At 38.4% G+C, this 62,910-nt stretch overlaps 1 protein-coding gene across 2 annotated transcripts; it reads left to right on the forward strand.

Moving 5' to 3' along the window:
• The first annotated feature begins 1,428 nt into the window (after positions 1 to 1,428).
• PRPSAP2 (phosphoribosyl pyrophosphate synthetase associated protein 2) lies at positions 1,429 to 53,496 on the forward strand. 2 transcript variants are annotated; one of them, XM_016145177.2, is made up of 12 exons: positions 1,430 to 1,557; positions 13,809 to 13,904; positions 14,149 to 14,299; positions 15,266 to 15,318; positions 17,420 to 17,486; positions 20,587 to 20,759; positions 22,860 to 22,975; positions 25,439 to 25,494; positions 36,319 to 36,467; positions 45,904 to 45,974; positions 49,504 to 49,650; positions 52,842 to 53,496. In XM_016145177.2, the coding sequence occupies exons 3-12, from the start codon at positions 14,181 to 14,183 to the stop codon at positions 52,998 to 53,000; spliced, it is 1,110 nt and encodes a 369-aa protein (XP_016000663.1). In that variant the 5' UTR covers positions 1,430 to 1,557; positions 13,809 to 13,904; positions 14,149 to 14,180; the 3' UTR covers positions 53,001 to 53,496. The 2 variants fall into 2 exon arrangements, with proteins under 2 accessions (XP_016000665.1, XP_016000663.1); XM_016145179.2 differs by lacking the exon at positions 13,809 to 13,904 and having other exon boundaries at positions 1,429 to 1,557.
• The last annotated feature ends 9,414 nt before the right edge of the window (positions 53,497 to 62,910 follow it).

Here is a 62,910-nt window from a genome sequence, read left to right on the forward strand (position 1 = left end):
CTATATCTTTCCCTCTCCCTGTCTTAGCATCTCTCTGCGGTTCCCCTCCATGTATGCTGACAGGTGCTGCAGAAGAGCAAGCCTCTAAGGTACAGCTCTATACTCTGCGGGAGATTGCGTCTTGTAGGCTTTGATTGGCTCCTTGGAGGGAATCAGCGAGCTGAAAGGGATGAGTTCCTCTGATTGCTCAGATACAATCACATGCCTACGTGTGTGAATTGTGGAGTCAAAGCCAGCAAAAGCGGGGAGGTGAGCAGGGAGGTGGGGTGGGTCTGGAGTTAGATCAGAGTGTACAAGTGAAGTAAATCCAACAAAATTACGCTGGGAGGGATTCAGTTTTGTCACGCAAATTTATCAGTGGGCTCAGAGGCCTACTTCTTTGCAGAGGTGTGTTCCTGTACAGTTATCAGGCAAAGGAAATATCTTAAACGACTTCATTTCTTGACGTATCACCTAAATTATAATTCATGAATTGAGATGCTTGTATTCCTCGACTGTAAAATAAGAGGTTGGACTTTGAGGACTGGCTGCTTCTAGCTAGCTACACAACCACAGATGTATTACGTCATACCTCACTTGTGAAAAATCAAAAACAGAATCGGAGTTGCAGTGCAGTCTAGGGGTTAGCCTAATACAGACGTTGGTGCAGGCAGTCTGGATTGAAATTCTTGTCCACCTTGTCATTCGGCAAGTTATTTAACGTCGGTGTCTCAATTCCCACAACTATTAAAATGGAAATAACAATAATACCTGCCTCATACTCTTGTTACGCTTAACAGATGGTAAGCACTTAAGAGAGCCTGGCCTGACCCGGGTAAGTGCTACATATGTGTTTGCTATTATTATGTTACAAATATAATAAAGGGTAAACATACTTAAATTATAAAGAATTCAGGCAATAGATATCAAAAGCACAATTCCTTTATAATAAAAGAAGAAAGGGCAATAAAGCAAACAACGATAACAACTGAGCGTTTATTACATACCAGGAACTGCTGAAAGCTCTGTAGGTGTTACCTCACTTAATCGGCATAACCACCCTACGAGATGGGTGGTACTATCATCTCTATTTTTCAGGTGAGGAAATAGAGTCTCAGAGAAAAGTGACTGTGCCCAAGGTTAGAGGCCACTAAAAACTTGAACCCAGACATTTGTAATTCCAAACATCATACTCAGTGCACACACAAATTCCTTGAAACCTGCCTTTCGCTTTCACAGCTGTCGTGGGGTTAGCAGCATCGCGAGCAACGAGGCACGGCCCCCACATCTCCCCACCCCTTGCGCTAGCGTATTCCCACCTCAGGCCAGGCCGGAAGGTGCCTTTCCTTCCCCTCGGCGGGCCACGCCCACAGCCCGGAGCCAGGTGCCTCAGCCGTCCCAGCGCCTGGCCCCGCCCCCTGCCTCGCTTGCGGCCCCGCCCACAGGCCTCGCAGTCTCTGCAGACGTCCTGCTTGCGCGTGGAGTCGCCATTTTGCTCCAGTCGTCGTCTGGAGACCCGGTCCTTTCTTCCTTCGACAGCCGAGGCTGCGACGGGGCCAGGGCTGGGGTCGGGGCCAGGTAGGCGGGCGGGGGCCAGCAACGAGTGGCGGCGTGGACCAGCGGGCTCCGCGTTGCGGGACGCAGGTGCAAGGGGCGGGAGTCCCTCGGCGCCGGCTAGCGGACGGGTCACGATCTCAGGGCGGCGGCTAGGGAATGCAACCGGGAGACCCTCGGCCTCACCACCGCCACTGCCTTCTCCCTTCCTCCTCTCTCGTCCGGGTCCGCGCGGCCTGGGCCAAGCGCGAGGCCTGCGGGGCTCCCCTCTCCTGGCGCTGATGTTAAGCCCTGATTACGGGACCTACGGCTGGGCAGCTAAACGAGCCTCAAACTCTGTCGTCACCGATCCCCAGTCCGACAGGGCCTCTGATTTTAATTCGACTGGCATTGCTAGTCGCGGACATTTCTTTACCACCCCAAACGATGTTTTTATGCCACTCAGGAGTTCACCCAGCAGAGGTTGAGGGAGGACCTCAATGTAATTTTTAGATTCTGCTTTAAAACGTTTTTTTCCCCCAATATATTACATTAATGACAGATTTTTCCTCATTTTAATGTTGGAGCAGTTTGGGTGTTTAGCTTTTTATAAGAAACAAAGAAATGCAGTATGGGAATTTGGGACATGAGGAAGTGTGATTTCTAAAGTTAAAAAAATTTGGATTCACAAATAAACATAATTCACCCACATTATGAAACCCACTGAGTCATACATACCCTTCTTGTCTGTATTCTTGTTCTGGGCTGTACCATTATTACAGTTTTGATTAGAGACTCGATGCTGCTCTTATTCACTAACAGCACTTTTATATAGTTCCGAATATTTACAGTTTTTAAAAATATCGATTATATATTTAGAGTTTTACTTAACTACTCCATTATGGAACCTTTCCTTATATCCAGTATTCCTCTTAAATCGTGCAGTGACTATTATTGAGTGAGTACACAGCCTTTTCTTTTCCTTGGAATAAAGTCCCAAATGCGAAATACTGAATCAAAGTTATGTGTTCTCTCTCTGGCACTTTATAGAAACTGTTTTCCAAACAAAGTATATTTATAATCAGTGTTTTTCAAAATCCGGATATTTGACCAATTCCACTGTTATGCGGAATTCAGTGGGGTGTCAAGCTATTTATCGTGGTGTTGGGAAAGGCTGTGCAGCCTGCCCTTGTATACAACTGTCTGTATGACAAGTCAGACTGAAACGGATGTCTGCTGCTTAGAGACCCAGGCAGCCTCCAATAAGTTTCGACTTATAGTACCTGCTTTATTGAGTTGTCCTAAGAATTCAGAGCATTCGGAAAATGGTGTTAGCCATAAGAAAACGTACTGATGGAGAGAAGAGCAAAGTGCCTGGGATCATAGAGGCATGGAAGATTAATTCACTTTAGGTTTTGCCGTTCTAATTCTCTTTAATGCTGACATTAAAAACAGCTTTTCTTTGAGGTACATCACTAATAAAAATAATTATTTTGTGGTGCCTTTTAGTTTGGAAACTACTTTCAATTCTATTAATCATTGCAATTGTGAGGTCAGACTTTATTAAAAGACATTTATTATTTAACAAACATTTGCTGAGCTTCTACCACGTGCCAGGTGCTCTTCTAGGTATACAGCAGAGAATATAATAGTAGAAACAAAACAAAACAAAACACCTCTTGTTTTGAACCTTAAATTCTGGTTGGGAAAGCTGTTTCTACCAAGTGTCTATCTCTTGTCAGGAAGGGAAAGGCTGAGGTCTGCAAGGTCAAGTGACTTGCCCAGGGCATGGTAACTAGTAGCTAGCTATTGAAGGCTAACTCATCACATTCCTACTCTAGCCATATTTAGATAGGTGTTTTACACAGTAAACACTTAAAAGGGAAAGCAACACTTTAATTTAATACAAGCCTTCCTCATCCGAAATATGGATGGGTGGTTTTGAAATGATTGCTAGCATGTCCAAAGCAAGTGATTTTTCAGTGTGGTTTCATTTATGAAACTTAACAGTTGTTAAATCTCATTCAAAGAAGGGTATGATTTGCTTTTTTAAAGATGCCGAGATTCTCTGAAAAGGATGTTTTTATATATATGTGTTATAAATAACTCACATTCTCAATAAATTTAGGAAAATGTAAAAGCAACTGTAGTTTATGGGGAGAGTAATGAAAGTGTTCTTTTGTGTGTGTGTATGTATGTGTATATGTGTGTGTGATTCTTAAATTTATTTTTCATTTACAGGTGACAGTCATTAGTTTCATATGTACAACATAATGATTGGACTTTTATATATATATATATATATATATACATACACACACACACACTCTTTATGAATTAATCTGCTACCCATCTGACAACAAACATAGTTATTCCAATTCCGATATTATTGTCTATATTCCCTTTGTTGTACTTTTTACATCCCTGTGGCTATTTTAATAACTGGCAATTTGTACATTTTAATCCATTTCACCTTTTTCACCCATCCTACTAAACCACTTCCCATCTGGCGGCCACCAATTTGTTCTCCATGAGTTTATTTTTGTATTGTTTACTTTGTTGCTTAGATTCCACATATAAGTGAAATCATGGTATTTGTCTTACTCTGATTTATTTCATTTAGCATAATACAAATGGCAAGATTTCAGTCTTTTTTATTGCTGAGTAATAGTTATTGTATATATGCACCACATCTTTATTCTTTCATCTTAGGTGGCTTCCATATCTTGGCTATTGTAAATAATGCTGTAATAAACATAGTGCTGCATATACATTTCCTAATTAGTGTTTATTATTCTCTGGATAAAAACCCACAAATGGAATTGCTGGGTCCTATGGTAGGTCTGTTTTTAATTTTATGAGGAAACTCCATACTGTTTTCCATGGTCGCTGCACCAATTTACAGTCTCACCAGTAGTGCCTGAGGGTACCAATTTGCAGTCCCACCAGCAGTGTATGAGGGTTTTTTTCCTCTGCATCCTCTATTTGTTGTTACTTGTCTTGTTGATAACAGCTATTCTAACAGGTGTGAGATGGTTATCTCATTGTGGTTTTGATTTGCATTTCCGTAATAGCTAGTGATGTTGAGCATCCTTTCATATGTTTGTTGGCCATTTGTATGTCCTCTAGGGAGAAGTGTCTGTTCTGGTCCTCTGCTCATTTTTAAATTGGATTTTTTTTTTTTTATTATTGTTGTGAGAGTTCTTTGTATATTTTGGATGTTAGGCTGTTATTGGAGGCGTTGCTTGCAAATATATTTTTCCATTCAGATGGTCATATCTTTACCTGTTGGTGGTTTCTTTTCCTGTGCTTTTACTTTTTTTTTTTTTTTTTGCTTTTACTTCCCTTGCCTTTGAGGTCAAATTCATAAAATCCTCTTTAAGGCCAAGGTCCATGAGTTTAGTTCCTCTGTTTTCTTCTATGCACTTTTATTGTTTCAGGTCTTATATTCAGGTCCTTAATCCATTTTGAGTTAATTTTGGTGTGTGGTAATAGACAACAGTTCAGTTGCTGGTTGCTTCCCAGTTTTCCCAGCACCATTTATTGAAGAGGCTTTCCTTTCTCCACTGTATGTTTTTGGCTCTTTTGTCGAAAATTATTTGCCCACATAAACATGAGTTTATTTCTGGACTTTCGATTCTTTCCACTGGTTTGTGTGTCTGTTTTTCTGCTTATACAAGATGCCATTTGATTATCGTCACTTCGTAGCATAATTTGAAGTCGGGCAGAGTGATGCCCCCAGCCTCGTTCTTTTTTCTCAGGATAGCTGTGGCAGTTTGGGGTCTTTTGTGCTTCCATACAAATTTGATGATTTTTATTCTATTTCTTTAAAAAACGCTGATGGGATTTTGATGGGGTTTGCATTAAATCTGTATAATGCTTTAGGTAGTAAGATCATATTACCTGTGTTGATTCTTCCAATCCAAAAACACGGAATTACTTTCCATTTCTTTGTATATTCTTCTTCGATTTCTTTTAATAGGGTCTTATAGTTTTCGTTATATAGGTCCTTCACATGTTACATTAAATTTATTCCTAGATATTTTATTCTTTTTGTTGCAATTGCAAAATAAATTATTTTTTCCACTTCTTTTTCTGACAATTATTAGAGCATAGGAACACTATGGATTTTTGAACATCATTTTATATCCAGAAACTTTACTGTATTTACTTATTGTTTTTAGTAGTTCATGTGGAGTCTTTAGGGTTTTCTATATAGAGAATCATGTCATCTGCAAATACTGACAGTTTGACTTCTTCATTTCCTTTTTGGAAATATATCTTTCTCTTGCCCGATTACACTAACGAGGACCTCCAATGTTATACTGAGTTAAGAGTGGTGATTGTGGACAGCCTTGCCTTGTTCCTGATCTTAGAGAGAAGGCTTATAGTTTTTCACCATTAAGTATAATGTTGGCTGAGGGTTTGTCATAGATGGCCTTTATTATGTTAAGGCACTTTCCTTCTATACCGATTTTGTTAAGTGTTTTGATCACAAATGGATGTTGTATCTTGTCAAAGGCTTTTTCTCCATCTATTAATATGATCATATGATTCTTATTTTTTAATTTGTTTATGTGGTGTGTCACATTAATCAATTTGCATATGTCGAACCATCCCTATGCCTCTGGGTTGAAGCCCACTTGATCATGGTGTATAATCTTTTTAATATGTTGCTGTATTTGGTTCGCTAGTATCTTAATTAGGATATTTGCATCTGTGTTCATGAGAGATATTGGTCTGTAGTTTTCTTTTTTTGTGTTTTCTTTACCATATTTTGGTATCAGGGTAATATATTGACCTTATAAAAGGTGTTGGGAAGTATTGCCTCCTCTTCAATTTTTTGGAAGAGTTTGAGAAAAATAGATATTAAATCTTTTATGAATGTTTGATAGAATTCATTGGTGAAGCCATCTGGTCCTGGACTTTTACTTTTCGATAGATTTTTGATGATTGTTTCAATTTCTATGCTACCGATAGGTCTATTTAGATTTTCTAGTTCTTGGTTCAGACTAGGATGGTTGTATCTTTCTAAGTACTTGTCCATTATCTCTAGGTTATTAAATTTGGTGTTCTATACTTTTTTATAGTATTCTTGTATGATTCTTTGTATTTCTGTGTGTCTGTCATGATTTGTTCTCTTTCATCCCTGATTTTGTTTATTTGTGTCCTTTCTCTTTTTTCTTTAGTGTGTCTAGCCAGCAGTTTGCCATTTTTATTAAACTTCTCAAAGAACCAGCTGTTTGTTGCATTTATTTTTTCTACTTATTGTTCATTTTTAATTTCATTTAATTCTGCTCTAATTTTGATTTATTTTTTTTTCCTTCTGCTGATTTTAGGCTTGACTTGTTCTTCCTTTTCTAGTTTTTTTAAGATGAAGTGTTAGGTTATTTGGGCTTGTTCTTGTTTTTTTGAGATAGGCCTGTAATAATATGAACTTTCCTCTTATTACAGCTTTTGCTGTGTCCCGAAAGTTTTGATATGTTGTACTATCATCATCAATCGTTTCTATGTATCTCTAGATCTCTCTTTTTATTTCTTCTCTGACCCAGTTATTCTTCAGTAGTATGTTGTTTAATCTCCATATATTTGTGGTTCTTCCTGCTTTCTTTTTATAGTCTATCTCTAGCTTTAAAGCATGATCAGAGAATATGGTTGGTATGATTTCAACCCTCTTATATTTGTTGAGGCTATCTCTGTGTCCCAGTATGTGGTCATTCCTTGAGAATGTTGCATGTACACTAGAGAAGAATGTATAAGCAGCTGTTTTGGGATGAAAGACTCTATAAATGTCATTTATGTCCAGTTGGTCTAATGTGATTTTCTGTTTGGATGATCTGTCCATATCCCACAGTGGGGTGCTTTAGGTCTGCTACTATGATAGTGGTCTGTGTCTTCCTTTAGTTCCTTTAGTTCTGTTAGTAGTATTTTATTCTTTTGATACAATTGTAAATTGGATTGTTTTCTTAATTTCTCTTTCTGATAGTTAATTATTGGTGTATAAAAATGCAACTGGTTTCGAATATTAATTTTTTATCCTGCTACTTTACCGAAGTCATTTATCAGTTCTAATAGTTTTTTGGGGTGGACTCTTTATGGTTTTCTCATATAGTGTCATGTCAACTGCAAATAATGACAGTTTTACTTCTTTATTTTTAGCATAAGGATGTATATTATGTTACCTTTTATTTCTTTTTCTTGTCCGATTGTTGTGGCTACGATTTCCAATACTATGTTGACCAAAAGTGGTAAAAGTAGATATACCTGTCTTGTTCCAGATCTTTAAAAAAAGGCTTTTAGCTTTTCACCATTGAGTATGATTTTAGCTGTGGGTTTGTCATCTGTAGCCTTTATTATGTTGAGGTATATTCCTTCTGTCCCCACTGTGCTGAGAGTTTTTATCATAAATGGATGTTAGATTTTATCATATTCTTTTTCTGCATCTTTTGATATGATCATAAGAGTTTTTATCCATCACTTTATGTGATGTATCAAGTTAATTAATTTGTAGATATTGAACCAACCTTGCATCCCAGGAATAAATCCCACTTGATCATGGTGTATGATCTTTTTAATGTATTGCTGAATTTGGTTTGCTAATATTTTGTTGAGGATTTTTGCATCTATGTTCATCGAGGGTATTGGTGTATAATTTTCTTTTTTTTGTAATGTCTTTGTCTGGTTTTGGTATCAAGGTATTGCTGGCCTTTTAAAATGAGTTTGGGAGTCTCCCTTCTCTTCAAATTTTGGAATAGTTTGAAAAGAATAGGTATTAATTCTTATCTTAATGTTTGGTAAAATTCACTTGTGAAGATATCTAGTCCAGGGCTTTTGTTTGTTGGGAGTGTTTTGATTACTGATTCAATTTTATTAGTAGTTATTGGTCTGTTCAGATTTTCTTTTTCTTCCTGAACCAGTCTTTGAAGATTGTATAGCTCTAGGAATTCATCCATTTCTTCTAGGTTGTTCAATTTGTTGGCACATAATTTTTTGTAGTATTTTCTTATAATCCTTTGTATTTCTGTGGTGTTGGTTATCACCTCTATCTCTTTTATTTCTTATTTATTTGGGATCTCTCTTTTTTTCTTGATGAGTCGGGCTAAAAGTTACCAATTTTGTTTATCCTTTCGAAGAAACAGCTGTTGATTTCATCGATCTTTTCTTTGTTTTTGAGATTCCACTTCATTTATTTTCACTCTGACCTTTATTATTTCTTTTCTTCTACTCACTTTGGTCTTTGGTCTTTTCTAGTTCCTTTAGGTGTAAGGTTAGGTTGTTTATTTGGAATTTTTGTTTCATGAGGTAAGCCTATATTGCTATGAATTTTCCTCTTAGAACTGTTTTGGCTCTGCCCCATATTTTTTGGGGGAGAGGGGAGTTGTGGTATTTTCCTTTTTATTTGTCTCAAGATATCTTTTGATTTCTTCCTTGATCTTATTAATACATTTATTGTTTAATAGCATATCACTTAGCCTCCATGTCCTTGTGTGTTTTCCAGTTTTCTTATAATAGATTTCTAGGTTTGTGCCATTGTGATCAGAGAAGATGCTTGATATAATTTCAGTCTTAAATTTATTGAGACTTGTTTTGTGACCTAATATGTGGTCAGTCCTGGAAAATGTTCCCTTGAAAAGAATGTATATTTTGCTGCTTTTCAGTAAAATGTCCTAAAAATAACAATTAAGTCCATCTAGTCTAATGTATTATTTAAGGCCACTGTTTTCTTGTTAATTTTCTGTCTGGATGATCTATTCATTGATGTCAATGGAGTGTTAAAGTTCTATAGTATTTAGTCTTACTGTCTGTCTTTCCCTTACGTCTGTCAATATTTGCCTTTTATATTTGGATGCTCTTATGTTGGATGTAAATATTTATAATATATATTCCTTTGTTGGATTGATCCCTTTATCATTATGAAATGCTCTTGTTTCTTGTTACAGCCTTTTAAGTCTATTTTGTTTGATATAAGTATTGCTACCAGGCTTTTTGTTTATTTGTTTTCATTTGCACAAATGTCTTTTTCCATCCTTTTACTTTCAGTCTGTGTGTCTTTATCTTGTTTATTTCTTGTACCTGAGTTTTCTCCTCATCTCTTATTTGGTACATATTTCTTTGTCTCCTCATTTCAGCTGACTCTCTGTGTTTGTTTCTATGTATTAGATAGATCTGCTATGTTTCCCAGTCTTGACAGAGTGGCCTTATGTAGAAGGTGTCCTGTGGAGCCCAGTGGCACCATTTCCCTGGTTACCTGAGTTGGTGCTCCAGAGGTGTCCCCTGTGTGGGTTATACATGCCCTCCTTTTGTTGTTGAGATTCGATTGTTGTTCACACATCAGTGGATGGGGTTGACCCTCAAGTTAACTGGCTGTGAGGGCTGACTGTGACTACAGCAAACAAGCTGTTGTGCAAGGGGCTGACCCCATGGGACAGGAGTCACTTTAGTGATGCTCTGGTGTCAGCCACATCTGCCTTTTGGGTATATCATTTGTGGAACTGGTTGTGTGGTACTCTGGTGTGGTATGAAGCCAGCCAATGGATATTGGTTCTGGAGCCTCTTGGGAGGGCCTCTGGTACAGCTAAGTTCAGCTGCTGCATGTGCTGAGCTTGTGGCCTCTTGATAGGACCTACAAAATGATCTGTGTTCAGTTGCCACTTGTGTTGGCTTGGAGGTGTTTAGGAGAGGTTATGCTATGATTCAAGGTCAGCTGCCACTTGTGCTGGGCTTCTGGTTGCTTATTTGAAGCTACAGTCCAAGGCACAACTGCTGCTGCTTATGCCAGACTTTGGACCACCTCGTGGAAATGACAACACAAGTGACCAGTCGCTGCTTTTGCTGGGCTTACGGCTGCTTAGCAAGAGCTACAAGGCACGCCAAAACTGGCTCCTGCTTGTTTTTGGGATTTGTTGGCCTTTCAGAGATTTGGGGAAAGTCCGCAATGTGAGCTGAGGCAGGCCGCTTAAGTGGAGGAGCCACTGGAAGAAGCTCTGGCCTTGCTCACAGTTGAGTGGAAACTCAGGAATCACCAGAGCAGGATGAATGGTGTTAGCCAGGTTAATGAAGAAACAGATTTGGTGCCCACCTGCTCCTGCTGGCTGGGTGGAAGGAAAATTCATAAAAGGAACAGTTGTGCCTGCCCATGCTTCCATCCCCAGAGACAGTTGCCCTGATCTGTGTTTCTCTAGCCTTCATCCTGAAGTTAGTCAATTTAGTTCCTCCCCGTATGTCCCTGGTGCTTTTTGAGCTGCTGCCCCTGCTCTGGAGCTCAGAGCAAGTGGATTTGTGAGTGAGTTAGTCTGTGCACAGTCCCTTTAAGAGAAGCACCTTGATCTCTAGTAGACCTTTGTCTTTCTCAGACACAATCCCTGCTGGTTTTCACAGCCAGATGTTATGGGGCTCCTTTCTTTCTTGGTACTGATACCCTGTTTTGGGAAGCCTGGTGTGAGGCTGGTACCCCTCGCTCCTCAGGGAGGAACTCTGCATCCGAGATATCCATCCTGATTCTTGATTACTACCTCTAAGATCTCCTGATTATCACCTCGAAGATCTTATATACTTTTGTTCTAAATGTTTGTTGGATCTGCCTGTTCTGAATCTCCACTACCCCCGCCCCGCCCCCCAGCAACCAGTCTAGATGTGGCTTATCCTTTATATCCTTAGTTATAGGAATTCTGTTCAGCTAGTCTTCAGATGTTCTCTATAATGATGTTATTCTATAGATGTTATTCTATAATTTAATTGTAATTTCGATGTGATCATGGGAGTAGGCAAGCACAGTCTTGGGAAGTCTGGGAGTGTTCTCTTTATTCTTCATTTTACGTTAAAGCTTATGCTAATGAACCTTCTGCCAGCCCTATCCTGGTGATTATCATGTTTCTGAGGATAATCTTTAAAGTTCACTTTTCTTAGTTTGGTAAAGAGCACAACCTGAATTTCCAACAGGAGAAAGAAGAACTAAAACTAGCTACAGTCCTTATGTTTGAACTTTTTGTGAAGTGAATAGTCACAAAACATGGCTGTTGATAACCATTTCGAGTTGAACTCCCTGCCTGTGCCATTTTGAGGATAGGTTGGGTTTTGATTATAGAAACCTACTATCTAAAGATTGGAACTTCCGGAGACCACAGCCAGAGTGATGAAGAGCATTTAAACCATGATAGATAATGACAGGCTCAGATAAGGAAATAGCCTGGAGAAGAGAATACAGAGAAGAGAGCCATCTTGAGATAGGTTGAGGACTGTCCTTCAGCAAAGCAATTTGATATTTCCTACAAATCTTCAAGGAAATAACAAGGACCAGTGACTGGAGGCTCCAGGGAGAGGAATCTCAGTGTGTTCTAAGGAAGAATTTGGAATGCATGAGTTCTCAGAATGTGGGCATAAGGATCTTGTGGCTGTTTAAGCATCTGTGGAGTGCTTTTTTTTTGGCAGGAGTCCTGTAGTTGGGCTGAATTACCTCTAAGATCTCTTCCTACCCCTCAGATACTTTTGTTGTAAGTGTTTGAAGTCCTCTTAAAAACACTTATACTTTAAGAAGCTTCATATTGGAATTTGGTGGTGCTGGTGGGGGGGGGATGTGAAAAGATTGCCACCTCATACATATTACTGTACTTGTTTGGTAGATAGCCAAACTACTATAAGTTGATATATATCTAGCTTGCAGTTACCAAGCATATCTTGTATGTGTGGCACAGTGTTAGGTGCTATACAGAAATTAGTTTTATAGTAACCCAATTTCACAGTTGTATGGAAGAGGGAACTGAGGCCAGGAATAGTTAGGTAACTTATGTATGCCAGGACTCGAAGTGAGTAAAGGAGAAGTAGAAGCCAAGATGCAAACATGAGTTTAACTCCAAAGCCTATATTTATAACTACAGAATGAATTTTGTTTTTATTTCCTTTTCCAAACCTGTACTCTGTTCTTAAATATAGACATATGTTGTTTGAGAGATGGTGTTAGAGCACACCTAAGATCTCTTCTAACTCTTGAGTATTGATGGTTAAATATGTTATTTTTTTAATTTATAATGACCACTTTGCCCCACACTATGCTATAAAGCAGAGGTCAATAAACTTTCTGTAGAGGGCCAGATAATAAATATTTTAAGCTTTGCAGCATATACTCAACTCTACCATTGTATCAATAGATAGTCTGTAAACAATGCATGTGGCTGTGTTCCATCACAGTTTTTTTAACAGAAATAATTTTTGAAGGGACCTGATTTGGCTTATGGGCCATGGTTTGCCGATCCTGCTCCAAAGCTATTTTCCATGGTAGACACCAGTGGTCCTCCTTGGTCTTTTTAGGTCTTTGGTCAGTTGCGCATATGTTTCTGTTTGTAATTCATAGGTTTTAGGTACATCCATTGTAGTGGTCCATATTCCCCATTGTGGAATGACCCTTAAGAGAACACCCCATGACCCGGTGTTCTCTCCTTACAGTAACTGCAGAAACATGCACACAGGTACAAGGAAGCCTGTTATAGTAACCTGCTAAATTTAGCGTATCTGTGCCATGGAATACTGGCAGCAGTTAAAATGGACACAGTGGATTTCATTTTCTAACCTGGATTGTCAAAATTTATTGTATAATGAAAAAGTAAATTAGAGATAGATTTGTGCAATACCTTTTTGGTTAGTAATATAATATATATATATGTATATATATATTACATAATATATATATATTATGGGGTTCAAGTGTGTGAATGCATAAAAGGTCTGATGGTGTTCATACCAAACAAATAAGAACTGGGGAGGTGTGGGGAGGAGGAGCCTGGGGATTGGGGCTGGTGATTGTAGCCTTAACTGTCATGGTTCTGGTTTTTGTTTTTTTTTTTTTTAACGAGAATGTGTTTAATTGCTTGTGTAATTATAATTTAAGAATAACAAAAAAGATCTGCTTGGCTTCAGCCCTTTCATAATCTCCGCAAGCCTTCCTAAAGCCATCCTAAGTAAACATACAACTGCAGAAATGCAGTGGGTTTGCAGGGAAGGTGCCTCCCTCCCCCATGGCCTATTAGATTGCTGCTGTTGTATCCACTCAGCCCAGGGAGCGGAAGATGGAAAGTTATTACATAGTCAATCTTGTGTTGCAGTTGAGGAAAATCAGATGACAAGGTCAGTTTTAGACATGGCTCAGGGCATTTGAGAGGCTGCTGCAAGGCTAGGGGGAGGTTTTATGATAACAGATATTACAGGAAAAGCTGGGCATAGGCAGGTAACTTATTTATTGTTTAAGGATCAATCAGTCCATGTCCTTGCTAATGGCTCTGCCATTTTTCTGTGTGTTAATCCAGGAGGAATTTTGTTGTCAGAGACTAAAAGGAGGTTGTCCATAATTGACTTTAAGCAGCAAACAGTAAAACACTGAGCTCTTCAGCTCCGCCTTTCTTGTAAGTTTATTATTTATTCCCAGTGGTCATAAAAACTAATTAAATCATATGATAACATATTTCCATACATTTGGAACCTTAAATTTAATTAGACTCTTTATTTGTCCATGTATATTTAGTATAAAAAATTCCATTATAATGAAAACTAATTTCTTTCAGCTAATGCTATTTGCTATTTTAAAAAGTCCATTCAGGTGTATTTAATATTATAGGGCAGTTTTTGATACATTTTATATTCTTCTAGGCTCTGAGAATTGGAAAACCAAGAAGGTTTTGATGTTTTGTGTGGCGCCACCTGAATTAGAAACCAAGATGAACATAACCAAAGGAGGCCTGGTGTTGTTTTCAGCAAATTCTAATTCATCATGTATGGAGCTTTCAAAGAAAATTGCTGAGTGAGTTATAATTATACCTTTAAAATCCATATTCATTATGTGCTGTTTTAAATTTGATAATCAGATTAGCACTGATCGTTAAACTTGAAATCAGCAAATGTTTAATAGTTAATATCCATATCGCCTGTATATATTTAGGGCTAGGCTTTTTGTAAACTATCTTAACACACTACACATTCATTCAGCAGATGTTTATTGAGTGCCTCATGAGTGCCAGGGATTGTGTTAGGTGCTACATATGCATAGAATTATTTGAGCATAAAAAACAGTGAAGTGGATACTATATGGAAATAGTTTATAGATTATAGTTCAGCATAATTTTAGTTATTAAATAAATATTGAACCCTTACTATGTACTAGTCCTTGATCTAGATATTAGGGATTAACAGTGAACAGCTAGAGAAGAGCCTTCTTACATTTAGTAGGGTTCCAGGCAAGAAGCAAGTCAGCAAAATACACAAGGTAATTTCAGATGGTGATAATGCTTTGAAAAAAATTGTGAATTGATGGGGTTGGGTTGTTCTGTTTTAGCTTGTATGCCCAGGTGCCTTTTAAACTGAAGGGATGAGTGTGAATTAAGAAACCTGAATGAATCACTGAGTGAAGGTCTGGGGGCAGAGCCCTCCAGGCAGAGGGAACAGCAGGTTCAAAGTCCCTGCGGTGTGCAGCAGGAGGTGTTAGTGTATCTCAAGAACATGGTTGGGGTGTTGAGAATATAAGGAAATGGTCAGTGAGGCCAGCAGCAGAACTATGTAGACCTTCTTGGGTAGGCATAGGGTAGGGGGGAGCGGTTAGGTAATGGCATGACAGTACAATTTAATATTGATTTTAAATTTTGTAATAAGACTGCCTCTCTTTTTATTTTGTTTTATTTCATTTTTATCAATTTATGAATCATCCTTAAGTAGTAAAGATATAGAGTCTGTTCGATTACATTTTCAGCTTTTCCCCTTTTCTCTTCTCTAGGCGGCTGGGGGTGGAGATGGGCAAAGTGCAGGTTTACCAGGAACCTAACAGAGGTGAGCTATCTGTGACGTGCGTAACATTGATCTTTTTGTGGAATATGACATTCTGGCTCAGTTCTTCATCTTCTCTATTGAAACAGTTAGTCTCAGTGTCCAGTTAGTTCCATTAGCAGAAAGCCAGGCAGGCAAGGTGGGTGAAAGTGATGTTTTACCCCCACTAATACCAACCAGATATAGAATCTTAAGGCAAATCACATCTGTGGGCTTGAATGCCAGCTCTTAGACCTCATTCAATAAAAACTGCATAGATATGTGAACCAGATGGTTGACTGCATGGAAGCATTAGCTCAGGTGTTGGTTGAATTTTTGTCACCTTAGGTGGGATGAGTAAATCCTGTGTGGGCACAACATTAGTTAGTTGTTACCTCTATGTTATAGGTTAGACATGAAATCTTGTTTGGAAATATTTTTTACTAATTGATTTATGTCATTGCATAAACATCTCAAATTGTAAAAAACATGTATTATTTAACCTTTGTAATTTTTGTAGTAATGGTGAAATTCTAGCAGGGGTGGTGGGCAGCTTGCATGGGTTTGGGAGTCAGACAGCTTATCTTTAGCAAGTTATTTAACCTTTCTAAACTGCAAATATTTAGGGCTGGTTGAGGATTAAAAGGGATAATTTGTATGCCTAACACACTTCTTGGCACATACTAGGTAACACAATAAATATTGGTTCCCTTTCCTTTTCCACTGTAGGATTTTGTTAAGTACATAAGTATTATGGAACTTAAAAGGAACTTTGATGAAAAGGCACAAATTTGCTCTTCCCTATTTATTTCTGTATTAATGCCTCCTCTTTCCTATCTTCCAAATTGCCCCATGTGGCTTCAGTAGGAAAAAAATATAATTGAAGAAAATATGCAGGGAGAGTTTGGAGAAGATTCTGCTACTAAAGGGAATTGGATGATGTCCTTTGTCTAGTCTGGCAGGGAGGGCTAAAGGGAGAGCTTGTGGTGGAAAACTTGGGAGGAGGTAGGTCCGCACTCCAGGTTCTTGAATGAGGGCAGAGGAAGTACTTGGTGTGTGCTGGGAAGTAAAGAGGGAACTACCATTTGTGGATTCTTTCCTGTTACCAGATTCTGAAGAACTGAGTTCAAGGATGATGGTAGGTAGGATGTCCCAGAAGTAGCAGGGTCAATATTTGAATCCAGTTCTCTTACTCTAAAGCTCATTTTCTTTTCATGACGTCACATTCTTTTGTAAACACACACTCTATTTTTTCCAACATTTGTAATGAAAATGTTCAAATGTTTAAAATAGTTGAAAGAATAGTACAGTGAACACCCATGTGTATATCTACTACCTAGATTTGACAGTTAACTTTTTGCTATATGATTACGTATGTTTACAATTAGGTTGTAGACATCAAGATACTTAACTACTGAATACTCGATCATGCATCTCCTAAGAATAATGACTTTATCCTACATAAATACACTACCAATGTCACATTTAAAGATGTTAATGATACCTCTAATCACCTAATGTCTAGTCTATATTCACATTTTCTACTTGTCCTAAAGAGCCTTTTATAGCTGTGTTCAAGTAATGTGTTTGTAATATCTTTTTAGTTTCTTATAATCTAGAACAATCCCTCATTTTTCTTCCCATGACATTGATTCTTCAAAGAGGTGGTCTTATTCCATTCTGGATTTGTCTAATTGTTTCCTTGTGGCCGATCACAAATTTTTTGAGAGTAGGGATATCAAACCTTATTTGTCTTTGTTATAACATTTTGTTCTTAATAAGTTTTTAATTTTTGCTGTTTGAGTATATAATTTCCTGTAAAGATACTATGCTCAGAGTGCTACAGTGTTTACTGCTTACATACAGGAGGTGAGAAGGGTAGATTTACTGGGTTCAAGTCAGAAGTGTAATTCTGTCCTAAAGATATTATTTAGCTAACCATGTTTAAAAGTGTGATTAATGGCAGTATGTTTATTATCCTTTTGTAGCATCTAAAGCTTAATCTGTTTTGTAACAGGTCCACTTTCCATATTTTATACATTGGAGAATGATGCAAATTACATATTTTTAAAAATGTAAATTATATGTCTTCTTCACTTCTCCCTATTTTTTCCTTTCCTGCCAGAAACAAGAGTGCAAATTCAAGAGTCTGTGAGGGGGAAAGATGTTTTCATCATTCAAACTGTTTCAAAGTGAGTACTTATCCAACAGAAGTGTTATTGCTTTCTGGGTTTCAATTTGGGCATGAGTGATTTGGCTAGACAGGAAGAATAAGATAGTTTTATAATTGATATAGCATAATCTGCTAAGTGTTTTGACCTAACTGCTAACGTTTATGTGTTCCTTTAGTATTCTTAAAGAGTGGAAATAACCAGTTATAGTAGTCCCCCCTTATCCATGGGGGTTATGTTCCAAGACTCCCAGTGGATACCTAAAACTGTGCATAATACTGAGCACTCTATATACTATGTTTTTCCTCTAGATACATACCTATAATAAGGTTTAATTTATAAATTAGGCATAGTAGTGGATTAACAACAATAACTAATAAAATAGAACAATTATAATGATATACTATAATAAAAGTTATGTGAATGTGGTGTTTCTCTCTCTGTCTCTGTCTCTAATAACAAGATGGCTTACTAAGTGACTAATGAGCAGGTGTCATATATAACCTGGATATCTGGACAAAGGATGATTAATGTCCCAGGTGGAATGGAGTACGGTGGTGAGAGATTTCATCACGCTACTCAGAACGGCATGCAATTTAAAACTTAAAACTTTAAAACCTTAAAATAAGGTCTTTGTAGTCCTTTTATCTCTCCAGAAACAGTGTGACTCCATTTGGAGAAATGTACGGAGGTTGTGTGCATTACCCAAGGGGATAAGTAGGCACTGAAGGCCAAATTTGGACTTAGAATTCAGGACTTCAGAAGGGTAACTTTTGTTATTCCCATTTTCAAGTCCTTTTATTTCTCTCTTTTTATTTATTTTTGTTTATTTCAACACATCGATTTCTAACCCTGCCTTTTGTCAGTTAACCATTCCTGTAGCCAAAACCATATCCTTGATTTTCTCCACATGTCTTATTTTGCATTTTTCTGAACTTTGCAGTAGGCTTGTGTTAACTCAGTGATTCTTACTCTTGTCCATGTTGCAGAAAGCCTGGACATCATAGTCTTTCTGAAATACTGTGAGGTAGTTAGCATTGAGATTTCGTATTGTCAGATACATCTTATACTTCATTTTAATACAGACTAGTGGTAGGCACTAAAAATATAAGAAAATTTTTAAATAAAGAAAATACTGTCCGTTAACTTTTCCTATAATTCAAATAAGTTTATGATTTGACTTTAGTGATGGAAAGCTGTATACCAGCTCATAGAAAAATGGTGGTCCTAGGAACATAGTTTAGGAACTTCAGTGTTACTTAAAACTCACTATTGGTTCCTCTACTCTTACCCTTTTACATAGAACACTTTTCTGAAAGTCTGCTTTAAATCTTCAGATGTCAGAGTTATTAGAGATTAACAGATAACCTACTCATCCAAATGTTCTGTGTTTCTACATGTTCATTCATTTATTAACAAATAGTTATTGAATATGCTAGTTCAGTGTGTGAGATGCATTAATTATTAAAACATAAAAATCCCTGTTCTTATGGAGTATATATTCTAAGACTTTCCAGTTACATACTGAATAAGTAGATTATCTAGTTTGTCAGAAGGTCAGATGAGTGCTTTGGAAAAAAAGAACCAAAATAGCATGGCAAAGAATTGGGAGTGATGGTGGTGAAAGCATGGAGAAAGGACAGGGTAGGCCTCATTAGAAGTTGACATTTGACAAAAACTATAAGAAGGTGAGGGAATAAGCCAGATGGGCAGTTGGGGAGGAGAGCATCCCAGGTGGTGTGAGCACCTAGAGTGAAGGCCCTTGGGTGGAAGTAAGCACTTACAAATTGTTGAGTGTGGCCAGACTGAGAGGGGGCTATGGAGTAGGAGTGGACAGCAGAGAAATGGGGATGAGGGGCAGATCATGAAGGGGCTTTGGGAGCCATCATATGGCCATGGGCAAAATGGGAAATCATTACTGGATCTTAAGCAGAGGGCTGCATGATCTGACTTTCATTTTGATATCTAGTTGGATGCTGTGTGGACAGTGGACTGCAGAGGGACTGTTGGAGGGTGGGGGGACCTTTGGTAACAGGCTGTCACAGTCACCTGGTTGAGGGACAAGAATAGCAAGGTCCTAGTGGAGTAGTGAGACACTGTCATTCTCTAGAAAGGAGAACAGTTAAGGATGCTGCTGAGGTTTTTATTCTGAGGAAATTGGAAGACATTCACATGGAATCATCAAGTAGCAGTTGAATTTGTTAGACTGGAGTTGAGAAGCTTGGACTGAAGCTATAAATTTGAGTCTTCAGCATTTATAGAGCTGTGAAATTGAATGAGAAGCCCAAGGGATGAGACGAATTAGAAGGGGAAGAGGACAAATGAATAAGTGTTGGGGCAAGAAGTTAGGGAGAAAAGGAACCAGCAAAAGAAACCAAGTAGGGTAGAAGGAGAAGAATTAGGGAGTTCTAGAAATCAAGTGAGTCCAGTGTAGCAGGGGTGGAGGTGAGCAGCTGTGTATTTTGCTGCCACTAAGTCAGATGAGAGAAGTACTGGGATTGACTCTGATTTAGCCATGTGGAGATCATTGACGACCTGGATTGAAATGCGTTCAGGAGAGAATGAGTAGATGAATTGGAGAGAGTGAGTGTAGACAACTCTTCTGAAATGTACTACACAGGGGAGCAAACAAATGGGACAGTGGGAAAAGTGGTCATGAGTTATTTTTAATGGAAAGAATAACAGTGTTTATAGGCTGATGGGTATGAGCCATGGGAGTTAGAAATTGAAGGTGGAGGCAAGAGAGGGAGCATTGCTAGAGCAATATTTTCCAGTAAGCAAGAGGGGATAGGGATGAGTGTAATTTGGAGGGCTGATTTTAGAGTAACTTTAGTGTGAAAAATTCATCTCTTATAGGGTATATATAGGGTATAGATGTATGTTGCAGTAGGAGCCTGTGGCACCTCTTTTCTGAGTTCTTTTCCCAGCGAAAAAGGAAGGAGGAACATCTTCTGAGAAGGAATATGGCCTGAGGAGAGGAATTTGTTGTTTCTTTTTTGTGCTTTGAGCCTTAAGTCTTGGTAGAGGCATGGGTAGCACATTGCTGACACTTTGTTTGAACATGGAGATATTATCAAGTGTCTTACATTCCTTGCTGAGATTTCTGTCTCTTGGGTTACAGGGACGTGAATACCACCATCATGGAACTCCTGATTATGGTGTATGCGTGTAAGACCTCTTGTGCCAAAAGCATTATCGGTGTGATTCCCTACTTTCCTTACAGCAAACAGTGCAAGATGAGAAAAAGAGGCTCGATTGTTTCTAAATTGCTGGCTTCAATGATGTGCAAAGCTGGTAAGGATGGCAGATATTTTATGATTATTTGGGTGCCTGAGGATTTTATTTTTAGCTTAGAAATTATAATGCATTGTTTTAACTAAATTAGAATGCATGCTGAGTAAAAATAGTGATATAGCTTTTAAAGATAACAAATTTATAATGATAAAATAGTGTAGAAAACTCTCTCTTGTTCCCAACTCTCAAAAACACAAAGGTAATGAGAACAACTTATTTTTTCCTAAATCCTTGGTTTAAAAAATTATATTGAAATGACAAGTTATAATAATATTATGTCATTTTTAGAGGGGGAAAAGGCATTTGAGGCCAACTATTCTAACACAGCAACTACTTTTATTTTAGCCTCTTCCCTTTCCCAGGACAGATTGGTATACTGTGTAAACCATATGTATTATTTTGTGTTGTGTATTTTCAGGTAACATCTTAAGTGCCTCCCCCTTGTTTCTAAATAATCTTCAGAATTGCTATTGTGTTTGTGTGTGTGCATGTGTGTATATGATTATAGAAAACACATATCACAGAGCATTTACACAGAGAGAAAGGAATAAAAAGTCCTCATCACTATATTTTAACACTGACACTTAACTGTAGAATATATTTTCTACTGTAGCGTCTAAAGAAGGCAAAAATAAAACAAAATTTGATAAAGCCCAACCCCAGCAACCTCAAAAGCATACCCCATTGACAAGTGGGGAGCAGGCAGGCTCATAGAGCCTTCCAGAAAGGTTCTGCTCTTTCCTTCTAACCTTGATCCTAGGAAGCCATTAGGCTTCCTTTCCTGCTCTTTTGGGAAAGTTTTCTTTAAAAATTTTTCCAATTATATTTTTCTTATATTTTTATAGTGATTATATCAAATATTCTTTAATGAGCCAATAGATGAAGGTTCTTCATTTTCATCAATTCAAGTCTTAACTGTTGGTCTTAATATTTTAAGACAGTATTTGTGCTAAGATGATTTTGCCATGCCTATTAAGAAAACTTCAAGGAGATATAATTTGCTGTAATATAATTATCATAGACGTTCCTTCGTTACTATTATCTTTGCTATTTTAAGACAAAATTGCTGTGAAAATTATGCATCTCTGCATAGGGAAAATCACCCAGTCTTTCCCTTCTGAGTAGGGAAAGACCCAGTTCTCTACCTCCTGAATATTTCATTTACTACTCAACACAGAACACTTAACTTCTGACACTTCTGATCACAAATATTTTCTCTGTAACATCAGCTGGATGTCCTACAATTTAAGTTCTGACACTCTATCTGGAGATAGTACCTGATCCCATAGGTTAAGGGCTCAGTGCCACAAAACTGCACACCCACCTTTCAGATGCTAGTCACAAGTCCAGGTCGTCACTTGTGCTTCTGATCATTTGGCTGTAAATTTGAGGTTCCCACCATCCTCTCCTTGGATTTGATTAATTTGTTAAAGCAGCCCACAGAACTTAGGAAAATGGTTTGCTTACTATTTATCAGTTTATTATAAAAAGATCTAATAAAGGATACACATGAACATCCAGATGGAAGAGATGTATAGAGCAAGGTATATGGGAAAAAGGGCCATGGAGCTTCAGTGCCCTCCCAGGACACAAATTCTTCCAGCACCTCCACTTGTTCAACCTGGAAGCTCTCTAAAACTCATGCTATTGGGATTTTATGGAGGCTTCTTCAACTAGGCATGATTGATCATTCCATTTCCAGGCCTTCCTCTCTAGGGAAGGGTGAAGGGGGTGAAAATTCTAAGCTTCTATTTATGATTTGGTTTTACTAATGACTAGCCCACATCCAGGAGCCATCCAGGAGCCCACCCAGAGTCACCTCATTAGAATGAAAGATACTTCTAGTGCTCTTATCACTTAGGAAATTATAAGGGTTTTAGGAGCTCTCTGCCAGGAACCAGGGGCAGAGACCAACGTATGTATTTTCTGTTATCTCACAATCTTGTACTAAAATATCTGAGAAATAAAGATGCTACGTTTTTTTCGATGAGAACAACTTTTTAATAGTAATTATATATAGTATTCTATTTTACATAGTGCTTATACAATGCAACTGGTTGTTAAACTATTTATGTGTTTGTGTCTGCTTTACTTTGAAAGGTTTAACTCATCTTATTACTATGGATTTACACCAGAAGGAAATTCAAGGCTTCTTCAATATTCCTGTTGATAATTTAAGAGCATCTCCCTTCTTATTACAGTATATTCAGGAAGAGGTGAGCTAGCTCGGACTTCTTTATTTTAACATTCTGTTTAAGGTTGAAAGACATTTCCATTTCCTTCGGCTGTCCGTAAAGGATTAAAACATGATATATTCTGCTTAAAGTACTATTTACTTTATAAATGTAACTCAATGTATTTTATAATTCTTAATCTGAAATTTATTTATTTTGCTGAAATCTTAATTGCTTTTCCATCTTTTGAACCTCAGGTGCCTAGAATTGGACTAGTCGTGATCATGATAACTCACTTATCATTGGTTCATGCAGGGCCCTCTTTTATGTGTTCAGCTCTCCAACCTTTTCTCTCTGTTCATCCAACTATAGTAGTCAGCATCCATGATCCTACTACCCAGCAAGTATACTAGAGTTATCATAATAACTTATATCCACTCATGTGGTCCTTCTGTGTTCTATCCCTCTGCCTCCTCCCATCTGAGGGAAGCATCACCCTGAGTCTTGTTTCTCCCAATTTCATTTTTATTTGTAATTTTATCTCATTTATGTATACACACCACACACACACACACACACACACACACACACACACCCACACACACACCACACACACACACACACACACCATGTATATATTACTCAAAGACAAAAACAAACAATATATATGTATTTAAACTTTATAAAAATGTATCAAACTATAATCTTTTGGGAATTTTTTACTTGATGTTACATTAATAAAAGTCATCCATATTGTTGTGTGTCACAGTTAATCCATTTTGACAACCGAGGAATACTCATTGGGGGAATGTTATCACAGTTTATTCATAAGATTTTTGCTGTCGTGATAGTATTCCTGTGAACATTCCAATATGTGCCTCCTATGGTACTTAAGCAAAAGTGTATCTTACTTATAAACCTAGAGTGGAATCGGTAAGTTGCATAGTATGTAAATGTTTAATTTTCCCAAAGTTGTTATGCCACTTACATTCCGACCAGCAATGAATCAGATATCCTGTGGATGCAGCCTTTCTTCAATACTTATATTATCAGAATTTAAAATTTTTTCCAGTTGAATGGCTGTGCTATTGTATCTTCTTGTCACTTTGATGGGTATATCTCTGATGCCTTAAGAAGTTGAACATTTCTTAAATGTTTCCTCTTCTGTGAAAAGATGCTTAATGTCTTTTGTCTTCAGTAGTTTTGTTTCTTTGTGAGCTATAGGCATTCTTTTTTTATTCTTAATTCTAGCCATATTATTTAGTATTTGTTTCACATGTATTTCTCAGTTTGTAACTTTTCTTTTAATTTTCTTTAGGGAGTCTTGATAAGCAGACATGTTAAATTTTTTTTCATTGAGGTGAAATTCACATAACAAAATTCACGATTTTAATGCAATTTTGTGGTATTCAATACATGGACAGTGTTGTATAGCCATACCTCTATCTAGTTCTGAAACTCTTTCATCACTCCAAAACACCCTGTACCCATTAAGTGATCACTACCTATCCCTCCCTTCCCCCATCTCCTGGCAGTCACTAATCCACTTTCTGTCTCTGGATTTGCCTACTCTGGATATTTCATATAAATAGAATCATATGTTATGTGAAACCGTTGTGTTTGGCTTCTTTTACTTAATACAATGCTTTTGAGGTTCATCAACATTATAGCATGTATCAGATCTTCCTCGATCTGTACCAGGATTTTTAAAGAATATTATGAAGAGGAGGGCTACAAGTATATTTTTGTTGTGTAAGTAGGGATCCCTTCCTATCCTATCAGTTTTTAAAATAGGAACTTCTAGAGTTATCCTGTTTCTGATGGCCCCCTTCCGTGTTCTTCTTAGTGTCTTTATATCAAGCTACTCTAATTATCATAAAAATGAGATGTAGCAGGAAATGGAAAATTAGGGACAGGGGTAGAGGTAGAGCAAAGGAGTTTGGATATAGGGCAATTTGAGTCAACTTCATTTACTCCAGAGAAGACTGATATTTTAGTTATTTTCTTAAGGGCTCTTGATATCTTTATAAAACAACACTGGACTGATTGTCCTTTGACAAATTAATTTCCTCAATATGTGACTGAGATACATTAAATAGTCATGTTTTTTGATTGCACTAATTTGGAATTTGACGATCACCTTAGATTTAGATTGGATGGTTATCATCCTTGCACTGTGAGATGACAACTTCCTGTTGATTATAAAACTGTGTTTATACCACATTATCCATATTTGCTGGCGCATAGATATGACCTAATCACCAATTAGCCCTACTTTTTTCTTAAGTCTGTGAGGCTCATACCTTGATATTTTTCCCTAGTTATTCCTTTATTTTCCATAGGAGAAATTTACTTTGAACTTTTCTCTTTCTGGAAAACTTTTAAGTGACCAGATGACATTTTTGAGTCTGTGGAAATGTTCCTTTTTATTGATTGTTTGGTGTTGGTATGAATGAATAGCCTTGTGGAGACATGGCAGTAACCCTGATCTCTCGTCTGTCACAGATCCCAGATTACAGGAATGCTGTAATTGTGGCCAAATCTCCAGCCTCAGCCAAGAGGTAGGTGGGCGCTCACGATTGAACGCTCCTTGGATTTTTATCCTGGGATCATATATCTGATCATATCTCAGGTGTTCTGGATTATTCTTCAGTAGTTCCCACTGGTGTCCCCTATTTTTATTTTGTGGACTGATAGTTTAAAAGATTGTCTGCTGACTCCATTTATTAAGTGATGATTGATTTTCCTCTTGTTTTTTTCAACCCCAATTCGTGACTACCAGTCATATTTCATAACTGAAGCCTTCCAGGTCTGGAGAATTCCAACCTAGTGCTTTCCTGCACTTGCAGGTTGGTGGCTGCTTGTTGTTAATCTTCAAATCTGGCATTTAAAATATTAGCAAATATACTTTGTAGTTGTTGACTGCCTTTTATTCAGAGAACTCAATAATTTATTAACAGAATTGTATCCATCCCAGAGGCCACTTACTGGTATGTAATAAAATGTGGTACTTCACAGAGCCAAAGCACCGTGAGGAATATAAATGGGGCAGTGTAACCTGGAAAATGTAACCTGGATCAGGCATACAGAAGTTAGAGTTGTTTGGGGGCTGAGAGGATGTCATATATCAGTGTTTTCTGGAAAAGTCACTCCATCGAAGAAGGAAGGACAAAATCAAATGTAGGAGTAAAGCCTTTTTCCTAAAGAAGCTCTCTTAAAATTGTTTCTCAAAATTGAATATCTTTGCTCACTGGTTCATTGTTGAGTCCTATGGAATGAAAGCATAGGTACCTCCATCCCGGGCCTATGGACTGTTAATTTTGAAGGATGAAGGAGAGCTTGCACATAGTAAGCCATTGATTTAGAAGATTACAGATAAATAATTTTCCATTATCAATTTAAGAATGACATTGAGTATATTAAATCAGATTGCCACTTGTGATAAAACTATGAAGTTGCCATGTTCTTAGAGATGCCCTCATAGTCCAGCTAGGTCTGTGCCCACACACACTTCCTTTAGGAATGAAGTCTCATCAGAGTCTCGCATTGTCCATTTGATGAAATTATAGAAACTCACTCATGTTGGAATATAAGCATTTTAAACAACTTTTCTAAGTATTTGTGCAAAGGCTGAACTAATTTTAATTTAGTAAATTTTTTTGACACACAGGCTTTTAAAAAGTTTAACGTGAAAAGCATGTAACAATTAACATTTTATACAGTTCACTGGCATTTAGTATACTCACCACCCCATACTCATTATGTAATCACTCTCCATTCCCTTTTTCGCCCAGCAGTTGGCAACCACTAATCTGCTTTCTCTGTGGATTTCTTATTCTGGATATTTCATATAAAGGGAATCATACAATATATGGCCTTTGTGTCTTGTTTCTTTCACTTAGCATCATGTTTTCGACGGCCATTCATGGTGTAGTACGTGTCGGTATTTGACTTCTTTTTATAGCTGAATAATGTTACACTGTATGGATATGCTATCCTTTATCCATTCATCCATCGGTAGACATTTGTATTATTTCTACCTTTTGGTTATTTTGAATAGTACTGATGTGAACATTTGCTCATAAGTTTCTGCACTGAAATATGTTTTTATTTTTTGTGGATGTATGCCTAAGATTGAAATTGCTGGGTCATTTGGTAATTCTATGTTTATATTTTTGAGGGACCACCAAAACTGTTTTCCAGAGCAACTGTTTTCCATTTTACAGTATCATCAGCAATGTGTAAGGGTTCTAATTTTTCCACATTATTTTCTAGTTTTTATATTATAGCCATCTGGTGGGTGTGAAGTGATATCTCATGGTGGTTGTGGTTTTGATTTCCTTAATGATTAATGATGTCAAGCATCCTTTTTTTTTTTAAACGCCTACAGCACCTGGTATTTCTGGGTGGCCTCGCATCCAAGTACTAACCAGGCCTGACCCTGCTAAGCTTCCAAGATCAGACAAGATCGGGCACATTCAGGGTGTCATGGCTATAGATGTCAAGCATCTTTTTTGTGTGCTTCTTGGCCATTAGTATATCTTTGGAGGAAATGTCTACTCAAATCTTTTGCTCATTTTTTAATTGGATTGTTTGTCTTTTTGTCGTTGAATTGTGGGAGTTCTTTATATATTCTGGATACTATGATTTGCAAATGAGCAAATCAGATTTGCAAATGAGCAGATCAGATATATAATTTGTAAATATTTTACTCCCATCCTGTGGGTTTTCTTTTCCCTTTCTTCATGATGTCCTTTGATGTACAAAACTTTTTAATTTTTATAAAGTCCAGTTTAACTTTATGGTTGTTGCTTGTACTTCTAGTGTTATATCTAAGGGTGCTTTATTAAATCCAAGGTCATTAAGTTTTACCCCTATGTTTTCTCTTAATAGTTTAGTTTTAGCTCTTATATTTAGGTTGTAGATCTACTTTGAGTTGATTTTTATATACGAAGTGAGGTAGGGATCCAGCTTCATTCTTTTCCATGTGATTATCTGCTTTAGTTGTCCAGCACTGTTTGTTGAAAAAGCTTTTCTTTCCCCCTTGAATGGCTTTGGCACCCTTGTCAAAAATCAGTTTGCCGTAGATATTTGCATTTATTTCTGAACTCTCAGTTTTATGCTGTTGTCAGTATGCCAACACCACCCTGTTTTGATTACTGTAGATTTATAGTGACAATTAGATTAAAACAATCTGAAGTAGGTGAAAGTGGGAGTATAGACTCCTTACTTGTCCTCCACTGACACCAAGAGGGGAGTGGCCTTGCTACCACTATGTTGGTGAACGTCCTGACTCCACTAGGCCTATTCTGACATGACCTCATTGGGGAGGGGGAAATGTACCTCTTTACTGCTGAGTTGGGGTAGATGTCCAGGTTTCACTCTCCACTGACACCAGTGGACGGGGGTTCATTACCACTGAGTAGGAATGAAAGTCCCAGCTCTGTGTTTGGCCTTCTCTTAATCACCCATTGCAGGTTCGGGCTACATCATTTTGCTTGTCAAGAAAGAAGTGTAGACCCTCAACTTGGTCTTTGCTCGGCTGGGGAGAGGTACAGCTGTATTTTTTTCTGTGGTGTTTGGCTAGACTAGGGCAGTTATTATCTTACAGTTTTCTGACTTGAAGGCTACACCTTTCTTGGTCTTTTGGATAAAGAGAGTGGGTTCTTTTGAGGCTCTATGCCTGTTGGCATGTTTGGGTTGCCTGTTTCTCAGCTGCAAGTCTGGCATAATGCAAACAGAAAGCTTAGAAGACTCATCACCAATGTCATTTTTCCAGTCCTGAGGTCCCTAACCAGTCTTCTTTCTCCTCTCCACCATCAGAGTTTTGTATTTGTTTCATATATATAATATCAAGGGTTTTGGTGTAATTAGTGGGAGGAGTACTCCATATTAGCGGAAGCAGAAGCTGCAGCAATGTATTTTGATAGTTTTTTGTGCTCACTGAATACCAGAAGAATGATGAATTTTCTTTTGACTCACCCATCTGGGCAGGCTTCTGGTAACTTCTTTAATCCTCATTTTACATCTAACATCCTGTATTGATGAAATGGATGAATGAGTGGTAAAATTTTTATCATCGTAATAACCTTTTGCTCAGTTTATTTGGCATTTATTAGTACTACAGTGATATTTGTCATTTATCCATTCAGATGTTTATTAAAAACCTGTTGGGGTGAGTCTGATGAGGCCTAGAAAGGTGCCCTCAGGGAACTTGTATTGCATGTCAGGTGTTTTATCTACTATTGTGGACTGGATATTTGTTTCCCTCCCAAAGTTCCTATGTTGAAATCCTAACCTTGCCCAATGTGCTGCTATTAGGAGGTGAGGCCTTTGGGAGGTAATTAGGTCATGAAGGTGGAGCCCTCATGTATGGGATTAGGGCCCTTATAAGAAGAGACTAGGTAGAGAGTTTGCTCTGGCTCTCTGCTTTCTGCCTTGTGAAGATACAACGAGAAGATGGCCATCTGCAAACCAGAAGAGCACTGGATCTGCCGATGCCTTGGTCTTGGACTTCTAGGCTCTAGAATTGTGAGAAATAAATTTCTGTTATTTAAACTACCCAGTCGATGATATGCTGTTTGTAGTAGCTGGAACTAAGACATCTGTATTATCCAGTTTGATCTTCTCTACTTAGGAGGTCAGGGTTTATCTTTCACAGATGAGTTAAATATACCCAAGGAGACAAGAAACTTATCTAAGGTGATTCAGCTGTATGTTGTTTACTGGGAGGTAGTGGCACAACTGATTACTTCTTAGAGTATTTTCCACACCAGTGATTATCAGATTTGGACGTTGGCCAAATATGATTGAAATTGATTTGCCTATTTACTTGGTTGCCTTTACTTAGTATATATATGAGTGCTAGTCCATGCCTGGGGCTGTGCCAGGCTTTGTGGATAAAATTTACTATAATGGTTTTCTAAGTTGGTGAACAGTGTAGACATTGCTACTCTCCTCTGGAGCTTATGGATTGCCTCATGTGCTGTTTGGCCAGTAGGTCATTAGGTAAATTAGAATGAAGTATCCAACCATTTTCTCCCTCGGCTTCTGTTATTTTGTCCATGTAGGTTATACTGCATTAAAGAAATGTGTTAGGATGGAGATGGTTGCTACAAAAGGCTAAGTTATGGCTGGTAGTTTGTTCTCCATATTGAAGATATTATGAGAGCTCTTGTGGTCAGTTGCATCAAACATGGTAAAGTAGACTTTGTGGGTGGCTGTGACTCCCACAGCTATGTTGTGGTGATTTTGTTTTTAATTCTAATGTTAGAGTTTGAGATGGCACTTTCTGGCTTAGTGACATGCCATTTTTGATCTGATTGTTTCTAGCTTCTTCCTCCAGTTTTCCATTTGGCACCTAGCTTTAGAAAACTGTTGTAGTTAATTTAAAGACACCCTAGAGCAGCAGGAAGATAGTTAAACTAGGAGTTAGTTTAGATGGGCTTCCGATTGCGGCTTAGCTAATCTTTTGAGAATGTTGAGAACCATAGTCTGGGCAGTCTTTCCAAACCTCAGTTTCCTCACCAGTTTGAAATGAGGATAACACCTGCACTGCTTATCTTGTCTTACAGAGTTGTAATAAGCATTAAAGAACTTCAAAGAATTTTACAAATTAAAATACCTCTATGTAGAATGGTGGTTGTTAGTGCCTTTAGAATTCTGAAGTTATTGATGAGTAGGTCTAAATGTGGAGCTATGGTTTTATAGCGTTCTTTGACAATAAGCAGTTGTTTTGAATAAAAGTGGTCACCTGAGAATATAACATTGCTTTAATAAAAAACAGAACTGCTTCAATGAGTTGTTTGAAATTGTTTTCTTAGAATAACTGAGTGAGTAGGAAATAAAATGTGAGATTCTGTGTTGTATTCTGACCCGTGATTGTAAATTAACCTTCATCATCGTACCACCAATATAGCAAGATTGAGTTGCTTTGGAATTTATCTTTGACTGTTCGCGCGTATAATGCAATATGACCTAGAGGAACCATCCTGATTCTTTTTGGAATCAGGTGAGAATTCAAGTTACATAACTAAGTTGTATAGAGTATCCAGAAACATCAGTGTGCACGTAATGATTTTATTTATCTCGAAAGTACAGTTGATTGTCAAACAATGCAGAGGTTAGGGTCTCCAACCTTCTGCATTGAAAATCTGCATGTGACTTTCGATTCCCCCAAAACTTAACTGCTAGTAGCCTACTGTTGACCAGAGGGCTTACTAACACTATAAACAGTCACTTAACACCTATTTTGTATGTTGTACATATTACATACTCTATTCTTGCAATAAAGTAAGCTAGAGAAAAGAAAATGTTATTAAGATAATCCATAAGGATGAGAAAAATACATTTACAGTATTTATTGGGGAAAAAAAATCCATGTATAAATGGATCCATGCAATTGGAACCTGGGTTGTTCAGGAGTCAACAGTATTGCCTTTTCAAAAGGTTAGTAGTATTGAAACAGCATTATTCTAGGAATTGGCAGACTTCTATGGATCCCAAGTGGAAAAGACTCTCAGATGGGTTATAAGGTACGAAGGTTAAGGTACGAAGGTTCCAGACGAAAAGAAAGGAGAGGCCCCTTCAAGGCCTTCCAGAGCCTGAGGGACACAATCTCCTCCCGGGTTTCGGCACCAAATGTAAGGTAAATGTGGGACAAGCCGAGAAGTTTTAAAAGTAAGCCTTTATTGGGAGAGCACTCCTGGGTGAAGGTTCTCTGGTCCAGAGAGGAGAGGGGCCAGAGAAGTTGGGCCCTGGGACGGGAGGGCGTAGTTTTTATAGGGTTATGTGGGGGTAGGGTATAGAATGAGGAATGTCAGTTGAGCATCTGGATTAGGGCGTGGCAGATTAGGGCAGTGGCAAGGCTTTAGGATGGGCCGTTGTCCAGATTCCGATGTCGAGCTGGGAAGCCTCCAGGCAAGCCCCTGCCAACCTAACATGGGTGACTAGGAGTTCAGTTCTTTTGACAAAGCCTATTTTGAATTTGAAGGAGGAACTAATCTCTGTGATGCCAGTCTTCATGAGGTTAGGATGGGGCATAAGCTAGTGAAGACTCTGCCTTATATTTGTCTGAACATTTTTTTATCTGAACATTTTTTTGAAAGTTATTTTGAATTTTTAAAAAGATGAATTTAAAGTTATACAAATACTACATCTTATATAGCCACATTATTATCTCAATAAACCCAAAAAGCATTTGGCAAAATTTAATTTCTGTTCCTGGTAAAAACTGTGTGTAAACTAGGAATATAAGGGAACTTCCTCATCTGATAAAGGGCATCTATGAAAAATGCATAGCTAATATCACACTTAGTTGTCAAAGACTGAAGTCTTTCTCCTAAGATCAGGAACAAGATGAGGATGTCAGCTCTCCCTACATCTTTTCAACATTGTACTGGAGATTCTGGGTAGCACAATTTAAAAAAAAATCCAGCATGAAAAAGAAGTAAAACAGTCCTAATTTGCAGGTGGCATGATTATTTATGTAGAAAAATCTGATGAAATTTATATAATTGTTGTTAGGACTAGTAAAGCAGTTCAGCAAATTTGCAGAATATAAGATCAATAAACAAAAATCAATTGTATTTCTATATAATAGCAATGAACAGTTGGAAATCAAAATGAAAAATAGAACCAAATAGCATCAAATTAATGAAACAGGAATAAATCTAAGACATTCTAGACGTATACACTGAAAAATACAAATACACTGAAAAACATAGCTGAGAGAAAGACCTCAATGAGTGGAGAAAGATACTGTTTTCATGGATCAAAAGGCTCAATATTGTTAAGATATTATTTCTTCCTAAATTGGTCAATAGAATTGACACATCTCAATCAAAATGTCAATAGGCTTCTTTGTAGCAGTTGACAAAATTGCTGATTCATATAATGCATAGAACCTAGAATAGCCAAAACAACTTAGAAACAGAGCAGAATTGGAGATGTAACACTGCTTTAATTCAGAACTTCATATAAAGCTAAAGCAATCATGAGTATGCAGTATTGGGATAAAATAGGAAAACAGATCAGTGGAACAGAATAGAGTCCAAAAATAGACCCATATGTATCTGTAATAATGATTTTCAACAAAGGTGCATAGGCAATTCAGTGAAGAAAGAATAGTCTTGTAGATGGGAAAAAAATGGTAGAAGCTTTGTTCATCCCACTTGCGAGTAAATCAAAATTGTATTAGAGACACAGAGCAAATAGCAAGGAAAGTTGCTAGGGATCTACACAAACAGAAGCACTACAACTAGGGAGAGAAATAATTACCCTGCCACTGTAGAAGGTAGGAGCGGGCAGAGGCACAAGGCTGCTTGGTCCTCAGTGGCTAAGTGGGACTGAGGCAGTGCAGACACCTCTTAAAGAGGCCATGTCTGCAACTAGACCTTTGTGGTGACGGACCTGCTTGCTCTGAGCACCAGTGCCTGGTCAACTGCAGGGATGGGGCACGAGTAACTTGCAGGGGGCCACTAAGTTGTTGGAGCAAGGGCCAGAGGCAAGACTTTCTCTGGGGCAGAAGTGCTAGTGGTATCCATTGTTTCTCTTTTGAGTTCTCCCCTTCCGAGTGTGCAGACTCAGCGCTGCCATAGCTGAGATTTCACCAAACTGGATAACAGAAGTCCCTCTGCCCAAAGGATTCTCTGAAACAACCTCTTCCAACTCATGGCCTCACCCAAGCCACATCCAGGTGTGTCCTCCGCCAGTCTGGTGCTCCTTGCTAAGTAGTGCCAAGATTCACACTGGTCGCTGCTGACCTCAGTTTCTGGCGTGGTTTCTTAAGGCAGCTATAAGTACAGCATCTGTAGATTGCTTGCTGAATGTTAATAGGTGGCCCTGGAAGGGTACAGGGCACGGCTAAACTTGGCTTGCAGCTGAACCCCTCTCAGTACCATGCCACTGGACACTAACTCACCAACTACGCAAAGCCAGGCTAATAAGACTGGGAGACTTAGGAGCTTTGCTTAGTACATGGAAACAAACAGAAAGGCAGATAAAACAAGAAGATAAAGAAGTAACCCATATGAGAGAACTGAACAGAGATCCAAGAATAACAGAGTCAAGCAATCTAACAGATGCAGAGTTCAAAACACTGATCATAAAGATGGTCAGTGAATTAGGGGAAATGTAGATGAATTCAGCGAGAACTTTAACAAAGAACAAACATAAAAATGGAAATGGAAATTGTAAAAGAGGACCAGTTAGAAATGAGGAACACATTACCTGGGACGAAGAATATATTAGAGGGAATCAACAGAGTAGATAAAGAAGAGTATAGAACCACTGTTAAAAGGAAGAGGATGGAAAAAGATATTGCATTGATGGACCTAGAAGTTATTGTGCTGAATGAAATGGGTCGGATAGAGAAAGACATATATCATGTGATTTTACATACATGTGGAATCTAAAGAACAAAATAACAAAAACGGAAATAAACTCATAGATACAGAGAATATTTTGAGGGCTATTAGATGAGAGGCAGGTTGAGGGGACGGTGAAAAAAAGCAAAGGAATTAAGAAGTACAGATGGATAGTTGCAGAATAGACATGGAGATGTAGAGTGTAACATGGGGAAGATGGTTAATAATATAATAAATATGTAAGGGGAAGAGGGGCACGTAGATTTAGTGGGGTGATTGCTTTGTGAGTTATGTGGATCTCTGATCACTATGCCGTACAGCTGAAACTGGTATATTATAGTATGCCAACTATAATTGAAAAAAAAAATGAATTGTACAGTGTAAATACAAGCAATTAATTGTCTATTATATTTCAATAAAGTCCCCAAAAAAGAAAAAGAAAGAGTAGTCTTTTATACAAATGATATTGGACTAATTGGATATTCATGTGCAAAATAAAATGAATTTTGAGCCATATCTTGTATCACATATAAAAGTCAACTAAAAATGAATCATATACTTAAATGTAAAACCTAAAACTATAAAATGTCTAGGAAAAAAACAGGAGAAATTTTTTATGACCATGATTTAGGCAAAGATTTCTTAAACATGATACCAAAATCACAGTTCATAAGGGAAAAATTGCTAAATTGGACATTGTCAAAATTAAAAATTACTCTTCAGAATACATTAAGAGGATGACAGAAGAAGGCACAGACTGGAGAAAATAGTTGTAAAGCATATATGATAAAGGACTTAGAATATATAAAGAATTCTCAAAACTTGATAAGAGAGCTAACAACCCAATTAAGAAATTGGCAAAAGATAAAGAGACCCTTTACCAAAGAATATATATGGATGGCAAACAAACCACATGAAAAAATGTTCAACACCATTTGTCTTGAGCGAAATCCAAATTGAAACCACATTGGAGTTATCACTACACACCATTAGAATGGATACTATTAAAATGGCTGACCACACCAAGTGTTGGTGAGAATGTGGAGGAACTGGAACTCTCATGAGAAAATAAGGTGGTATAACCATTTTGGAAAAGTTTGGTTGTACTTTAAAGGGTTAAATATATGCCTATTGTATGAATCAGCCATTCTACTCTTAGGTATTTACCCAGAGAAAAGAAAGTGTGATATTTGTACATGAATGTTCATAGCAGTTTTGTAATATCTTAAAACTGGAAACAATTCAAGAGCCCATCAGCGACTAAATGGACAAACTGTGAGAGACCCATAAAATAGACTTGTTACTCAGCAACGTAAAGGGATGGCCTGTTGATCTACAGTATAATGTGGGTGGGTCACCAAAGCATTATGCTAAGTGAATAAAGTAAGACAAAAAAAAGACTGCATACTCTAATTCTACTTGTGAAAATCTAAAAAAGGTAGACTATGGTGACAGAAAGCAGGTCACTGGTTGTCAGGTGCTAAAAGGAGAAATTACAGAGGGGCACAAGGAACCAACTGATGATGATAAATACTTTAATCATTTTGGTGGTGCTCATGTTTAGATGGATATATACATACATCAGAGCTTATGAAACTGTATAGTTTAAATATATACAGTTTATTCTATCTCAATTATACCTTAAAACTTAAAAAAAATGATAATACTTTGATGAGTATTTAATATACTTTGTTTTATGTGGTTGGTTCTCACTATTAAGTAGAGAATTAGCAATCGCAAGTGAAGAAACTGATGCTTAAAGGGGGTTAACTAACTTATGCAGGCTTACCCAGCTCGCCAGCTGCTGCCCACCATTGGTACTTACTGCCAGATGGGATCACCATATCTCATCCTGGGTTCTAAGACGCTAGGATTATTTTATTCTTTTTTTTTTTTTTCTTTCATTAAACCTTTGGGAAACTACATTTTATTTATGTTCTTTTAATGTTTCTCCCATAGATACTGGCAGAAAACAGGTGCCATGTAATTTTTTTAACTGTGTCTCATGCTCTCCCTCAGGGCACAGTCTTTTGCTGAGCGCCTGCGACTGGGAATTGCAGTGATTCATGGAGAAGCTCAGGATGCTGAGTCTGACTTGGTGGATGGACGGCATTCCCCACCCATGGTCAGGAGTGTAGCTGCCATCCACCCCAGCCTGGAGATCCCCAGTAAGTGTGCTGCCCCTCTTTTTTGCTTTCCTCTTTGATTTTAAGGGTGACAGTTTTATTTTTTTCAAATATGAATTACTTCTTCGCTTTTTTGTTTTTTAAGTCGGCAAAAACTGATCAATACCTTTCCTGGCCTGGTTGTAGCAAATGTACTTCTGAAGGCCCTGTAGACTGTAGAGCCTTTTACAAGCAGCCTGTTTGATCATAGCCAAACATATGAAAGTGCTAAAACTATTTTGACTCAGTTATGGCACTTCAGGGAATTTCATTCAGTAATCTATCCTATAGTTTAACATAAAGAAAAGGCTTTTTATGCACAAGTTATTCACCATAGTGTTATTTTTATTGCAAAATATTAGAAAAGTCTAAATGGTTTATCAGAGGGCAGGGCTTAGTAAACTATGTTAAATCACTATAACTAATTATGCGGCCCTTCGAAACAAGAGATAATCTTATGAAATATATGTGAACAAGACAGAATACAAAGTGTATACCTATCTTTGTGCAAGGACCAGGAGGGACCATGAAGGATGAAAATCTATTATGATGGGATGGTAAGAGTTATGTATGAATTTGTTTTTTGTTTTTAAGAAACTTCCCTCATGCTTTAGTAACGTCTTTCCAATTAAAAAAATGCCTTTGTTTGAGTTTGTTGGTGAGGAAAATCTTTTCTTCCACCCTCTTTACATTCAGTGTTTAGGGGCCTGTAAATGAAACTGACAAAAGATAGATTAGCAAGAGAAAATACAGATTTTAGGAAGAGGTTAGAATTTAGGGCTATGTCCCATTTTAATAGGGAAAGAAGATGGGGAGAAGGGCACTTGGGGGAAAACTAATGACCTTTTGGAAAGATAAGTGAGCCTTTGGAAAAATATTTGGGAGAGATGATCCTTGTCTGACAGTATCTGTTTGGTTGTGGTGCTGATTTCTAGTGTAGGTGATTTGGGAGGCTGATAAAAGTTAAGCAGATTCATGGTGGGAGGGCTTTGATCTCGAAGACTAAGCTGGGCAGTGTTGCCATGTGTGGCATCTGCCCACTGGAATGGGGTAAGTGAGAGATGAGGAGTGCTGGGAGTGTAAAGGACATGCACTTTTGATGTGAAAACCATAGGTGAAATATCTTATTAGTCATTTTTTTATTGATTACATGTTAAATGATATTTTTAATACACTAGATTAAATAAAATATATTTAATTTTGTCTGTTTCTTTGTGCTTTTGTAATGTGGCTATTAGAAAATTTAAAATTACATATGTCCTTGCATTTGTGGTTTAGTGTACATCACTGCTCTACAAGGGGTTGGGGAGTGGCATTGGGTGTGAGGGAGAGCTGGGGATGGAGCCAGGGTTCAGAATTTGTTAATCAAACTTTCCACTCATTAGTGTGTGTGCTTGTGCTACAAGGTTGCAGGCATCAGATCTGTGGCCAGTCCTCCCTCTCAGAGCCCTTGCCTGCTCAGTGAAGGGCTTGTGTTAGGAAGCCCTACGAGAGCCCTACAAAGGCCCATTGGCCTATTGGTGGGATGAGCCATTTCCCTGAGCACAGAGGAAATTACGTTCCTATTTTGGGATTTTGCAGGCTGTGTTTAGGAACATGTCAGCAATCTTTAGGTGAATCAGCTCCTTTGTAACTTCTGAACATTAGCTTTGTGTGTTGTCTTAGCTAGTCATTTCTGGACTATAGAAATGGAGCTGCTGTTTTCCCATCTGAAAATGAGGGGGAAAGACTGGATGATTGCTAAGTTCAAACATTCCTTTATCTACTTACTTGTGTTCACAATTTTAATTTTAATTATAATGTTTCTTTGTTTACATTTTGACTCAAATAGTGATCACTAAAGAACTTTTGGGGTGATATACTAGAATTTTAATTTCACAGATCTTAAATATTGAACTTTTTTGCACATTTGATGGCTCAACATCCTATGTATGATGCTTAAGTTAATAGGAAATAGAAATATTAAGGGAAAAGAAAGCATTAGTTCTGTGGCATCTCAGATATATATTTTAACATTTTGATTATATCAAAAGATTTTGATATTTAGCATTAGATTTTTAAAATTTTGTATCCTCTGGTTTCTTATAGATGAAAAATGCCAACTAAAGGAAAATGAAAGTACTTTTTCAGAATATAAACACATTATGTAATTATTCAGGACATTATAATGCATAAAAGTTAGAAGAAAATCAGTGCTTAGAGATTCAAGATGACGTAGAAGGTAGAGGCTATACATGCCTCTTCTAGCAACCATACCAAAATTATAACAAAACTGCAGAGCAACCAGTACACGACTCATCAGAGGTCCTACAACTGGGTCACCTCAACTAACATGTCACCTCAGAACAGTAGGATGGGCGGAGACGCGAAAAGGCCCTATCCCACAACCGCGTATGGCAATCAATAATCGGGAGGGTTATTTTGGCTGCAGAGCCATCTACCCTACCTAAGGAGTGAGGAGTCCCAGCTATACACTGGACTCCCCAGCCTAGAGGTCCAGTGCTAGAAGAGAAGCCCACACAACTTCTGGCCGTGAAAACCAGAGGTTGCAGCTGAGACAGTGTGCTGTGGGAAGCAGAGACCTTCCTCTTAAAGAGTCTACACCTCGTCTTACTTGCTGATGGACTCATTAGCTCTGAGCTCCAGTGCTGGGGCAGCTGCTTGAGGGGCACCAGGGCTATACAGGGAGGTGCTGAGTTGTCAGACTTCAGGGAGAGGGCTGGAGAGGTGCCTTTCTCTCGGATAGAAGTACAGGCAGAAGCCGTTGCTCCTTTGTTGAGTCCTCCCCACTCCCAGACTGCAGACACAGGCATTGCCTTCAACCTGGATAACACAGGTTGCTCTGCTCAAGGGGATTCCCTGAGACTCCGCCCATCCCAACTTGTGGGCTCACCTAAGCAGCTTCTAGTGATTTATTCCATACAAATGGGCTGTCTTGGCGCCCGTTGCAAACTTTCATAAGACCTCTCAAAGGCTCACAAAACTCAGCATCTGGCCTCAGCATGCCAAGTACCTCTTGCTGAGCAGCCCCAAGCCCTACGCCAATGGTAGCCAGCCTCAGTTTCTGACTTGGCCCCTCAAGGTACCTGTAAGCCCAACACAGGTGGCAACCATCTGTGGATTGCTTGGTGACTCTTACCAGGTGGTCCTGGAGGTGCACAGGCTGTGGCTGAACTTGACCTGCAGCTGGACCCCTCCCAGGTCTTTGCCAAGGAGCCCCACAGCACACCACTCTACGAAGACCCAAGACTTAGGAACCCCACCTAATACATAGAAACAGACAGGGAGGCAGCCAGAATGGGGAGACAAAGAAGAATGACCCACATGAAAGAACAGAACAAAGCTCCAGAAAAAGATTTACCAAAATAGAGACAATCAATATCCCAGATACAGAGTTTAAAACACTGCTTATAAGGATGCTCATGGAACTTAGGGGAAGAGTAGGTGAACTTAGTGAGAACTTTAATGAAGAGATAAAAAACAAAAATGGAGATGGAAAACCTAATAGGGAACCAGAAATGAATACTACAACATCTGAGATAAAGAATATATTAGAGGGAATCAACACAAGTGGATGAAACAAGTGATTGAATCAGTGACAAAGAGGATGGGGTAGCAGAAGACATGCAATCATAACAGCAACAAGAAGAAATAATCTAAAAAAACGAAGATAGTTGAAGAAGTCTCTGGCACAACATGAAGCTTACCGACCTTTACATCATAGGGGTGCCAAAAGGAGACGAGAGAGAGCAAGGAATTGAACACTTATTTGAAGAAATGATGTAAAACTTTCCTAACTTGATGAGGGAAATAGATATACAATCCCAGGAAGTTCAGAGTCCCAGATAAGATGAACCCAAAGAAACCCACAACAAGACACATCATTATTAGAACGCCAAAGATTAAATTCAAAGAGAGAATCTTAAAAGCAGCAAGAGGAAATCAATTAGTTACATACAAAGGAACACAGGTAGACTGTTAGCCAATTTCTCAATAGAAACTTTATAGGACAGAAGGGCTTGGCACAAAATTTTCAAAGTGTTGAAAACCCAGGATCTACAACCCAGATTACTTTACCCAGCAAAGTTATCATTTAGAATCAAAGGACAGATAAAGAGCTTCCCAGACAAGACAAAGCTAAAGGAGTTCATCACTCACAAACCAGTATTACAGGAAATGTTGGAGGGACTTCTTTAAGAAGAAGGAAAAAAAAATGTACCAAAAGTCTAAATAAAGAATGGCAATAACTACTTATCTATCAATGAGTACTTCAGATTAAAAAGAATTAAATGCTCCAGTCAAACAATAGGGTGGCTGAATGGATAAGAAAACAAGATCCTTACATATGCTGCCTGCAAGAGACTCACTTCAGATTAAAAGACAGACACAGACTAAAAGTAAGGGGATGGAAAATGATATTTCATGATAGACCTAGAATGTAGTGTGCTGAGTGGAGTAAATCAGATAAGATAGAGGAAGACAGTGCCATATAATTGCATGTATATGTGGAATCTAAAGAACAAAATAAACAAACTCATAGATACAGAGAACATATTGAGGGTTACCAGATGGGAGAGGGTTGAGGGGGGTCAGTGAAAAAGGGGGAAAGGATTAAAGTACAAATTGGCAGTTATAAAATAGTCATGGAGATAGAAAATATAGCATAAAGAGTAGCCAATAAATTGTAATAACTATGAATGATGTCCGATGGGTACTAGATTTATTGGGGTGATCACTTTGTGAATTATGTAGATGCCTAATCACTATGTTGTACACCTGAAACTAATATAGTATTATCTGCCAACTATAACTGAAAACTAAAAAATTATTCATTAAAAACAAGAAGTTTCAAACAAACAAAAACTCACAGACACAGACAACAGTATGGCGGTTACCAGAAATGGGGGTGGTGGGAGGTAGAAAAGGATAAAGGGGGTCAAATATATGGTGACAGAAGGAGACTTGACTTTGGGTGGTGGCTATACAATGCAATATACAGATAAGGTATTATAGAATTGTACACTTGAAACCTATATGATCTTAACCCATGTCACCCTCAAAATATAAAAGAAATCAGTGCTTAATCCACTGAATCCGTTCTTAATTCGGAGACACCACTTTTATATTTTAATGGGCCTCATTTCATTTTTTTTCCTTTCTTGTTTTCATTAGAGCTGTGATCCATACTGATTACCTAATTGTGCATAGCTGTCTTCTCCCAGCTTTATAACATATCTTTTCTCCAATCATTAAAAACTTTTGTAAATTACATTTTTTAGTTTCAGTTGGTATACGATATACTAGTTTCAGGTATACAACATAGGGATTCGACATTTATATTAAATACAAGTGCTTACCCTGGTAAATCTAGTACCCATCTAACATATACATAGTTATTACAGTATTATTAAATATATTCTTTATGCTATACTTTACATCCCTATAACTATTTTATAACTACAGATTTATACTTAATCCCTTCCCCTTTTCACTCTCCCATCCTTTCTGGCAGCCATCAAAATGTTCTCTGTATCTATGAATTTGTTTCTGTGTAAACAACATTTTTAATGGCTAAAATCCCATCTTACTGGGTGTGGCTTAGATTGCCCAACAGGAGTATGACTGGGTATCTGTGTTTTCTCCTGGTCTTTGCCAATATAATGTTGCAATGAACATATGTGGCGAAAAACTTTTTCCATATTTTGGCTTATTTCATTATAAATATCTGAAGGTGAGATTAATGAATCAAAGGTATGATTTTTTATATGGCTCTTTATCAAATTGATTTCCTAAAGAACTGTACCATTATTCTCTTTCACCAATATTGGGGTCAAGTGTCTGGGAAAAGGAATGTTGAAAATGTAAAAAATTACTTCAGTTTTGAGATTTATCTTGCTTTGTTTGGCTTTACATTTCTGTCCCCTGCCCCCCCCCCCCCCACACCAGCCTCGGTTCACATATTGCATTTAATTGTCAATTGTTTTTCATTTCTTTTAATCTAGAGCAGTGGTTCTCAAGTAGGGGAAGGGGCTATATGGATTTTTTCCTCTTGAAGACATTTGGAAATGTCTGGAGACATTTTTGATTGTCACAAGTGAGGGGGTTGCTACTGGCATCGAGTGAGTGGAGGCCAAAGATGCTGCTAAACATCCTATAACACACAGGACATCTCCTGCAACAAAGAATTATCTGGTTCAAGATGTCAATGGTCCTAAGGTTGTGAAGGACCGATCTAGAGCAGTTCTACTTTTTTCTTTAGTGACATTGACTTTTTTAAAAAACTGAAGTCACATAACATAAAATTAACCATTTTAGGATGTATAGTTTGCTGGCATTTAGTACAGTCACAGTGTCATGCAACTACCATTTCTTTCTAGTTTCAAATGTTTCATCACCCCAGAAGAATACCCCTACCCATTAAGTAATCACCCCCCATACCCCCTTCCCCCATCTGCTGGCAACCACTAATCTACTTTCTGTCTCTATAAATTTGCCTTTTATGGACATTTCATATAAATGGAATCATACAGTATGTGACCTTTCATGGTAGTTTCTTTCACTTAGCATAATGTCTTTGAAGTTTATCCAAGTTATTGCTTGTCCAGTACTTTATTCTTTTTGATGGCTAAATAATATTCCATTGTATGGATATGCCAAAATTTGTTTATGCAGTCATCCTTTGATGGATGCTTGAGTTGTTTCTACCTTTCGGCTATAATACTGCTATGTGCATTCATGTACAAGTTTCGTGCAGACATGTTTTATTTCTCCCGGATCTATACTTAGGATTGAAATTGCTGAGTCATATGGTAACTTTATGTTAAACTTTTTGAGGAACCACCAAACTTTTCATAGCAGCGATACCATTTTACATTTTTACCAGCAATGTACAAAGGTTCCAGTTTATCCACATCCTTACCAACACTTATTTGCTTATTTTTTGATTGTAGTCATTGTCAACTGAAAAATAATACAGGCTAGGTGTTTTGTCACCAAAAAAGGATTTATTCAGGAAAAAGAAAGGGTTGCAACCCAGTGCATGCAGATGTGGCAAGCCACACACACACTCTGGCCTGTGTGCCAAGATGGAGGGGTATTTATTTAAGGGAAAATAGGAGTTAAGGGAAGGGGAAGTTGGAATGATAGAACTTTATTACAAACATAGAGTTCTTTCTGTAGGGTTCTCGTGATTACATGGAGTGCAAGAACTGCCATAAGCCCTAGCTCCTCCCAAAGACTCTCCTGACTAATTGTTTAAGTTTTAGTTAGTCTTTATTATCATCCAAATGGGTTTGAAATGGTACTTCTTAGTAATTGTGATTAGCATTTCCCTAATTGCTGATGACATTGAGCATGTTTTCATGTGCTTTTTGTCCATTTGTTTATCTTCTTTGGAGGAATATTCAAATCCTTTGCCCATTTTTAAATTGGGTTGTTTGTCTTTTCATTGTTGAGTTGTAAGAGTTCTTTATATATTCTGGACACTAGATTCTTATCAAACATATGATAAACAAATATTTTCTCTCATTCTATAGATTGTCATTTTACTTTCTTGATAGTGTCCTTCAATGCATAAAAGTTTTTAATTTTGATGAAGTTCAGTTTACGTAATTTTATATATTTGTCACTTGTCTTTTGATGCCAAATTCGAGGTCATGAAGATTTACTCTCAGGTTTTCTTCTTAGAGTTTTATAGTATTAGCTCTTATTTTTAGGTCTTTGCATATTTTGAGTTAATTTTTATATATGGTGCAAGTAGGAGTCCAGCTTCATTCTTTTGCATGTGGATATTCAGTTTTCTCACCACCATTTGTGGAAAAGACTATTTTTCTCCACATAACGGCCTTGACACCCTTGTGAAAAATCAGTTCTAGGTTGTCCATCACTGGATGAATGGATAAATAAAATTGTGTGTGTGTGTGTGTGTGTGTGTGTGTGTGTGTGTGTGTGATGTAGTATTACTCAGCCATAAAAGGAAATTCTGCCATTTGTGACAACATAGATGGACCTTGAATGTATTATGCTAAGTAAAATATCTTAAAAAAACAAAAAAAAACAAAAAAAAACCAAACTCATAGAAATAGAATGGTAGTTGGGGAATGGAGGGGCAGGGGATTGCAGAAATGGGGAGATGTTAGTCAAAGAGTACAAACTTCCAGTTAGATGAATAAGTTCTGGCCATCTAATGCACATCATGGTGACTACAATTAACAATACTGTATTATATACTTGAAAGTTGCTAAGAGAGTAGCTCTTAAATGTGCTCATTACACAAAAAAGTTGTAATCATGTGAGGTGATGGATGTGTTAACTAATTGTATTGTAATTATTTTGCAAAATATATATGTGTATTAAAACTTCAGTTTGTACACCTTAAACTCACACAATGTTATGTGTCAGTTACATCACATAAAGCTGGGGGGAAAAATCAATTGACCGTAGGTGTTTGGATTTCTTTCTGGACTCTCAATTCTATTGCATTGATCTATGTCTTTATCTTTTTGCCAGTACACATTGTTTTGATTAATAAAGCTTAATGTCAACTATAATTAAAAAAATAAAAATAATAAAAATTTTTGTAATAAGTTTAAAATAGAGAAGTATGAGTCTTCCATCTTGATCTTTTTTTTGAGATTATTTTGACTTTTTAAGGAGTCTTACATTTCCATATGAACTTCAGTATCAGTTTATTTCTGCAACAGAAGTTGGGATTTGGATAGGAATTGCACTGAATCTCTCGATCACTCTGGGGAGCATTGCCATCTTAACAATGTTAAGTCTTCTGATCCATAAAAATGGGATGTCTTTTCGTTTATTTATGTTTTCAATTTCTTTTCCCAGTATTTTATAGTTTTCAGTGTACAAGTCTTTCACTTCCTTGGTTAAATTTATTCCTAAGATTTTTTTTTTTCCCTTGATGCTTTTGTAAAAGGAGTTGTTTTCTTCTTCACATTGTTCATTGCTGGTGTATAGAAACACAACTGATTTTTGTGTGTCGATCTTGTATCCTGCAACGTTGGTGAAGTTGTGTATGAGCTTTAGTAGTTTTTTTTGTATATTTCTTTGGTATTTTCAATATGTAGGATCATGTCATTTGTTAATAGAGATAGTTTTGCTTCTTTATATCCATCTGGATGCCTTTATTTCTTTTCTTGCATAGTAGCCCTGGTTAACACATCCAGGATAGTGTTGAATAGCAGTGGTGAAGGTGGGCATCCTTGTCTTGTTCTTGGTCTTAGGGGAAAGTTTTCAGTCTTTCATTAAGTATGATGTTAGCTCAGAATTTTTCATAGTTGCCCTTTATCAGGTTGAGAAAGTTCCCTAATATTTCTAGTTTCTTGGGCCTTTTTTTCATGAGACATTGACTTTCTGAAGGCTTTGACTTACCTTTTAATATAGAAATTTGTGTGTGTGTATGTGTGTGTTTTATTCTGACCAGTGCTGATTCCTAAAGAAAAGCCTCCAATCACAGTTGTTGGCGATGTGGGAGGAAGGATCGCCATCATCGTGGTATGCAAACCTCTTTTATTATTAATTGTTATATTTATAATTGTTATTCTGTTGACTTACTTGTTAATTATGTGGGAGTAGTGGTATGGCCAGGTAAGTCTCAGTTAAGTTGGTACCTTGTGCTAAATATTTACTTTGGTCCCCAAATTGTTAATATTAGTTTATTAAGAAATTGTTAACTGCTTAGCTAAATATTGTACAGTTGTTTATCATAACATGAAAAATTGTTTTGTGATGAAAATAGGGTACAAAATTGATAACTGTTTAAAACACATCTTCTCACACTTCACAAAAGAAGTACATTTAATGCCTGTATAGTTTAAATTAGAATAAAATGGACACATAGGTACTCACGACTCAACTTGGAAACAAGACATTGTCGGGTACCCTTGCAGCACTTCTGGGCTTTTCTCTGCTCTCTTTCTTCTCCCCTACCCTCACCCCCTCCAAAAGGTTGTCACTTGGCCTGAGAGTTGTCATTCATGCCCTTACTTATCCTTACAGTCTACAGTGAGTACATGAGTTCTAGACACTATATTGTTTTGTTTTGCATGTTTTTGTTGTGTATATAATGGAGTCTTTGTAGACTTTGCGACTTTTTTGTTCTCACTGTTTTGAGATTTCTCTGTATAGTAACATGTAGTTGTACATTATTCTTTTTCACTGTATTATGTTTCGTGGTATAACTATTACACAACTTATTTTCTCTGGGCATTGAACATACAGTTTTTCCTATTTCCAAATAATACTGCTTTGAACATTTTTGCACCTATTTTCTGGCGCATACATGCAGGACTTTCTCTGTGCCTGCAAGTGGCGTTATTGAGCCTGAAAGTACACACATTTCCAACTTTACTGGGTGGTGTCTGATAGTTACCGAAGTGGTTGCACCAGTTTACCAAGCCTCCATAGTCAGCTCCACATTCTTCCCAGTGCTCGTAATTTTGTTAGAAAATCTCTGATGTCACCATACAGGGGATAGCTGTCCATTAATTTATTTTTTAGTTAAGTCCATAGAAACAAGATGCTATGAATTCAATATAACTTTTTTTTCCTTTTCTACTATAACTGCATTAAAGAAAAAAGTTTTATTTTGAAGTAATTATAGATTCATAGGAAGCAGCAAAAAAAAAAAATGTACAGGAAGGCCTTGTATACTCTTTATCTAGCTTCCTCCTGCTTGCCCAACTGTAGTATAGTAACAGTCTGGAAATTCATATCACCACTATCCACAGAGCTCAAGATAGCACCAGGCTTACGTGTGTGTATAGATGTGTGCAATCTTATCACATGTGTAGTTTTGTGTAACCACCACTGCAGTCAAGATACGGAACTATTCCTTCACAAAGCTCCCACCTGCTAGCCTTTATAGCCACATCCACCTCTTCCCCCACCTGATCCTAACTCGTGACTGTCACTAATTTGTCCTCTGTCTTTATAATCAGGATTTTAAAAAAGTCTCAATAATGGAATATATGGTATGTAGTCTTTTGAGATTGATTTTTTTCACTTAGCATGATTCCCTGAAGATCCAAAGTGTTTTGTGTATTAATACAGTTCGTCCTGTTATTGTTGAGCAGTATTCCATGTATGTAGGTACAGCAATTTGTTTAACCACTCATTTGTTGAAGGAAATTTGGATTATTTCCAGTTTTCTGCTATTAGAAATAAAACTGCTATGTACATTTGTTTATGGGTTTTTGTGTGAACAGAGTTTTAATTTTTCTGGGATAAACGATCAAAAGTGCAGTTGTTGGCTTGCATGGTAATTGCAAGTACAGTTTTATAAGAACCTGTCAAACTATTTTTCAGAGTGGCTATACCATTTTACCATTTTAAAGTAATACACACACACACACATATTTTCCTTTGGTCATAGTAATATCAGTATACATTTGAAGAGTTACACATGTATGTTTATATGTGTGTGTGTGTGTGTGTGTGTGTGTGTGTGTGTGTGTATAAAACCTGAATGTTTATTCAACCGTAGACAATGCTCGATACCCTAATGGGCTTAAAATAACTTTGGTAGCCTGATTGTAATAGGAAAGACTCGGTTATCTACCTCGTGTGTGTCTTCTTTACTACTCACACAAAACACTTTTGGTCACCAAATGTGTAGAGATTTCCCCCCCCACACACACACACACTAAGCAGTTCTCTGTGACACTAGCTGGCTGTCCTACAATTTAACTCAGTTCTGACACTGTCTACTTGGAGATAGTGTCACATCCCACAGATTAAGGGCTCAGTCCCACGAGACTGCTCCTACCACCCTTCACATGCCTTTCGCAAGTAGTAGGGCCCCAGGTTAGTCATAACTTCTGTACGATTTGGTTTCATATCTGAGGTTGCCGTGACCCCCTCCTCAGTTGGATTAACTTGCTAGAGTGGCTCACAGAACTCAGAGCAACACTTAACTTACATTTACCAGTTTATTAAAGGATGTGATAAATGATACAGATGAACAGCCAGATTAAGAGATACTGAGGGTGAGGTCTTGGAGGGTCCCAAGCAGAGGAGCTTATGTCCCTATGGAGTTTGAGTATATCCCCTTCGTGGTTCATAGTTTTGTTCACTGACCTAGAAGCTCTCTGAACCCCTTGATATTGGGATTTTATGGAGGCTTGCTCACATAGGCATGATCAATTATTAACTCCATTTTCAGCCCCTATACTCTCTCTGGAGAAGTGGGGGCGAGGCTGAAAATTCCAGAGCTTCTGATCATGACTTGGCCTTCCCGGTGACCAGCCCCCATTCTCAAGCCATCCAAGAGCCCACTCAGAGTCTTCTCATTAGAACAAAAGACAGTTCTGTCATCCAAGAAATAACATGGGTTTCAGGAACCCTGTGTCAGGGACAGCGTCAAAGATCAAACAAATATCAGAACAAAAGATGTTGCTAGTGCTCTTATCACTTAGGAATATACCATGATTTCAGAAGTCCTGTCCCAGGAACCACGGGCAGAGACCAGTATATATATTTTCTATTATCTCACACTGGGAATCTGTGGCCCATAGACTGGAAACTACTGGACTGGGTATACTGTTAAAAATAATAAGTATTTTTCCTATTATAAAAACATGTAAAAAGCATATTTCCCATATATGCCCAGGGAGAAAATTTGGAAAATAAGGAAAAGTAGCAAGAAGAGAGGAAATAACCACCCAGAGTCAAAGCATTTTCTAACAAACAGTTCTACTATGTATTTTTAAAAAGCATTCAGTGAACATTTCTGGAGCACATCATGGTGAGGCCACAGTTTGGGACATCGGTTTATAGAGATGGAAACTCTAGGGAGCATCAACTATGGTGGAGAGACAAGACAGAACCATGCAGGAGAGTTGCTGTAAAAGGCTTGGAGGGAATGCAGTGGGAGCAGTGACAGAGCCATGTGACTGTGCCATCTGGACATGTTTAAACAGAACAGCAAATCTGTCATTGTAAAATTAGACCCCTTTTCCTGGTTGTCTAAACCCGCTTTTGCAAAAGTGTTCATGTACCTTTCGCTCAATCTGTAATTTGACAGGATGACATTATCGATGATGTCGACAGCTTTCTTGCTGCAGCAGAGACCCTGAAGGAGAGAGGTGCATACAAGATCTTTGTGATGGCAACTCATGGCTTGTTATCCTCAGATGCTCCTCGACTGATTGAAGAATCTGCCATCGATGAGGTAACAGAGCCAGGCCATGCATGGGTGCACCTGCCCTTCCACTGTGGCATCTCCCAATATGTAGCTACAGAGAGTAGGTGAAGAAGGAGTTATTTTGTAGTTACAAATGGCTTCTAAACGTGGGTTATGTTTGTATTTCATTGACTATAAGCCTCTGTCTTTTGTTCATGATAATAGTTAATAGTTTTAATAATCTCATAAATGGAGCACACAGTCTGTGCTGGCTCTACCCAGTGCTGTGCACATACCCTCTCTGAGCTTCATCACAGCCCTGCAGTGTCTACATCAGCACCCATTTTAGAGAGATGAGAAATTGTGCATCAGAAGAGTTAAGTGACTTTAAGTCAGACAGCTAATAGGCTGAACATTTGGGTTCAGACCTTAGTTTGCCTGATGCCAAAGCCCATCTCAATCCCTGGTACAGCCACCCATGGAATAAAATTGAGAGAGGAAGGCCAACAGGGCAGTTTTTCTCTGCTGTCTCCAGCTCCCAGTGTGGCTGATGCAAGGCTGGCCGGGTTTTTTTGCCTTGGTTTGTGCACCTCCTTCATTCCAGAGGCCAGCCAGGCAGCCTGGGGGTTGATTGTACAAGTCACATTTTTATTATTATCTCTTAAGTAGAAGCACCATTCTCTCTAGATTCCTGGGTATTGAATCTTAAATTAGTCAAACTCCTTTTACTTTCCTGAGTATCACTCACATTTTTACTCTTCACATAGATCTCCTTAAATCTGGCCCTGTGTTTGTCACCTCTGAGGGCTTAAGATGCGCTAATGCAGTCAGAAGGCCAGACATGGCTCTCATCAATCCAGCCTCCTCACTCAGCTGGACAAAACTGACTCAGAACCCAGAATGGCGTTATAGGCATTCAAGGAGGCAAAATCAACAATACAGAATTCACATATCAAGTAAAGTAAGAAGACTTCAGGCCCAGGGCAGCTCTCACTGGTCTGTCCATGTGGCACTAGGCAGGGTTCTCATGGGAGCTGTGTACAGGCAGATTAAAAAGAGCAGACCAGAGAAAGGTGGAGAGGGGACTGCTGGAGCCGGGCCTCTTAGAGCAGAGTGGATTTTGGAGAGGAGGCATAAAAACTGGCAGAGGCAGATGCGAGTCTAGCAGCAGAAGCTCTTCAGTGGAGATGCCGCCTCTGTAGATGCCTTCGCGTCCCTGAGAGTGCTATGTCCCTGACATGCTTAAGAGTCGGGGCAGTAACCAATGTCTAGACTAAGTTCCTGTGCTCACTCTGGTTAGGAATGAAGGTTTTTCATATAGACCTACACAAAACATAGTTGCACAGTAGATTATAAAGTTTTGAACAATGTAAAAGTAATGGAAGAATCAACAAGTTAGGAGGTGGGAGAAGTGGAGAGAGACTAAATTTCCCCTTTTTTCAGAACAGGAGCCAGTAGATAGTGCCTTGGGTTGATAAATTACGATTTGAAGTGTTTCCTGAAGGGTAAGGTCAGGGAAGGGAATTGGGAAGGGAAGGGGAAGGGAAGGGAAGGGAAGGGAAGGAAGGGACGGGAAGGGGGAAGGGAAGGGGGAAGGGGAAGGGGGAAGCGGAAGGGGAAGGGAAGGGAAGGTAAGGAAGGGGGGGAAGGGGAAGGAAGGGGGGAGGGAAGTGAAGGGCAGGTGTCCTTTCCTTTCCTTTCCTTTCCTTTCTCCCTTCTTTCTTTTCCCTTCCTTTCATTTCCTTTCCTTTCCTGTCTTTTCCTTTTCCTTTCCTTTTCCTATCCTTTTCCTTTCCGTTCCTTCCTGTCCTGTCCTGTCCTGTCCGTCCGGTCCTGTCCTGTTCCTGTTACTGTACTTTCCTTTCCTTTCCTTCCTTCCTTTCCTTTCCTTTACCGTTCCCCTCCTTCCTTACTTTCCTTTTTCCTGTCCTGGGCCTGTCCTGTCCTGTCCTGTCCTTTCCTTTCCTTTTCTTTCGTTCCTTTCTTTCCTTTCCTTTCCTTTTTCCTTTCCTTTCCTTTTTCCTGTCCTTTCCTTTCCTTTCCTTTTCTTTCTCCCTTCCTTTCCTTTCCTTTCCTTTCCTTTCCTTTCCTTTCCTTTCCTTTTTCCTTTCCTTTCCTTTTTCCTGTCCTGTCCTGTCCTGTCCTGTCTTTTCTTTCTGTCTTTTCTTCCTTTTCGTCCTGTCCTGTCCGTCTGTCTGTCTGTGTTTCCTTCCTTCCTTCCTTCCTTCCTTCCTTCCTTCCTTCCTTCCTTCCTTCCTTCCTTCCTTCCCTCCCTCCCTCCCTCCCTCCTCCTCCTCCTTCCTTCTGCCTTCTTCCTTCTTCTTCCTTCTGCCTTCTTTCTTCTTTCTTCTTTCTTCTTCTTCTCTCTCTTTCTTTCTTATTTGCAGTTTGTTTATTTTTATTATGGTGACATTGGTTAATGAAATCCATTAAGTTTCAAATGTACAGTTCAACAGTTAAGACATATATATATTGCATTGTGTATTATTCACTGCCCATAGTTAACCATTTTCTCTCAATCCATTCAGCCCCTAGGCAACCACTAACCTACTTTCTGTGTGTATAGATTTACCTAATCTGGATATTTCATGTAAACAGAATCATATAATATTGGTCTTTTATGTCTTGCTGCTTTTACTCAGTATAATGATTTCAAGGTTCATTCATGTTATAACATGTATCAATACTTCATTTCTTTTTTATTGCTGAATATTTTATTGTATGGATAGGATACATTTTTATCTCTTCATAAGTTGACAGAAATTTGGGTTATTTCTGCTTTGTGACTATTGTGAATAATGATATTAGGAACATTCAAGCTTTCATATGGACAAATGTTTTCATTTCTCTTGAGTATATACTGAGGAGTAGAATTGCTAGGTCGTATGATAACTCCGTGTTTAAACTCTTAAGGAATTGTCAGACTGTTTTCCAAAGCAGCTGAACCATTTTACATTCCTACCAGCAGTGTATTAGGGTTCCAGTTTCTCTACATCCTTGCTAACACATTTTATTGTCTGTCTTTTTATCTGTAGTTGTCCTAGTGGGTGTAGGGTTATTAAATCTTAATCTCTAAGAACACAGGTAGCGTTCATATTGACTGAAAACATTGATGAAGGTATGGTAGACCCACTGTCTTCCTTAGAAATTTGAGAATATATAAGATTTTCAAATCAAGCCAGGAAACTCCTTGATTTTATGATGCTTGATGCTCTTGTTTTTTTTCTCTTGTTTTGAAGGTGGTGGTTACCAATACAATCCCACATGAAATCCAGAAGCTCCAGTGCCCCAAAATTAAAACTGTGGACATCAGCATGATTCTTTCAGAAGCCATCCGTCGGATTCACAATGGAGAGTCTATGTCCTACCTTTTCAGAAACATAGGTTTAGATGACTGAACAGCTTTTCTTTCTTACAACTCCCAAGGGCCAAACTGGAAATGCGAGAATGAGTACTGTGAAGGATCATGCCTGTTTTGATGTCTTTCCCTGGGTCCATTTGTGTTTTGTTCTTTTCTTCTTGTTAATTCCTCTGAAGATAGACCAACATTTTATGTCGGTTTGGGTATTTGTGAGTTTTATGGGCAATTTTTATAAGAAACTATATTCTCCTCTTAAATAAAATAAGGCTTCATTGTACTATTTAAAATATAACTTGGAATAAGATTTTTAAGCTCACAAACAGCCTTTTTCCAAAATTGTTGGAGCCCAAGTGCTTAAAAAATTTAATGAAACAATCTACTGTATGATACTTGCAATTGAAAACCAAAATATTAGATTGTAGAATCCAATAAATGACATTTTTAGAAATGCTTTTATAGACAAGCATATGAAATATGTGACCATTATTTATTTTCTGCAACAAAAGAAAGAATAAAAACTTACTGTGTTTGTGTGTGTGTGTTTAAATTTTGTATTTTGGCAATTTTATAACTAAAACGAAAGCTGAATATGCATGCCGTAGATATTGAAATGTTCATCAGCTTGATTAAGTTTTCTCTTCTACAACTTTTTGGGGGATACAGTAGCCTCTTGGAGATGTAATGTTCTCTTTTCTACTTGTCCAGGACCCTGCACATTCTCAGTATGTAGTCATTTGTGGCAAGAGAGGAATTTGAATTCCAGGCCCATGGGAGGTGGGGTGGGTGCTCCTTGTTTGATGGCACAGCCATTCGCCAAACAAAATGTGCCAGTGCATGTCCTTGGGGATGAGATGCTGGGGGAGGGAGGTCACAAAGGACAAGTGACTTGACCCTCGTCAGTGTCAAGCACCTAAGTATTGTCTGTCCTAGAGTTCAGAACTCGAAACTTAGACCTTAGAGTTTATCAGCCTATGAGGCACTGGGGTCCCATGAGTTATGCCAGTGTGTTCTCCCACTAAGGTCACATATGGGCAGTTTCATCTGAGTCATATCGAAAAAATTAAGACTTTCTTACCAAGAAAAAGATTGCCTTTTCTTCAAAAAAACCTCAAACCTTTGTTTTCTGCCTGTTTTTTATTAGAATGGCATAAAATAGTTGACTTAGCACAAAGTTAAGATTAGTCACTTACTGTTTGCTATACTGGGGTTTCTTGACTCTCCCCAGAGGGCAAGATGACTCCTGGGAGCTTGCCCCAGAGCAGGCCTGAGGCCCTGTGTGTACATTGCATCTCCCACAAGAAATGGACTAGTCCAGCAACTCAGCCATTAAGCAACCATGGTCATCACCTTGAACTTTGGCTTTTCTCTATGAACTTTCATTCAAAACAACCCCTCCCAATTTCCTCCATTTCTCTACAAAATAATGTTTCTCTCCTTTGTTGAACTTGCCTATCTATGGCTTTGGCTATAGCTTACTTGTCCTGAATTACATTTTTTTGCTGTTTCTAAAAAAAAACTTTTGTGCTGATAACTTTTATTTTTAAGGTAAACATGACCAAATTTTCCTTTTACTTCAAAAAGAATAAGCTGGAGATGTCAGAATAATGGAATGGAGACTCAAAAGTCTGTCCCTACACAAAGCAGAGAATAAATTGGCAAAAATTGTTACAATCAACTTTATTAGAATAATAGAAATAAATCAAAAGTGTATAGCAACCAAGTAAATGGCCATACACATGCACCCACACACAAAGATGAATCCCCATTAAGAGCTTTGTGGCATTTTACCCTAGCCCCCCAGTTTAGCGGCAGCATTGAAGATTACAGCCTGCATTCCTGATACAGGTTCCTAGTCCCATTGGGAGCAGATAGACCTTGTTCTCAAAGAATTATGGTTGTTTAGACCTGTCTGGTGGCTCCTTGAAGGAATGGCTCAAGGAATTATCTTTATTTTACTTAATAAACTCTCAGAGCAGAGAGAAACAATTGTTGAAAAGTTTAAAGGCAGATGTATTAGCCATTGCCTTTTGGAGCAAACAATAAAACCAAACAGCTTGGGAAGAAAGGCTAGGGAATGAGATGTTGTAATGCAGGAGCCCTAGGCTTGGGACTTGCACCTGAGTTTGGATATTCCAGAAGAATCACCAGGAGAAACGGGTGGGAAATGTTTATTACTCTCAAGGCAGGGGAAATTTCAGCAGCGGCTGGTCTGAGCTGTAGGAATAAAGTTGCCGACTAAGAACAAGCAGAGTTTTTATGCCCACAAGCAAAGGAGGGGTTATCTCATTGGGGGAGCAGCCACCTCCAACAGATAGGAGCAAGATGTGCTGCTTGATTAGAGGAGCAAATAACATCCTTAGGAGTAGGCACTGCTGAAAGCTCTTTGTGTATTGCAATCATTGGTTGCTGACATCAGCTATCAGTCTTCCGAGTATGTGGAGGTGCTACGTTCTAAGTTAACACGACAGATGCTCTGAAGGAAAAGGGCTTTGTAAAGTTCCCATACATTCTTGGGGAATCTAGAAGGCCACACGATTGCAGAAGATTGAGTGTATTCTCAGAAAAGACCTGAGAAAGAAAGCCATGAGATCTCATCTCTTACCGACCATCATGCTCTGCACAAGCTTAGTGGGAGTTGTGAACTGCCTGACTGTTGAAGGCATGCCCCTTGGCACATAACAGAGCCCGTCTGGGAGACTTTTTCCTTTTTTGGGTTTCAGGCTTTTTAGGAACTCTGTGATGACTCACAAGCTGACAGCTAACTGAACAGGGATTTCAGTTGCTACAAACAACAAAATCAGACTACAAAATCAGTTCAGAAAAGCCACTAAACAAATGCAAAAAACTACAAGCAGCACTAAATATTGGGGAAGGAAGAGAATCTGATTTCTAGACTACCCACATTATAATATGCAAAATGTTCTTTTTTTTTTTTTTTTTCTTAGCATTTATTTTATGCTGAATTTACTTCTGGGCCATATCTTTTACTTCTGAGCAACCTCCTCCTCTGGTTTAGGAACAATCTGCTTTTTTTCAGTGAGGATCGTCTCAATATGGCAGGGAGAGCTCGTGTAGGGGTTAATCTGCCCACAAGCTCTATAAGTTCTGCTCTGTATCTTGGGAACTTTATTCATTTGAATGTGCTCAATGACCAGAGAATCTTCATCTAAACCCTTAGATTCATCATTACTATCTGCATTTTTAAATACATGCACCAAAATTTAGCACTCTTTCTGGGCCACCGACTCTTCATCCAGCCCCACTATTTGGCCTGGGCATCCTATCAACTCTACCATTGTAACGACAGAATGGCACACATTGCTTCTGTAAAGTGACATCTTCAGATACTTAGTGGCTTTTGGGATATGCATACTCTTGATGGCCTGGGCAGTTTCACAAGTTGATGAGTGGTTGCCAGGGGGTGAGGTCAGGGGATTGGGGAGTGACTGGTTAATAGAAGTTTTTATTTGAGGGGATGAAAAACTCCTAGAACTAGATACTGGTGATGATTGCAGAACATTGCGAATGTACTAGAAGCTAATGGATTGTATACTTTACAATGGTTGAAATGATAAATTTTATATATATTTTATGTATTTTATAAAAATATTGAAAGAAATTAAAGTAAACCTAAATAAATAAAAATATGTCCCATGATCATGGATTGGAGGATGACAATATACCTAAAATGATTTATATATTATCTAATCCCTAAACCCAAATCTCTACAGAATAGAAAAATATATCCTAACATTCGCATGGTAGAATCTCCAGGGACTTCAAATAGCTAAAACACTCTTGAAAAAGAACAAAGTTGGAAACTTAAACTTCTCCATTTTAAAACTTACTATAAAGCAACAATAATCAAAGCAGTGATTACTGAGGAGACAAGTAGACTAATAGAATATAATTAAGGGTTCAGAAATAAACCTTTGTATCTATGGTCTATTCGCTTTTGACAAGGGTGCCAAGACCTTTCAATGGTAAAAGAATGTTGGGCTTTAAAATAATTTTTTAAAAATTTAAATGCTGTTTTTAACAAATGGTGCTGAGTTAACTAGATATACCCATGTATGAGTGAAGCTAGCCTCTTACCTCACACCATTATACAAAAATTAACTCAAAATGGATAAAGACCTATATATAAGAGCTAAAATCATAAAACTTTGGAATAAAATGTAAGGGTAAATCTTCATTAACTTGGATTTGGCAATGGTTTCTTAGATCTAACACCAACAGAAATAAGGGATCCATTGGATTTAATTAAATCAAAACTTTACTGTGTTAAAGCACACTAACTGATAATAGTCTAGTACACACACACAGTTTTCTTCCCATTTGTTGTACAGTTTACCCACAGTCAACTTTAGTTCAAAAATATTAAATGCAGGTGTGGCTCCATAGCACAGTGGTTAGCACATCTGCTTTGCACACAGAAGGTCCTGAGATCCAGTTCTTAAGGGGAAACAGCAACGTCCATGGGTCAGGGGTGGAAGGGCGGGGGTGGCATTAAAGAGGGGAAGAAATATTAAATGGAAAATTCGAGAAATAAACAAGTCATAAGTTTTAAATTACTTGCTGTTTTAAGGCACTTAGTAGCCATCTCTGTTATCAAATCAACTACCATGGTATCATAGTGTTTATGTTCAAGTAAACTGTATTTTACTTAATAATGGCCTCAAAGCCATTCACATAACTTCTATTACAGTATACTGTTATAATCAATCTATTTTATTATTAGTTATTGTTGTTCCTCTCCTACTCTGACTGAATTATAAGTTAAACTTTATCACAGGTATGTATGTATAGGGAAAAACATAGCGTATATAGGATTTGGTATTATCCCCAGCTTCAGGCATCCACTGGGAGTCTTGGCATATATCCCCTACGAGTAAGGAGAGGCTACTGTACATATAATATATAATTAATAAATATGTAAAACTATACAATTTAATAAAAAGACAATCTAATTAAAAAATGAACAAAGGACTTGAACAGACATTTCTCCAAAGATATACAGATGGCCAAAAATTACATGAAAAGATGTTCGACATCATTAGCCATTAGGTAATGCAAATCAAAAACCACAGTGAGATACCACTTCATACCCAGCTGGATGGTTATGCTGAAAAATAAAACAAAACAAAAGCTAACCAACCAAAAACAAATCAGAAGATAACTAGTGTTGGCAACAATGTGGAGAAATTGGAACCCTAATACACTGATGGTAGGAATGTAAAATGATGCCACCACTGTTGAAAACAGTCTGGTAGTTCCTTAAAAAATTAAACAGAATTATCATATGACCCAGCAATTCTATTCCTAGGTCTATGCCCCAAAGAACTGAAAACAGGTATTCAAATAGGCAGGTGTACATACATATTCAGAGCAGTGCTATTCACAACAGCCAAAAAAATGGAAACAGCTCAAATGTTCATCAGTGGATAAATAGATATACAAATTTTAGTATGTACATAAAAAGAAATGTTGTTCATCCATATAAAGGAATGAATTAGTGATACAATATGGATGAATCTCCTAAACATTAGAGTAAGTGAAAGAAACCAGATAAAAAAGGCCAGATATTATATGATTCCATTTATATGAAATATGTAGAATAGGCAGATCTGTAAGAGACAGAAAGTAGGTTAGTGATTGCCAGAGGGAAGAGGGGTATGGAGAGAAACCTAGATGGGTACTGGGTTTTGCCTTAGAGCAAATGTTTTGGAACTAGATAGATGGTGATTATGCAATGTTGTAAATATACTAAAAACCACTAAATTGTTCAGTTAAAAATGATTTATGTTATGTGCGTTTTATCTTGATAATACAAAATAATGGGCTTTTGGGATTTAAAGTCTTCAAGGCCTTGGCAATTAAAGATCCCTTAGTCACCTGACATCCTGCAGAGATATACTTAAGAACAGATCCTATGCTGGTCATGACAGAAGTACAGGTGATCACCGAGAGGTGCAACGGCACAGCCCATGAATTAGACAGGTACAGGGAGGGATGCACGGAAGTGATGATAGCTCAGCATAGCCTTAAGGATGGCTAAAGTTCACCAAGTAGACCAAGTAGTAGAAGGACATTGAAGTTTGGGGTATAACAGTCTGGTTAGTGTGGAGTTGGGAACAGCAAGAAATGGAGCTAAACAGGTGCTGGGCCCAAGGTCTTACACTGGATCTTATAAGTAGTGAGCGCCATTGAAAGGCAGTTTTTAAAATTTATATATATATATATTTCAATTATAGTTGACATACAATATTATATTAGTTTCAGTTACAACACAGTGATTAGACATTTATATACTTTACGAAGTGATCACCTCGATAAATCCAGTACCCATTTGACAACACACACAGTTATTACAATACTACTGATTATATTCGCCACGCTATGCTCTACATCTCTGTGACTATTTTGTATCTACCGCTTTATATCTCTCAATCAACTACCCCTTCACACATCCCTTCGCCCCTAATCTGACAGCCATCAAAATGTTCTCTGTATCCATGAGCTTGTCTCTGCTGTTTATCCTGTTCTCTAGATTTCATACATGACATTTGTCTTTATCAGTTTGACTTACTCCTCTCAGCTCAATACCCTCTAGGTTCATCCATGTTGTTGCAGATGGCAAGATTTCATTCTTTTTTATGGCTGAGTAACATTTCATTGTATATCTCTACCACCTCTTCTTATCCATTCATGCATTGATAGACACCCAGGATGTCTCCATATCTTAGCTACTGTAAATAATGCCACAGTGAACATGTGGATTCACATACCCCTTCAAAGTTACGTTTTGTATTTCTTCAGATAAATGCCCAGAAGTGGGATAACTGGGTCCTTCTTTGTCTCTTGCTATAGCCTTCCTTTTAAAATCTGTTTTGTCTTTGTGCCCAGATTCTGGCACACGGTTCCTTTAACCTTTGGAATTTCCAGGGATAAGAGTATCTTTTGTATGCTAATGAGATGACTGGCTGTTGGGGGCCCCTAGGTAACTTAAAGATGGGGGATGCAGCAGAAAGACTAAGGCATGATTACAGGGTTGGGAAATTTCAGCCCACCCCCAACCCAAGCTCCAGGAGGAGAGAGGGGCTGGAAATTTAGTTAGCCACCAATGGCCAAAGACTTAATCAATCATGTCTACATAATAAAGCTTCCATAAAAATTCGTACACAAAGAGTGAGGTTTGGAGAGCTTCCAGGTGGGTAAACACACCCACATGACAGGCAGGTGATACACCCCACCTCCACAGGGACAGAAGCTCCTGTGCTAAGGATCTTTCTGGACCTTACTCTACATATCTCTTCATCTGGCTATTCAACTGTCTCCTTTACAATATCCGTTATAATAACCAGTAATAGTAAGTAAAGTGTGTCCAAGTCAAGCTCTTTTTTGGACCTATGCACAGGTGGCTTCACTTGTTCCTTAAAGCCCTTGTCACAGGTTCAACTGTGACAGCACTTTGCTTGATATACTTAAATATGAAGAGCCCAGCGAGACAACTAAGTAAGGATGCAGACACACAAATAAATAAGATTGCAAGCATGCTAGGGTTTATTCATACCAGATCCTGATGGTTTTCAGTCCTAGCAGACCACCCGGTGATGCTGGCTGAGACAGACAAACACGATGAGCCGATTCTGTGCTGGGCTAGTTGCTGGTCGATCAACCATCAATAGGCGAAGAGGCCTCTCGTTTGGATGGGCAGAGTCTTAGGCCAAGAAGTAAATCAAAGGACGGAGGAACACACTCTTGTGAGACAGAGAGAGAGCTCTGATTCAGGCAGAGAGTCCTGGAGATTTTATGTGTAGCAGTGACGTCTTCAGTGTCTTATCAGCCAGGTGTGCGGGTGTCTGGTTATCACTCTTGGTCAAAACAATTTCACTCTTGGGGTAAACAACTTCAGTTCAGCAAAACAAGTTGGTTACATTTCTAAGGTTTAACATTAGTGGAGACATTTTACACACATGTAATATAATTCAAATCTATTTCACACTAGTTCACATGTAACAAACCACTGCAACAAAGTGTTTCCCTGAGTTCTGTGAGCCATTCTAGCAAATTATCAATCTGATGAGGGGGTCGGTGGAAGGTATGGGAGGCCCAGAACTTGTGACTGGTGTGTGAAGTAGGGTCAATCGTGTGAGACTGTGCCTTTACCCTGTGGGATCTATGCTAACTCAGGTAGACAGTGTAAAATTGAATTGAACTGCAGGACACTCAGGTGGTGTCCAGAGAGATGGAGAATTGGTCGGTGTAATCCACTCTAAGACCCACAGAGCCAATTGAGATAAATTGTGAGCCTTTATTAGCTGGCCAGCGACTGACTCCCTACCACGCAGGGTTAGAGGAGATCAGCCCCCAGCTTCCAGAAGAGTTAGCTTATAAAGCCTAAAACCACATCAAACAAGCAAGCACGTTTACAGACGCAGAAGTTGGCCATTAGCATATCTTTGCACAGAATATCTCCTAGAGCTATACCCTGTTTAACATTAAACAAGTAAGCAGATTATAGAAGCAGAAGTTGGCCATTTAAAAATTTTCCATCCTTAACACCTACACATTAGGTGTCAAAGTAGTGTTTAAAAACAGGTAGGGGCTGCCTCTTGGGATGGATGCAACTTACAGGGTTTATGTAATGTGGATGGATGGCTTCTTGGTTGACCAGGTCCCAGGCATTCGGTACTGGGTGAGTTGGATCAGAAGAATTGGATCTGTGAGTGTGGTCATTTTGGGTTAAACGTGGTATGAATGTGGAATGTGATTGAAATTTCTCCCTTGTGTTCTCCACCACCACCTTCTCCCTGGCCCTGTCCATCAGCTCCTCATGACCAAGTCCAGGACTTTTGATCAGAACAGAGAGTGGGGTGGGATTGTTATCTCTAAGTGGTTTATTTCCTTCTGGGACCCAGGCTAAGTAGAGGAGCCCAAATATTATTTTTATCTTCAGAAGACAGTTTTAATAAACCTGAGTCTTTTATGGGCACAAAGCTAGCTTTTGATTTATGATACCTTTCTAGCAATCGCCTTGGGCGTGGGGGACAAAATGTCATTTGAGAGACTAGTTGGTTGAAGGCAAGGGTGTTTGGGGAGAGGGCAGTCTGAGTCTGCTCGAGTTTACTATAAGCCATGCGAGGGGATTAATCTTTAAACTTTCCACCTCAGGTTACCGAATAACAGGCAGAGTTGTTTTTGCAGGCCAGCATGTTCCCTGTAGCAGCCACTCACTCATTAACACTTCTGGAAGGGCTAAGTGTCCAGGTTAAACTCCAAATGCATTGCAAAACTATAGACCATGTCACTGAGACACCCACATGGCTATGAACACTGATTTAATTAGTGTGTAAATATCAGAGCAGAAAGGACCTGATGGCATCTGATGGAACCAGAGCTACCACTGCCACCAGTGTGGGAGGATCTGGGGTCAGATCCAGAGTTAATTACAACCTTGCCTCTTAAGTGGATGAGAAGTGACAGATGGCTCAGCCTCCTGGCCTCCATTCCTGACTGTGATGTCACCTGCTTTGAGTGGTTCGCTGAGGACAAAATGGGACAATGTGCAGAAAAGCTAAGCATGGTCCTCAGCCTCAGGCAAACACTTGCTAGATTTTGGATCCCTCCATAGTTCTGGGGAGACCATGGGGACCTGAACAGATGGTCAAGATAAAGGGCTTGGGCCTGTTTCACTGGTCTCGAAAGAGAGAGAAAATTTGGCGGCAGGTCTTTATTGCCCAACACGAGACCTTCTGGAACCAGGACTGTCATGGCTAGAAATGAATCATGTAGTGAAAGAGTCGCCATCCCAGGCCCTTCTCAATCTGCTTACAGCCCAATGGCCGCAGGGCACAGCTGCCCATCAAGGCAGTGTACTCAGAGGTGAAGCATCTGTCCCCAACCCTCCATGCTTTTTATAAGAATTAAGTGTAGGTCGAGCCACC

This window comes from Rousettus aegyptiacus, unplaced genomic scaffold, assembly GCF_014176215.1.
Source record: "Rousettus aegyptiacus isolate mRouAeg1 unplaced genomic scaffold, mRouAeg1.p scaffold_m13_p_6, whole genome shotgun sequence".
Taxonomy (NCBI): domain Eukaryota; kingdom Metazoa; phylum Chordata; class Mammalia; order Chiroptera; family Pteropodidae; genus Rousettus; species Rousettus aegyptiacus.

Bases quoted from the DNA above. Each gene is read 5' to 3' on its own strand.
- PRPSAP2 (XM_016145179.2), top strand. From the start codon at position 14,181: ATGTTTTGTGTGGCGCCACCTGAATTAGAAACCAAGATGAACATAACC. The intron at 14,300-15,265 runs GTGAGTTATAAT...TCTCTTCTCTAG, and splicing joins CTTTCAAAGAAAATTGCTGA to GCGGCTGGGGGTGGAGATGG. The intron at 36,468-45,903 runs GTAAGTGTGCTG...TATTCTGACCAG, and splicing joins CCCCAGCCTGGAGATCCCCA to TGCTGATTCCTAAAGAAAAG.